This window comes from Numenius arquata, chromosome 2, assembly GCF_964106895.1.
Source record: "Numenius arquata chromosome 2, bNumArq3.hap1.1, whole genome shotgun sequence".
NCBI classification, from domain to species: domain Eukaryota; kingdom Metazoa; phylum Chordata; class Aves; order Charadriiformes; family Scolopacidae; genus Numenius; species Numenius arquata.
Window position 1 is genome coordinate 128,305,059 of NC_133577.1, and position 71,101 is coordinate 128,376,159.

The following is a 71,101-nucleotide window of genomic DNA, read 5'->3' on the forward strand; positions in this document are numbered from 1 at the left end:
ACCATCTCTCTTTGTTTCACACACACATTCCTCAGGGGCAAAAGACATTCTCCAAAGCTAAGGAGTTTTTTATGTCAGACCAAAGAGAGGTAAAAAAATATTTCACGTGGAAAAGATGAAAACAAAATGATTCATGGTGCAAAAGGATGCACCTGAAAGGAAATCTAAACCAGCAGCTTCCTCTTCTCTGCAGGCTTCAATGTGCTGCCATATTCAAGGGGCTGAGACAGGAAAGTGAGAATGTCTCCTTTCTGCTCCACAGCCAGGCACATCCAATGTCAAGACCAAAGTCCTGGACTCCCCCAGACCTCACACCCTCCATTTCCCCAGCCAGGGCTGCAGTTGCAGAAGAAAAACCAAATTAAATTCTGCTATGCTTCAACATGTGTGAGCAAAAGCTTTGCATCAAAAATACATGATGTTGCAAGTGACGACAATCTTGGACCACAGGCGAAGTTCCCACAGTGAAGTGAAACTTGAATGTCTTCAGCAGATTGGGCAAAAACATGCCATCTTCACCTCAAATCATCAGACAGACGTTTTTCTCTTCATTGACGCAGAAGAGGAGAAATCTTCTCTGTTTACCCATTCCTCTGCTTGTCTATACAAAGCCCTGCATCACTGTAACTAAGATGATCTCATCAGGAAAACCTGGAATTTAAAATAGGAGAAAAGTTTAAAAGAGAAAAAAAAACCCAAAACCAACCTTGAGGTTTTGTTGTTGGTTTGGCTTTGGGTGGTTTTTTCTACTTTTTCAGAAGTCATGGCCTGTTGTAGCCCCATGTGGTTTCAGAGACCCCAGCGAGCCACCTGGAGCACAGGCAGCTCAGCCCGAATTTACACCCAGTGCAGAGCAGCAGGTCCTCATGGGTCCTTGGTTTCTCTTCTCCCCCCAGGATTTTCCCCTTTCTTCTATTTATCTAGTGATGAGAAACCTCCACTGATAAAGTGGGTAAAAATGAGGAAGAAAAAGAAAATACTGCATGAATTTTAACATGGAGTGATTACTTAAATATGGCTGAGCCCTATCTTAAAAAAAATTGTTTCCAAATTGTTTTTCATCTGAAATCCCTAAATTCAGGCAGGATCCACAGGGAGCTTCTGCCCATCCAAAGCTGTGTTTCATACCAAGAGCACCCTCTCAGCCCATGTCCTGAGCCTCTGAAGTTCCAAGCCCTCAGCATCATTCAGCACTACTCCATATATTTCGAGATTGGGTCTGGTAGGAAAATTAACGGGGATGGAAATGGGTTACACTCCCTCCCATCCCCCCACGGAGGCACTGATGGCTTTTCCAATTAGCTGAAGAAGGAGGACAGTTTACATTCCAGGACCGTGGGTCATATTCGAGCCTGTCGCCTCCCTCCTCCTTTACATCGTTAGGCAATGGCAACAGGGAGGCGTTCTGCCTTCATTTGTCAACCGAGCGGAATACTGGCATTTAACCCAAGGCCACGGTTTGCTCTCCACACCGACCAGCTTCTCATGGCTTCTTTCAGGAAGCTGCCACCAGTTCTCAGCGTCTTTCACCTTAATATTTACTTTTTTATCTTCTGCTGATATTTCCTGGCTCTGCGCTTCCACGTGACTCAGAGATTTCCCGGACACCGACTCTGCGGTGACATCAGCTCCGAGAGCTGGAATTAATAAATACCACTCACTCATTATGTCAAACCATAATTACGAGGGAGACAGAGAGGATTGTTTTGCTTTTTTTAGAGTGAGGACGTTGAGTTTCCTCTAAATCCATATTCGGACCTGAGCTGCAGCACGCCTGCTATAAGGACTCTGTACAGTTTTAACGACCAAAGGAGACAAAGTGAAACATCCTATTTTTTTGTGGTCCCCGGTATCTCAAGAGGCAAGAAGTACGTATAACGTAAACTGTGCTGAGAAACACCTGGTATAAACATAAGGCAAAAGTCCAGCATGGCTTCGAGGTGATTTGCGTGTCCTGAAGTCACCTCTGAGAGAGAATTCATCTCCATGAGACTCGGCGACGTAAAAAAAAAAAAAAAAAAAAAGGAAAAAAGAAACAGTAAAGGTATTTCAGACATGCCTAGCATCTGCCGGCTCAAGCAAACATTAGTAACTGTATAAATACATCTGCTTTCCCTGCTTGATGTTGTACGTTCGCTTTTTCCTTCAAAAAGGAGCATTTATCTCAACTTACAGAAGTAAACTGAAGCCAGCAGCGATGCAGCACTTTGGTGTTGATGCTGTTTACAGAGGGTCTCAGAGCTGCAATTTTTGCACCAGCCCAAACACTAGTCATCTAAAATCCTTCATCCCTTTACAAATTCTCAGTTTCCACTGAGATTTACTTGAAATCACAGATTTTCTATAGTTTTTAAGATATTTTTTTCTGTTTATTTTTTTTTTTCTCCCCATGGTTTTCAGGTTCACTGCTCTGAAATCTCAATTTTTTGGCCAGATTTCAGTAGAGTCACTCGTAACCTCATCACCTTCTCTTTCCTGGACAAGGTGATCACCCACCCATTGCAAGTGGTACCTGGGGCAATGACACAGCACCAGCAGGAGTCACGAGCCCCAGGGACCTGCTGTGCCACGGGTGAGACATGCTCACACTCACACAGAGGGTGAGTTGCGAGCTGTCATGAGAATAAGGCATGAACCCATCAGGAACACAAGCAAGGCAATGCCTCTTCCGCTGGTACAGGAACCAAGGAGACTACAGAGCTGGAGAGACTCTTGCAGCACTGTACAAGGCTACAGCAGGAGACTTTTAAACTGGTTTATCAGCAGGTCATATGAATTTCAGCAAAGTAATTGCGTCTACCTCATCCTTTCTAAAAAAATAAAAAAAAAAATTAAAAAAAATCAGACTTCATAACATAAGCAAGATGTTACGAGCAACGCCCCTGAGTTCTGGTAAGGATATTTGTTTTTTCAGCCTGGATTTCTTTTTTTTGGGTGTGTTTTTTAATCTTTTAATAACTCTGTCCAGAGTTATTCCTCTGTGAAAACTGCCACTCTGCTCATAAAAGGTAGAAATAATGTTCTTATGCAAACGCAAAGGGGCACTTTATTAATTTTTTACTTTTTTTTTTTTTATAATAAAGGAGAATTTGAGGTTGAGGGATCAAAGCAGGTAGGCCCAGGTGGGGAAATCTTGCCTAGTGTTCAGAGGGGAGATCTTGGCCAATATTGAATTTTCAGGGCAGGGAGTTTGCTTGGTTTCCTCCAGGGCTGGTGCTGCTCTGGGCAAGTTTATTGATCAGGTCCGGCAGTGGGTCCTACAGCACTCACTGTCCCTCTGTCCCTGCTTAGACAATGCTGTTCTGCTCATGGATAGAGGCTGGAGCACCTCTCCCTGATGCTCCCCACATTTCTGGGCCTGGGCTTGAAGGCAATGAAAGCACCTCTTCAGTGCATACCAACGTGAGCCTGCCCTCTGTCCTGAGCTTTCTAAACTCTCCTGATTTATCCTCCCTAGCTCTTTGTGTGGATACAACCACCTTGACACTAATTGCTCATCATATCACAGGTTCCCATCAATTTCTTCAGGGTTTCTACCCATTGTAGAAGAAACAGGATTCAGATCATCCAACAGTAACATCCAGAGCCATCCAACCCCGCTTTCCAAGAAGCTCAGACCAAGTCAAAGATGCAGGCCAGAAATTTGAGCAACCTTGTCTAGCGGGAGGTGTCCCTGTCCATGGCAGGAGGGTTGGAACTAGGTGATCTTTTAAGGTCCCTTCCAACTCTAGCCATTATATGATTATATGAATCTAAATAACCCATTTTCCCATCAACCTCCGCCCTTCCCGTGCGTGTCTTGATCTCACCACCTCTATCTCCATTGCAAAGTGGGCACGAAGCTGCAGCAGGGACTGATGTATCTCACCTCTGGACCTAATGTGCTTACATGACAATGCAACAAGGATGCTGCAGCAGACTTCAGCGTGAGCTAGCAAATATCAGGACCCAGATGAGTTCCTACTGTGCATGTCATTGGCACTGCTCATCCATGGCTCCCAAGCTTAGAGTCACAAATCACTGGAAGGGTATCCTCAAAGAAAGGTCCCATATTCTGGACAGTGACTCCTGGAAGTGATCTATGTGGACCATCGATCTGATCCTGCACATCTTCTTTTGTGCTCACCGTGTTCTTACACATATTTCTCCCCTAATTTCAGGCAGGGCATTGGACTGACCCTCTCTCATCCCACTCTTGTGCTCATCTTGTGCGCGGTGGGCTGGAACCAGAGAGTGCGAACACAAGTGTTATATTTATTTGCACAAAATAACATAAAAATGACTGTGGCCAAAATAACATAACACTGTGGCCATCTATCCCAGTATTATGGTTGACAGCGGTGACCTAAGGGAAAATATGACAAGATAAACATACAGTCACATTTTTCCTGAATGCTCTCCCAGTGAATTTGTCCAAATAACTTTCAAAACCCTGAAAGCAGCAGGACTCTCCCCGTAGCATATTTGGTGATGGAAAATATGTCCCTGGCAATGCAGAATATCCACGGATACACACAGCTTTGCTTTTCATCCCCTATGCTTTAAAGAGATTAAGTCAAAGACTCTGCAGCCCCAAGAGCAGCACTCTCCCAGGGTAGGGGTGAAGGTCCCAGGGAAACAGGACAACAGCCCACAGCACAGGAAAGCCTTGCATGTTAAAACTATATCTTTTTTGTGGTCAGATTTGGTTTTTTTGGCGATGACTAATGGAACCACTACAGTCAAATAAATAGGATTTTACTATCTGGAGTAACTCTGTTAAAGCCAGTCCTGCTGCACTAGAGCAGTGTAGGGTGAATCCAGTTGTTTGATGTGCTGGAGAAGAAACGCTTTGTGTCCCCAAAAGTAGTCACATCAGTGTTGTATGTCCTCATGAGCAGATGTTAATTTTTGCTGCTGGGTGTGTTGGCTCTTTTAGCGTTTGGCTGCAAATATCCCAGAAGAGAGGCTACAATGTGGTTTTCTCTTGAAAAAAAAAAGTCTGAGCCTTTGAAGACAACCGAATCATTTGGGAATTTAAAGGGTGAAAAAAATCTTGAGGAAGTGTGAAAAAGGAGCATGTGTAATACAACATGATGAAATTACTCTTCTTTAAACCTTAAAAGATACAGGAAAAATTACTTAAAATGACTGAAACTGTCAGGGCATTGTCTGAACAGCAACGTCCAGGTTTGGTTCAGGTCCCATTGCAAGGGAGAGATGAACACTGCAAACCTGTGTAACAAATACCTTGTTCTCAGCCAAATGGCTACTTGAACAAGCTTGCCGTAGCACAATAGGTCTCCTCACACCACATCAGTGGAATAATCCTGCAGAGGAACCATTTTTGCATGCTGTGTAGCAGAGAAGCAAAGGATTCAACAGACATGAGAAAAGCATCACTTGGAAGATCTTAGTAGGCCTTAAGTTTGGGCAAAAGGATAGTCATGGAAGCAAAACTGTCTTGGCAGTGACTTGGTCCCTGGAGAGTTGGGCACTCATCAGTGTCACTATAGGTGCTTCCTTCTTTCTGCAGCCAGCAAAACTAGCCTGTAAATGCCAAGAAGAAACCGCTGCTTCTCATCTTACTCCTGGGGTTGGGAGGTGTTTCTCCCCAGGGGACCAGGGATCAACATCATCAGTAAGATGGTGTTTCTGTTTGGTACCCACCACCACTATCACAGAGATTTTCATTCCCATCCAACTCATTCATTCTTTCCCATACAGGGTCTTCTCTCATGGTTTTACTCAGTTGACAGCTCAGAGAGACTTTGCTGGTCGTAACAGTCCGTACCTTTTCTCTGTAATGAAAACTGCTTACATTTTTATTTTCCCCATTTCTGCTAAAGGCAAACATTCACATCTCAGATCCAGGCCCAACACCTGGCTTTGCTTGGCTCCCTGAATAACATCATCACAGTAGAAGATGGCTTCCACAGAGGCTTTCTCCTAGTGGGGAGTAAAACCTGCAGCTTGGGAAGGAGCAGAGCTCCAGAATGTGACAAGGTTCAGGAGTGAGACAGGGCTACAAAGGCTCATGTGGGTGTCTAAATTCAGTTTTACTGCCAACTCTCTCCTTGGAGCTGACTGCCTTGATCTAAGCTGGTTTGAAACCCTCATGGCTCACTTGGTTGGACACACCAGGCGTTTAAGTTATCCACAGTAGACGTGTCTCAGGGACTGTTATCTGCCCCCTATCCAGGGGGAATGGTTCTCCCTGTGGAATATTGGGAATGTCAAGGGCAACCCTTGAACTTGGCAGCTGTGTTTAGTCAAATGAATCCCACCCCGGCTGTTCCCTTCAGGGCAGGATGAAGTTGTCCATAGACACCATTGGCTCTATCGGTTAGATCTCGGCTGATGGGAACTTAGGCACCCATCTCACATCTAAAAATCTCAGTGTAGTTTTCCTGTGCAAAACAGAGGTAATTACAACCAATTTCTGCTCCTTGTTCCTTTATAGCCAGCAACCCGGAAAGGTAAAACTAATGACAGCAGGATTTAGCTAATCTGACATTAGCACAGAATTGGAAGCTTTCAATGAGTCTGACCCATTAACCCTAATCTCATAATTACCCTACTATTGATCAGGAAGTGTGCACTAATTGGCAGAGTAGTCGAACAGAAACTTGCACCCAATGCATGAATCACAAGCCTAATTATCGACTCCTCCTCTCAGGCCTCATTAAGGCTAGAACTGCAGCAGGTAATGTTACCGTCTCCCTCTCCTTTTGGATGGAAACGGCACACAATTACATGAGAAAATTAGTCTTGTCATTTGTCTTGCACCATGTTGTCCTTGTCAGCTGTGTAGTGGCAGCATGGTCCCAAGACAATTTACATGACACAAGGGTCTAAATGTCAGCTAAGAAGAGTCCAGCCTTGCAATTTGGATGACACTAACCACAAAGGGAAGGCTTGTGGACTGATTCTCAGTATGTTGTGTCCTTTTCTTATGCAAGATAACCTATAGCCTTTAGACAGCCTAAGGCAGCCATGTAGAAATAACTTAAGGCTGCAGAACTCATATTGGATGCATGGAGCCTTCTCCAGTCTTCCTCCTACCTTGCCGGGCTTGAAGTCCTGGTGACCCAGCATGACTGATCCTTGTAGAGCTTTCCCACTTGAACTGAATTGCTCTAGATGGCAGGTTCACTGCTCCTCAGGAGGAATGTGGACCTCATCCAGCAACGGGCCTATCTGGCGGGGCTCCTATGGAGGTCTCAGGGGTGAGGGAGTTGAATGGTTTCACAAGGGCAGGATCTGCTCTGTTCCCAGTGCTGTTCACCAAGATGGAGGGAGCTATTGGAAAGGGAAAGTCCCTTTCCTGCGCTCTCCTGTGCCCCGGGGAATGACAGGCCCATGGGAGGAGCATCCTGCTGTTGCTGTACAGTCACACCAGGATTTTATCTCTCAGAGGTTCACAGAGGACTTCTTGTGCACAAGATCCAGGTAGGGGTATCAACCTTCCACGTGTTGGTTATCTCCAGGGGAGGAGCTGTCTCTTCCTGACATCTTGAACTTTCACCCCAGGAGATTTCACAAAGCATGAGGAGCTGGACCATCTCCAGAGCACTGATGGGGGACATTGTGGAGGAGAAAAGAGCTTTGGACTTTGGAACTTGTCACTTTTTAGCTCAAGTTGACAGTGCATTTACCACAGAGGTGCATGGGAAGACCCAGCCTGATTTTCACCTGTAGGGTCTTGTCTCAAGGGGAAGAGCCAGAGGTAAACAGCAATTTCATTTCATATCACCATTCCGAATGAAAATTAAGCATTTCTAGTCAATAAGTCTGACAAGTCCTGTGATCAAGGGTTCAAGAAAGACCTACTGTCAGCAAGGGCTGCCTTTATTATTTCCCTTTCTGCTTCTCCTGGGGATGTCACACTCATCATTTTACCACAAGGCACAGGATTTTGCAATAACCCCTTACACCAGCCCTCCCAGTCCTCTCCACAGTGCTCACTGAAGAACTGGTTTGGGGCAGTAAGCAGCACCTGGGTGCCCTGGGCCTGACTTAGCAGGTGAATACACATGTGGAAATGCTGCACTGGTGAATTTTGCAACACTTCTGCTCCTGCTGGGAAGGACCCCGTGGTGCTCCTTGCCAAAAAAAAGTAGCTTTTTTCTCTTTTATTAGTTAAAGTGATGGTGCCTCTGTACTCAGCCTTGGTGAGGCCTCACCTCGAGTGCTGTGTTCAGTTCTGGGCCCCTCACTACAGGAAGGACATTGAGCTGCTGGAGCGTGTCCAGAGGAGAGCCACCAAGCTGGTGAGGGGTCTAGAGAACAAGTCCTATGAGGAGAGGCTGAGGGAACTGGGCATGTTTAGTTTGGAGAAGAGGAGGCTGAGCGGGGACCTCGTTGCCCTCTACAACTGCCTGAAAGGAGGGTGTAGAGAGGTGGGTGATGGCCTCTTCTCCCAAGGGAAGAATGACAGGACCAGAGGAAATGGTCTGAAGTTGTGGCAGGGGAGGTTTAGATTAGATATTAGGAAGAATTACTTTACTGAGAGAGTGGTCAGGCACTGGAACAGCCTGCCCAGGGAGGTGGTGGAGTCGCCATCCCTGGAGGTATTTAAGAAACATGTAGATGTAGCACTTCAGGGCATGCTCTAGTGCCCGAGATTGTTGGTTTGTGTCTGTTTGTGTTTTTTGCTTTTTTGTTTGTTTGTTTGTTTGTTTTTTGTTTGTTTGGGGTTTTTTTGTGGTTGGACTCAATGATCTCAAAGGTCCCTTCCAACCACGAAGATTCTGTGATTCTGTAATGCTGCAGCCAGAGGAAAATGCAGTGTGGGATTGGAGCACTTCACAGCTAAGGGAATCCCTAAATCAGTACTCCAGTAGTCCTTGAGCTCGAGCAATGAGCTCTCACTCGCAGCCCAGACTGAACCCTTCCTCCATGACCATGAGTCAGGACTGAGTACGTTTAGCGGTTTAGCTTCTCATTTGTCAAATGCAGTTTTACTTCTGGTTTTATTTCTTTAAGTTTCCAGTGTGGAAGGAAAAATAATTAAAAAAAAAAAAAAAAAAAGAAACCACACATGGAAAACAACCCACAGTATTTTGCTATTAACGCCTGAAAAGTGAGAATAAAAATTTCCAATATTCCAGCAGCTACCTAAATCCAGGTCAGTTCCCATGCCGAGATTCATTTGCTTAGAACAGAGAATGGCATTATTCTGCCTTGTATCTTTGAGAACTTCTTGAAATTAAATCTCAGGTTTTTTGTGCCAGGCTGACAAGTTATCTGCTTGCTTTAAAACTCCATTTTCAATTATTGTAACCAACTTGTGACTGGAAATGTTGTCAGAGGCGGTACAAAGTCCCCCCCCTTCTAATTAACAGCTCACCCTCGTAGCAAGGATCAAATTCCACAACTGTATGTGGCGTGTAGCTCTCTTTTGCCCTGACCTTAGGATCTTGCTACTTCATGTGTCTGGAAAGCAGAATTTAAACTGATAATAATGATATTCTTGCCCTTACAATCTGTCTTTCATCCGAGGATCTTAATGCGTTTCAGAAATCCTGGGAGGATCTGGCCAAGTTAAACATCACATTTCCACCTGAATTGTTTTTATTCACTGTTTTTTCAAGCGTCACCACATTAGCATACTCTAAACATCAGCAAGTGATGAGAAAAATGGAAACTCTCTGTGTCGGATGACTTTGTGCCATGCATGTGACTTGTCTTTGTTCCCCATGATTTTGGTGTGATTCCTCACAGAGCTGCAAATGGCCATGTCTTTGTAGGATCCGTTGTAAGTGGGACTGAAAAGGCAATTCTGTTTCAGCTCATCATTGAAGCCAGGGTGAAAGAAACATAGCAAACTGAGTCAAAGTCATGTCCTTCAGGCTCTCTTGTTACTTTTACAGTTCTTCCACACATCGACTCAGAATGGACAAGAACCTGAAAAAAAGAAAAAGAAAATTTAAAGGAAATAAAGAAAAAAAATTGCTAAAACACTACTAGAGGCAAAGGATGAAGGGCAGGTGTAAGAGATGAATCTGTGGTGGATGAGAGTATTAAATGTGTCCCTTTTCTCCCACAGGGGATATTGTAGCTGTTTTTAACCCATTGCTTGGAAATGCTTATCTCCGTAAGTCTTAAAATAACCATGTCTCTGGGAAGGTGGTCAGAAGCTGCAATCTGACTAATTCAAGCTGTGTTAGAGTAAAAGCGAAGCAACTTTTAAGCAGAAAAATGCCCTGTGGAAACCACCGACGGGTAGAGTCAACATGACAGACACTCCTAGCTCAGACAAGGACACCACATCAGCTGAACTTGATTGCCATGATTACTCACGAAGAGTCAGTTGTCCAGCAAGTTAAAGCCAATCAATATGCGGAGCTTTTAAAAATCTCCATTACTGTGTGTTTAGAAGAGGGCAGAATAGTCGAAGCTTTTTCTTTTTTTCCCCTGATTTTGGAGCATTTTCTACCAGAGGCACGGATCCCTTTGTTCATGTTGGTTGTCGTAAGCCAAATACTAACTTGCTGTCACAGGCCCCTCCAGAGCTTAGTATGGATGCTGAGACCACAAATTGAAGCCACAAGGAAGAAAACGATAAGCATTTTTGCATTCCCTGGCACTCAAGTCTTCTCTAGCAGACAGTGAGGAATTCATCCTTTCTGCAGAGTGCTCAGTATTATTCTCTCTGTTTTACATATGGGTAACATGAGCCACAGAGATGTTTAAGTGTCCTGGCCACAGTCGTGGAGGAGTCACAGTCACAGAGTCAGGAACAGCGCTCAGATGTCCCCTATCCAAATCCTGCTGACTGAGCAGTATAAAAAGTTTTTTGTCTCATCACCTCAGGTAGATTCCTTTGTGCTAAATCACTGGTAGTAAAAAGGGCATAATAATTAGAATAATTAACTCCTACATAAGCAAGACATGACGCAGTTTGCAAAGACCTCCAAGAACTCCCTTATCACCATTTTGCATCTACGTAAATTGCAGCACTGGAAAGTCAAATCATACAACCCCAGGCCTGTCCTTTTCAGTCATAGGAATATCGAGGATCAGGGAGACTTTGTAAGGTCACTGTGAACTCCTGAAACCCAGCTATTTGCATGCCAGGGTGCAGGACTCCCAAAGCGAGATGTAGCCGTTAGCAACACCAGGATACCAAAGGTAGGTGAGAACACGTGTTAGTCTTATCACATGCCTACAAGCTGTCCCAGGAAGGCTGATTGTAACACGTCATCCCTGGAGCATTCAGCAAGGTGATCAAGGTCACATTTTGCATGTCAAATTTTCCAGCTGGAGACCTGGGCAATGCCCACTAGGAATTTGGGTGTGTTTGCACAAACGTACCCTTATTCTGCCATTCAGCGTGCCAGGAGGAGCAACACAAGCATGTTAGCAAGAAGAGATGCTGCTAAGAATTTGGTGAAAATCATCGTTTTTCAGGAGGTTATCTCTGGTTGAGAGACATCCTTATTATTCATGCCCTTTGTAGAACTGGTCAATAGGACTGTTCTTCAGTGGAGACGGAAAAAGCCAGTGTTTCAACTGGAGTTTCATTCCTGCAGAAACCACACTGAGGTTTTTTTGTTTGTTTTTCTTGGAAAAAACCTGCAGGTTGCTATACAGTGGATGCCTAATTTACCCAACCATCTGCAGCAGAAGGCTGGTGATGAATCAACACCAGCTGGAGCTTAGCAGAATCATTTAGGTTGCAATTATGCTAGGCTATGTTCTGAACCTTCGTTAATGGGAACCTCCCAATTGTTTCTAATATCTATTGCTTTCCTTATAACAATGCGAACTGGGCTGATCAAATCCTCACCAGAAGAGCATGCAAGAGGTCCTGAGGTTATATTTAACTCCCAGACCACAAGCACTCTGAGATGACTGTTAGTGGCACTGAGCAAACTGTTGTTAATCTCCAATTTTTAGTTTCTCTTCCAAAATCTCCCCTGCTTCTGGGTTACAAGTTCCTCAAAAGCTGCTTCCTTCTATTTTCCAGGTCCCAGAAGATATGACAGCATATCAGATCTACTATGACGGGTTGACATAGTGCTTAGAGACATAGTTTAGTAATGTGGGGGGTCCTTTTGTATGGTTTTCTTTTGTTTGGTTTTTTTTGTTTGTTTGTTTTTTGTTTTTTGTTTTTTTATCAGAGTCAGGTTGATGGTTGGACTAGATGATCTTAAAGGTCCCTTCCAACGTAGATGATTCTATGATTCTATGATTCTATGATTCTATCTTGGGGAAGTCAAAGTGTTTGGTGTAAGAGCATGCTGAGACCGGTTCCCAAATGATCGGTTCTATGATTGTATGGTTCTAAATCCCTCAACCAAGATGTTAGACAAAGTCCAGGCCACCTGTAGGAATCCTGGCCCTGTTCAAGGATCCCAGGAGAGGTATTTAAAGTTGAATATGCACATTTTGTCAAAATTGTGACTTGGAGCCATCCCACATCCCCCTCTCATTATCTCACACTGACCCCAGTTCCTAAGAATGATTTCACTAACCAGCAGAATTAAATGCAAACAAACGTACGTTAGCTTCTTGGCCATGGGCAAATGCAGGAATAAAAAATGTTGCTGTCAGTCATTTGTGCATCTGGAAGGTTTTGTACTCCATAAATAAAAGCAAATTCTTCTAAAAGATGATTGATGGGTTTTCTGGAGCCCCAGATACCTTTGCTGACACCAGAGGCCATACAGAAGATACCCAAGTCCTGCTCATTTCCATTATGTTGAAACCTTTAGAATGCTCTATGATAGCTTTACAGATGATGTGAAATGCTTACTCGTCATGGTTCACCTTCCCCCTTGCCTAGACCATGGGCTGCTGAGGACTGGAAGATGCTGAAGCTTCTGCATGGCCTTTGGTTTCTTCTACAGAAGCAGCAAAGTTGAACAGACTCGATTTTGGATCTTCACTTTATAAAATTAATAACCAGGCTTTTGGGCAGGTAGAGAGGAGCATGTGTATTTTGAACCACTGCTACCACCTGAGACTGCAGGGGAGAAACACTCCCCACAAAATGCCTTGGAATTATACCAGCTCCCAAATGGCCAAAGAGATGGATTTGCAGCTGATTGTCAAGGCTTTTCTCATATGGATGCTGACTTGCTGTCTTACTTCATAAATTAGATCTTTCATGGGCTTGGTAGAGCTGTTGAACCTCTACGTTCTTCTACCTGGGAAGAGCAGAGAGAACCAAGTTCTGCGCTTAATACAGGCGCTGTAAATTCAATGTAGCTTCACTGATTTAATCTGATTTGCTTCAAGCTGTTTGAAATTAGAGCATGACATAGAGACAGATACATTGCTTCAGCCACACCTGTTCTATCACATGTTCATCTAACATTTCTGTTTAATGTGAGGGTTGTTTTGTGTCTGATTGCAGACGAGTCAATGAGCCCAAAGTGATAACTGCTCTATCTCTGTTTCCCTCTGACCTTCACTGAATGGTCTATTCAACCTTCACTTTGTAATATTATGCTGACAGTGGAGAACATCCTACTGCCAGAAGCACATCAGAAAGAACAGCACTGTAGCTCCCAGCTATTATACTTTGCCTGGTTTTTACTCATTGCCAGACAACAGTCCTCAAGTATTTGCTTTTTCTTGCACTTTGTAGAAGGGGATAAAGTCCCTGTGGTGGACATAAAAAAAATAGGCTGGGGAAGACAGTCTGGGTTATTCCTGTGTCGGGCAAAGGCAAACCCATCCATGGGATTGCTTTTGCTTAAGGACCTGGATGCGTTTGGCGAGTAATGCAGAAGGATGGGGAAGTGTACCTCAAGGGGATATGATTTTGGGTGAGAATAACCAGTGATTTGAATTGTATGATGTTCAAATCTGGCAATGCAAAGAAAGTCTCTCTTCCTCCCTATGCGTCTGTGTCTCAGCTGTGGAGAAACTATCCCAGGAGTTCCAGCAATTAAAAGAGGATATGTCTTACTTGCCACCTGTACAGACTGGTATCTCAGCTATTAGGAATAAGTGTTCTCTGCTCCAAATTGTATGGATTTGTGAGGGAAATAGCTCTGGGTTTTGTCTCCAGATGCTAGCGTTATTTTAAATTTGTACTCAGTCCATCAGAACAGCAGGGCAACAGATGTAACTACTAGTTATCACCATCCTATGAGCCTGAATGTGTCCTCTAAACCCATTCCTGGAGGGATGACAAGAGACCCAAGACTTAGCATGGCAGTAGATGGCGCTGAAGACCTTGGAGGCTACCAAGGAGCCTTGGTCAACCCATACCCACCCTGTAGGGCTTCCCAAAAAGCCTTCTCCCCACCCTGCTCCTCTTCTGGAGTGAAACCACCACAGTGGGACAGAGGGAGACTTTATCACTGAAATCTGGGCCACTTTGAGTTTCAGTGCAGAGCAGGAGCTGACTTAGGCTGAGTTCAGGGAAACTCTTACCAAAAGTGGAATCCCGCACTGTGGATGGTGGTTAAAAGACCTAACTGGGAGTATAAAAATGTCAGCAAAGCATAGACCACAGAAGACCCCTGTTTCTGGACAGCAGCGATGTCTAATGCCTTCGCAATAGACTGGGCTACCAGTCTATTCGGAGGTTTCAGCATGGTCACAAAGCAGCTGATGGCCTTCTTTCTCTGATCTCAGTAATCTCTTGGGATGCAATTACATTTATAGCTTCAGAGGTGTGTCTCCAATTATAGAAGTGCTGCAAGTCAGTTCCAAGCCACTCTCTGCCACTGTTACCAAGAGACCGCTGGGAACATGTCACAGCCTGTGCCAAGAGATTTCCGGTCACGAGCCATCATTCCTCCTCTTAAGTGGAACTTAACACATCTGACTGAAAAAAGTACCTTGACCTCCTAGGCTTTCCTGCCTGTTCTTCTGATGGTTTCAGGAAAAAAGTAGAGGAAGGTACTCCCTTGGCCATTGATGTAACAGGGTATGTATACATGTTGTGGTTGGAGGAGCACTGTACCCTACAGTGGCTTGGCTTTGGGACCACACAGGTTTCTTAGGTGGAAAATGCAAATTTGTGTCTATTCCACTGGTGGATAGGTTTGCCTGTGGAAGAACAGCACATTTACAGGCGCCCACAGCAATGAGCAGTGGGAAGATGACTTCAGGTGGAGCATGTGTCATATTGAACCACTTTCTGGTGTGACTAAAATGAGTTGTGCCTTCCACCCATCTTAAACACACGGAGAGCAGAGCAGATCTCCAGGGTTGCCTGATCCCATCTCCCTATCCAGTCAATGGAGTCAATGGCACATGGACATTTATGTCACCTGTGTCTAAGACAGGCATCACACCCACTGCTTTCACTGGGAGCTGGGCATCACCCGGTTTTCTCTTGAGGTTAAACTGCAATGTGGGCACTGAGGCATATTTCAGGTGCTGCAGTGGGACACCTCAGTAAATTCTTGTGTCTTCTTAGCAAATTGCTGTCATAAAGACTATAAAAGTAGATTGTCACTGATAAGGACAAAACATGTCCTTAATTGCATGTGGGTATAGAGAGGCAGCCAGACCTGGGCCAGAACAAGAATCTCCATGTTGCCTTTAACACTTCTCTGAGTTATTGGTTCAAATTCACCAGTCTCACCAGGGCAATGGAGAATCACCCCAAGGATCACTTCGGGATAAAATCCCAGCTCCTGTAAAGTACTCAGATTAGCTGGGAAATCCCCTCACTTTTACATCCTTGAAGATACTGGAAAAAAAAAACCTTCCCCTGAGGCTAGTTCCCTGACCTCTAGCAGCCCATCGTTACTCATCACATCGCAGGTCATCATGACCATTTTAAGCAGGAAATTAAGTTTCTCACTAAACATCCTTATCTAATCGCCATGTTCAACATTTCGAACTCACTTGCCCTGAAGACATTCCCCCTAATATCCATAAAGCTGGGACAGATCAAAGGGTAGTTATCACATGTTGTGTGTGCTCACCATGACGGAAAGTTTTTCTCCCAGGTACCACACCTCCACGTTTTACCTGCAGCCGATTTCAGTGTATCAGTGGATGAAGCACTTTGGTGGTCATGGGGTGAACCAGGAACTTTTCCTCTTTAGTCATATAAGGACATTTCATTCTTCTCTCGGTAGTTACATCAAGATCATCAGGGCATTAATGCACGCATCGGATTCATGTTGATTCAGCCAAATACAACAAGCGTATGATTTTAAATTAAATAGTTCTGCTGACATTTACTCTGTCTGAGATAACCAGTGCTGTGCACTAACTCAATTCATCCACAGTCCCATATAAGAACATAGTGTTGTTAAGCACACCTATATACTGGCACATTCATAACTAGACAGATGGAGAAAAGATGTATATGTGTGTATGCAAAGATTAAAATAGCATCATGTGCCACGTAATCCCTTCTGCAAACATCAGATTTATGAATTATTAATGCCATGGCATCCAGATTATAATTTCCAGCACTGTATATTCATACGTAGGTGAATGTGGGTGGATAGATGTACATATATGCATAAATGCTTATGCATACACACATATGTAAAAAATTGTGAGTGCATGAATATAAATGGATAGTCAAGTGTGTGGTGAGGAAGAGTGTTTAGGTGGAAGTTCAGATATCCAAGAAGAAATATCCTTGTGCATCTAGATATCAAATTGCCAGAAATCCTAGCATACTTATGACGAATCTTGCAGGCAGGGTCTCTTTCCTCCCCTGCCTTGGCAGACAGAAGTGTGCCCGCGATGGCTGCGAAAAAGAAAGCATCTGTCAGGCAGCGAGAATGTGAGTGTGTGACAAAGAGAAACAAATATTTGGATGCTGAGTGGCGATGAATAAATACTTGCCAGTGTTTGTTCACACCCCAGGGTGGGGCTGGCGCTCAAGCTGATCAAGTGAGTCTTTTTTGTGTTTGTTTTGCCAGTCTCCTGGGGGTTTTTCCCCCCTCTTTTCCCAGCCCTCCGGTGGGGTTTGGCTTGGGAGGTAGGTCCTGTTGGACCAAGCTACTCCACGCAACAACAAAAGCTGCAGAGGTGGGCTGGCAAGCGGCTGATCAGGGAGGCTTAATGAGCAGTGTGGGGAAAGGGGAAGCATCTCTCTGAATACAGAATGAGTCAAACTCACCTCTGGGGAGGGGAGAAGAAAACCTGAAGCAGAGAAGAGGCGTTGATGAGGCACCAGTATGTGCTCTCAGTCACATCCTCTGCTGTTTACTCAAGCTGGAGGGATGTGCGCAGAAGTAAAACCTGATTTAGGTCACATATGCCTTTCTCTTTGCTCAGTGCCGAAGTCAAAACATCCCTTGGGCAAGAGAAGGAGGAGACAAGTAGCCGGTGCATTGTCTGGGAGATCAGATAGGACTTGATGCACAGTCCTGCACTAGCAACCACGCCACTTCTCCCAGCTTCAGTGCTCCAAGCAGAGGGCGGGGTTTTGCATCTCTCTAAACACTTTTTAGTTTTTTGTGGACCTCATGACAGGCTAGTTTGGTTTATCTGAGACTTATTTTCATAATCACGCACCTTTGCATAACTAATGAACACCGTTCCCATCATGTTCTATAAGGCAAGCACTAGCTGGCAAGGAATTTGCTCGATTTATACACCTAAACAACGGGTATGGTTTGGTTCCTCATCTCCTCCCCTCCCACCCACACTGCCTTCCCAGTGCACAGCCTCTGGGCTCTGCATAAAACCTTCTGCATTGTTAATTCAGCGTGGCAAGACCCTATCTACAGATCCACATCCATCCAAGGCCCGGTGCAATATTGGTTGTATCTTGGCCAGCCTCTAGGCATTGCCCTCATGATTTAATTGGCCTCATCTGTAATTTATTGACTTGAGGACTTGAGTTTCCCAAGGCACTGGTGACCTTGGAGGTGCCAGAGAGATCAGGGTGTTTGGCACCTTTGAAACCCACTTGCTGAGCAGAGCCAGAAGGAGCTGTGCTGGGAGCTCTGTTGTAGGTATCTCAAAGCACCTGAGTCCCATCTCATGCAATTTAGGCTTGGGGCACCAGTAGGACCAAATCCAGGTCCAGCAATACCTGTTGTCAGCCATCCAGGGCCAAGACAGCAGTTCTGCCAGAACAACAATTGAAAGGAATTAACTGGAAGAAACCTTTTCACCAGGAGATCACATACAGAGAGGGATCATAAGACCAGTGTTGCTGGTTGCCTCTGTTGGGTCAACAGCAGAGAAGAAAAAGGAAACCTCAAGCCCTGTGACCAGGCAGTGGGAGAGACATCCAATATCTGCCTGGTGGTAAATTAACCATGAGCTTGCCAAAGCCATGCAGCTCACACTGATTACTGGAAATGGCTATCAGCGACATGTGGTGACATCCTCCCCCTTGCTTCCCCTCTTCCCCCATGCTTGCAGCCGCGGCTTCTCGCCTCTGAGCTAGCACCAGGCAGAGATGCAAATCTCAGTCACTTCTTCCACTCACCACATGTGAGAGGACTGCATTTACTGGCAGAAACTAACTACTCGTGGCTTTAAATACCACTGTACTCAAAGCCTCTGTCTGCCTCCTGAGCATCTCTCAACCCTGCATGATTTCTACAGGCTTTATTAGAAATGGATGGACAAAATACACCTGAAGTCAAACAACCTTACTGCTTAGGTTGGCTCCTGCTAATTTTTTCCAGTTTGGTGGAGAGTTAGGTGATGCAACCTTTAAACCCTAGTCACCAGCTGGAAAAGAAACTGCAAACTTTTGCCAGAAGCAGCATCTGCCGGGCAAGGCACAGGTTGTAAATCAAAGTACTGGCACTAATAAATGCAATGTCAAGAAGCTAAAGGCAGGGTAAATATCCAGTTCAGACACCAGTTACTGGTTCCCCTGTGTTTTGTGACTCCACTGGTCCATCATACGCCCCATTAGATGACATGACTTCTGTGGCAATCCACCACCCCTGGCAAATCCTAAACTAGAAGGTAGTGACCAGAGTGAGGTGAGAGCACAAGGTCAATGAGACCCATGGGAACCCTGTTTGCTCAGGATTGTTTAATGCCAAGTTTCAGGATTGCAGAAAATCCATAATTGGGACCTTAGGGGCGGAAAGGGAACCTTGGCTCTGGAAGACAGGGATGTTGCTTTTCCACCTTTGCTGTCTTTTGGGAGATGCCCAGGGATGGACTTCACATCTAAACCCTGGGTTTTGATTTCTTACCCACACAGGTTTATCCAGTGCTCAAAATACCAGAGATCCAGGCAGGTATGTGACTCTTACTAGAGTCTACAACAGGAATTTATTCCCCCAGGGATCAGCAAAGTGTGCCTGGGGATCCCCCAGGATGAGAAAAGAGATGCTTTATCACTTCCTTTCCCAGACCCTTGCCAGACAAAGAAACTAAATAAAGGCTGTGGGCTCCAGCAGAGCTATACTGAATCTACTCTGCAGCCTGGATCCCTCTCTGACCTCCTGGCTCCTGAGATGCTTGGATGAGCACATGCCACTTCCAGACATAATAATATTAGTAATAGTAACAATCACAAGAATAATTATAGTAATAGTAAAAATAATAATACTACCACTTTTCCATCCATCAAGGGACAGACCTGTCTTGGGGTGATTTACAGACATACAGGCTCAGACACCAGCACAACAGGCTACTTTCAGTGGGCCAACGACCCCAGCTGCGCCTTTTAGCTGGGGGCTGCTGTTCAAGCATGGAGGGGGCTACAGAGAAGGGACAGCACAGAGGTTTGTCAGGTTTGCTCAACAGGGTGATGACCTCCAAAGGAGAGGTCCCCCATGGAAATATGCAAAATACCAGCTGGGGAGTAATGCCACTCACCCACCCACCAGCTAACCAGAGCTGGTGTGCAGCTGAGGGTGCCGTTTTCTGCCTCTGCCCCAAAACCCTGAGAAACAGGTGCCTTCCCCCAGCTCTCTCCTTCCGCACACAAGTGGTGGGGACACGACCGTTGGGATGGAGTGTCACTCTGAGTGTTGGGACTTTCCCAGGGCTGCACATGGCATGGCTACGGTGTGCATCACGCTCACGTGGCCCCTTCTTTGCTTCTCACCCCGCTGCTCCCAGTCTTGTCCAGTTCACCCATCATGGAGGGACATTGGTTTCCTGACAGCAGGCTGCTGCCCTCAGCCATGTTCATAAACCCACAAAATCCATGGCGTGTAATCTGCAAAATCCTGTGGTCCACAGACTGCAGCTGTAGTCAATGCCTTGCTCAGTGTGCCTCAAATAAGGAGCTAATTTGAGAACTCTGATTTATTTTGGGAGAGTCGCTTTGGACAGGAGAAACACCCAGCTGATGCACATACCCGAGCTGAGTGGTGGGTATAGAGTGGCTACATCCAGGAACCATCCTTGAGACATGCCATCCCCTGTACCCATCAACCCCAGGTCACAGCCCAGGTCAACACCACACCAGGGAACACACCAAAACACCAGGAAGGTCACAGCCCCAGCTCCAGCCCTTGTCCTGACCCTGTTGGATTGCTAATATAAACATAGCCTGGCATGTTGCTGCAGAAAGCTCCAATTTTTGACAAACCAACATCTTCATCTTGAAAAAAAAGCTCACCCAGAAGAATCCAGCTTGGCTTTGCCTGCGCTCCCAGCCTTACTTAAACACAGCTGATTTCTCCCAGCAGCCACATCCCCTGCTGTGCTCCCTGCCTACTCAGATGAGCTCCTACAGACAGCACAGCTATAAATAATCCCAGCCAGCATAAGAAACAACCTCCTCGACAGTTTTATTTTCTGCAGGCATGACCAATCCACAATAATTTAATTTGCTCTTTGCATATTTGCTTTGGTCCCTTGATTAATTACTTGAAAGAAGATGCTACTGGATTTCCACCCTGGGATATATCTGGTTTTGCAGTGAATGTTTCGGTGCTGTGCTTTGTCTCATCTGTGGCAAGCGGAGGTGATGATAACCCAGAGCGGCTCGGCTGCGGCTAATGGGATCTATCTAAAACGTATCCGGTTCAACAGAGGAGACAAGGCCTGATTCTGCAATAGCTATTAGGCCCGTTTCCTTCCTTAGGATTTATTCCTAAGCCCTAGCAGCAAATGTTTGCTCATCCAGAGATATCTTGACCTCTGGCATTCGCGTACTGAAGCGTGCAATGTCATGGTGAGCGAGCATGGCTCTCCCACACAGCCTAGAATCGAACACCCTCCTACGAAACTGGACCCAGACCACTTCCAGCAATGGGTCCCACAGCTGTTTATCTCCAATCACCGCTTCAAAACAATAGAGGGATGTAACAGCTGCTTAATAGTTCATCTGACCTTTGCACAGAGGTAAATGCAGCCCTTTTGGAAATAGATGGACAATTTGTTTGTGCACATGAGCACTTTAAATATCCACTTCCTGGACAGTATGTATTTATTATTTATTGCTTGTTTCTTTTTGCCCTGAAGAAGCAGGGAGTTGGACTTGATGGTCCTCATGAGTCCCTTCCAACTTGAGTTGTTCTATGATTCTATAATTCTATGACTTTGATCCATAACCTGCAAGAGATGCATAGGTGTGAGAACTCCTGTAATGCCACAGCCAGTGGATGGACATTAGGACTGTGTGGGGTCCTGCCTGCTCCAGGCAAACATCAGGCTTCACAAGAACCGTGTCTGTGCCACCAAAGACAAGCCACGAAGCCCAATTCTTCTTCCCAGACCAGCACAAAAACCCACCGGCGCAACCAGAAAGGGAAAGGTTGCGCAATGCATTGCACTTCCATTGGGAAATACCAGAAGAAATGTAACATTCCCAGGTTACATGTGTGGAGAAAAATAATAATAATAATAAAGTGTCCCAAAGAAGCTGCAAACTGATATTAAGGGGTCAGACACACGACCGAGCAAAGGCAGCCCCTTGGCCAAAGCCCAGCTGCCCAACACGTGCATGGTCTCACCCCATGGCAGGCATGCGATTGTCTGGCTTGGCTTAACCCTCACAGCACTGCTGAGTCAGCCTCTCTGCAGGCAAATCAGCTTCACAGCCACAGCAAAAAGCCTTCCTGGGATGGCTAACATCCTTGCAGCCCTTAATCAGCACTGATCCCGTCCCTCCTGACCCTTGGAACAGCCGTGCAGGTAGACAGACAGCAACAGCTTTTCTAGGAGCAGCTTCAGGAGGAAGCAGTCAGCCGGGGACGTGCTCAGATCAGCTTAGCAGATAGGAAGGTAATTAATGCCTGATTTAAAACCACCCAGGACACACAGGTGTTTTTTTTTTTTTTGAGCTTACCTCTCCCAACCTTTCTCCCTGTCCAGGGCATTGCTGGCCATCCAGCTCACGTAGCTTCCAAGAGTGTTTCACAGGACGATAGCGAGATGCCAGAGACACCACACTAAGCCATAGTTGCATTCCTGAGGCTGTAGCTCCTCTCTGCTGGATCTCCAGGAGGTGCTTGGAGGTGACCTGTTGTGTGGGAGAGGTGGGCATCCAACCTCGTGTGAGATCAGGGCAATGAAATCCCCATTTCAACTTTCATGAGTGATGAAGGGCCATTCCTCATTGTCACATCAGTGGTGCTTCTTCCCCCAGTGTTACTGCAAGTTAATCCAGTGTGGTGTTTTCCAAAAAAGGCTAACTCGCTGTTTAAAACATCCTCAGCAAAGCAGGGAAAATGATATGTCGGTTCATGGGATTGAAAGGAGCTTTGGAAATTTTGAAAAATATTGGTTTCCATCCCATTTGGACAGGAAGATATTTTTATTTTTCTTTACGTTTAAAAGAGAAGATCTCTGGTGAACCAAAAGCCTTGGGTTTCAGCCAGCTTTAACCATGAGCTTTGCTAAACCCTTTATTACAACTCTTCTGACTTCATTCACTTCCCTCCCAGTCCCATCTCTCTCCAGGGTTTGCTGACTCTTTTGAGTGATTTTATGTCACCTCTGCAGCAGACCCAGTCTTGGGCAAAAAGGTGCCAGAAGAATAGGCTTGAAATTAGTCTCTGTGCAATGACCATGCTCAGAAATACTCACTATAAGCCTGCACGCTGGTCTAGCAAGTCTGGAAAGGCATCCCAGTCATTATTATAACCGAGGGCCACGAGGATGATCAGAGGGATGGAGCACCTCTCCTATGAAGACAGACTGAGAGAGCTGGGGTTGTTCAGCCTGGAGAAGAGAAGGCTCCGGGGAGACCTTATAACAGCCTATCAATACCTGAAGGGAGCCTACAGAAGAGCTGAAGAGGGACTCTTTGTAAGGAAGAGTGGTGACAGGACAAGGGGCAATGGTTTTAAATTGGAAGAGAAGAGATTTAGATTAGATATAAGGAAGAAATTCTTTACAGTGAGGGTGGTGAGGCACTGGAACAGGTTGCCCAGGGAAGTTGTGGATGCCCCATCCCTGGAAGTGTTCAAGGCCAGGCTGGATGGGGCTTTGAGCAACCTGCTCTAGTGAGAGGTGTCCCTGCCCATGGCAGGGGGGTTGGAACTAGATGATCTTTAAGGTCCTTTCCAACTCTAGCCATTCTATGATTCTATGAATTATGGTGAATATTACTGCTTTATTATTTTACTATGCCTTGCTTATACAGCATCCGGTCCCTGCTGGGTAATTATAGGCAAATAAGAAAATAAGTCCCTGCCACCTTCTAAAAAGTGGGTTCATACACACCAATGGAGCCAGTAATGGGGCAAAAAATGTCGCTGAGCTCACACCCAAATAAATGATATGCTCTTAGGAAACATTTGGAGAAAATATTAAAAAGATAAATCAAAGTAGTGGCTGGAAAGGAGTTGGGATTTTGTGACAATGACTCTGACACTGTAGATGGGTACATCTCAGGTAGAAAGGGCAACCTTCTCCTCCAAGAACCTGCTCTGGGGATGACCCCCCAGTCTTTTCTCTCACCTTTCTCCAGTAGGTTAAAGCCACCAGTGCAGACCCAAAACCTCATAATATCTAACTCTTCTACCCATAGAGAAGAAACTGGGCATGGGGAACTGCCGGTGGTGGCTGAGCAATTATAGAGTGGGTTAATGAGCGGGATATCTATAGTCTCTCAAAAGACAAAAGGTGGCCTTGGGGTACTGCACAAGGAGGACAGGCTTGGGAGATGCCTACACATTGCATAGAAAATACAGAACAAGCAGTGAATGTAGGGAACTTCAAATGCCTAATGAACGCTAAAAGATGGGGCAATTAGAAAGAGTAAGGTGGATGCACGGCAGGAGAGCACGTGTGCCACTTGTCACAGATAAATCAAGGCTGGGCAGAAGGAAGGGTGACTGAGTCAGGGTGCCTGGTTGGTAGGGTGGTGTCACCCATCAGAGCAGGTGACATTAATACTGTCTGGAAGGTAAAAGAGCAGTCCTGGAAGAGCTAGATTAAGTCACAGTCCTTGCAGCATCACCAGTGAGAGAGCCAGGAAGGAAATCAGCCATTAACACTTGTACCATCACCCTGAAATCTAGGTCGATGGTGTGGTTTGCCTGTAGAGACATCCCTGAGGACAGCGTGCTTGCAGCATGGAGTAGATGGGGAGAGGAGATACCTGTATGAGAGCTACAGCTTCCTTCTCCTCCTTTCTTACTGGTGCATCAGTGACCTGGAGTAATGAGTGGGTAGAGATGGATCAAGAACCAGAGAAATGCATCGTGACATTTGCTTCCCCTTGCTGTCATGTGGTGGGACTCCTGTTGCCAAGGGAGGACATCAGTATTTTTAGGTACCTCCCCTAATCCAACACATCTCCCACTAGCCAGAAAGCCTTCTCCTCTCTTCATCAGGAAAAATCAGCTCTGCCCACAGGTTGGCATCCAGCTGTGGTGGAGGCATCCAACACAGGCTAAGGCAGGCTCTCTAGTCTGGTTTGGATGACATTTATCAAAATGCTGGCTTTTCTTTCTGCTGGTGTTGAGTCAGTTATTTTGGTAGATAAAGGCAGCGAAAGGCAAGACCCAGCTCTGGAAATACCTCCTCATAATGACCAAAATCACAGCTTAATTATGGGGTTTAAACTGCAGCTAGAAATATCTGGATTTAGGGCTGTGCTCGTTCTTGAGCTGCCCTCCACCATGGTAATTATTCGTTAGGTCTTAATTGCCGCTTCTCTTCATAGCTCCAATTCAGCCATGTTTTTTAGCCATGTTTTTTAGCCATGCCTCTGCTGCCATGCACTTTAACTTCTACACCAGGCCACCGGTCGGTACAAATTTTTGCTAACATTGATTTCAGTAGAAAGAGAACTCAGCTACCTCTTGTGGCAACAAAGACCAAAGAATGTTTGCTGGGTGACTGACTAGGAATGGATGCAAGACAAGAGTCTGTACCTTGTACTAGAGGGAGAGGCAATTCACAAAGCCTGGGTGTTCTTGAACGTTGTCTCATCAACTCTTCAGCTCATCCTATCTCTGAATCTTCTTAGATTATACAGAAATTATCTTCTCACTTTGCCAACAAGCTGGGTGGACAGATGCATCAGGTGGGTTTTGTCTGCCTTCTCATGAAGCTTACCAGACTCAGTAACCTCTTCATGGTCTTATCAGGTGGCAAATTAGATTTCTTTTAGCATCGTGGGAGATAACATTCAAGAAGAGTTCTCAAGGCATTTATCGCATCGTCAGTTGGGTCCTCAGGGGACAGTGGTGGCTCATGAGGGAAGAGACTACAAGGAGATTCGACCAATTTCTTTGTATTCTCTTGCTCTGTGGACTGTCTCATATTGACACGTTGGCTGGTGCGTCAGACAAGGAAAGCACAGAGCAAACCTTACAATGAAGGTTTCCTAGGGCACAGACCAAGCCTGGCCCCAGCAGCAACAAGGACTGGTTCCCCTGATGGCCTCCCCAGACCAGGCACAGGTCCAGGCAGGGATCACGGAGCAGGACAGAGGATCAGCAGGATGCAGCAGGGCATTTTCAAGGGGAACATGAGACATGAAGCCAACTTTGTGGATGTAGGCACTGTACATGAATTTTGGGGGTATATCAACCATCTTGCTATTGACTTTCCATTATCCGTCCATCCACATGATCTGGTTTCTTCTTGCATTGTTTACAATTAGATTCAGTTTCAATTCACTTTTTCTAACCAGTTCTTCCCAGAAGCACAACCAGCAGAAGCCAAGTGACCGAACCTTTCAGGTCTCTCCTGAGTCCTGCCATGGCTGCGGGAAATGGCAGCTCTGCAGAGGCCAGATCATCCATGGTCAACAGGTGATACTCCAAGATGAAATAGATTAGAAAGGAAAAGCACATGGCTGGAGAAATGACACAATCTGATTTCTCAAGTGACCTGTTGTCTGAAAATAAACCCCTCTGTGTACTTATCCAGGAAGTTGCATAGGGCTGTCACAAGGTACATGTCACTGGCCAGCTATTTCTAAGCAGCAGCTCAAAGGCAGAAGTGTTCCCAAATGTCTCTGATGGCTGCTCCTCACTGCTGCATGGGGTGGGAAGCAGGGCTGGGATGATGCTCTGCAGCGGTCAGAAGGGTAACGAAAGGGGCTGCTGCTGGATGTTTCTACAGCAGGACCAACTCACAGGGCTTAGGAATGTCTGAACAAGTCCAGCTGCAGGCTGGATGGCTGTTGCTAGTGTCATGGCTACTGTTGTCCCCTTTCTTCTAGATGAGTCCTCTTTTACTTGACCTGGTAAATTCGGAGAGGTTGTCAAAAAACACTCTATGTGGTTTTTGGAAAGAGCAGGACTTCAGCGTGGTAGGTCTTCCCATCTACTGCTAGTGTGACACTGCCTGCTGAAAAGCTAAGGTATGCATGGCCAGGGGTGGAAGAGGTTCTCAGTGCCACGATGGGCAGGTGGGAAGAAGGGGAGCCAGCAGTTAGCGGTGGCTCCCTTGGAGGCAGTAAGGATCAGACCAATGTGGGACACTTGCCCACTTGACTGGGAAGGCTGGCAGAGGTGTGCAGGGCCGGGGACCCCTCAATAGGCAGGGGTGAGGTGGGAGGACAAGGGCTTAGGCTCCACACTTGGGGAAGGGGCAGCTCAGGGAGAGGAGTCTGGTGCTGCCCCATCACACCCCTTGGTCTTGGAGAGGACAGAGTACACAGATGCACACAGGAGTGAGGGAAATACATGGGTCAAATATTTTCATCCACCCAACCTTCCATTAACCGTGAACGAAGCCCAGGCTCTGAGCCCACTCTCAGGGGATGGGGAAGGGACTCCGACACTTAGCAGGTGTCCTTATTTAGGCACAGAGCAATGAGACTGTAATTTACACAGCTGCAAAATAAATTTTCCATTTTTCAGTAGAAATATATGCATTTCCAGGATATGTTTGTTGTAGTAAAAGTGCACAAATGCATTTAGATACCTGGAGCTGTTGCAAATAATTCCCATTATAGCCACAAGCAGCAAGTTTTTTCCCCTTGCAAAGCAACGCCCAAAAATATCCATTCCTTTTTATTTTTTCTCACGGGTGGAAAAAAAAAAAAAAAAAGAAAAACCCCTCCAATCCCATGACATGATGGCAGTCACTCCCCAGCCGGAGGCAGGTGAGCCGGGTGCCGGCTGCGCTTCATCCAACATGTTGCATTGTAAAGGTTTGCCCGTGGTTTATTTAATCCCTCGCACGTATCAGACACATTCCTGAGCCATCAATCAGAGCTGAGTCAGCCAGCGTGACTGGTCTGCCCTTTTTTATTTTTTTTAGCAATCACAAGTTCTCTTAGCCTTGTTTGCCAGCAGTGAGCTGGGGGGTTATTACTTTTTTTTATTATTTTTTTTTTGTAATGAAAATGGGACTTGACTGGGAGCAGGGAAATGTTCCCGCTGTCAAGTATAACCTTTAAAGCCGCCCTGCCCCAAGGAATGTCTCCTCTCTATGATGCTACAAAATGCATCACATGGAAGAAAAATAGAGGATGCTGCCTGGGATGGTATTGGCCCTTGAACGCCCTCCCTTGCATAGTTCTCCTGCATGGACAGCATCATACAAGCCCCATCGTGCCCCCTGCACGCAGAAAGAGGATAAAAAGCATTTTGGAGGGGATGTTTTCTTGCAGAGCAGCCTTGAAAGCATTGCCCACAGCCACGCTCTGGGAGGCAAAGCCTCCCCCTTGTGCTCTACCCCCCGGGAAGGACAAGGTTATCACAGCTTCCAAACAGCCCCTGCCCACCCGGGGAAGGCACGGGAGCAGCACTGCTGTTGTGGCTACACATAATCTCAGCCCACCGCAGCTGGTGGTGTTATCGAAGCCCCCGCATCCTTGTAGGACACCCTGCAAGGCTATGCTCCCTGACCTAAAATCAGGCAGGAGAGTTTTGTCTCTGCTTGGGTCAAGGAGACAGCCAGGTTGCTGGAGATGTAAAAAAAAAAAGAGACTTGTGGGTTTTAGCTTTCCCGGAGGACATGGGTCCTCTCTGACCACTTGGATGCTTGCAGGGATGAGCATCACCCTAGAGACTCACAGGTCTGCAAAGTTATTTCAGATGCCTCAGATGCCTAGGAGGACCTGCTTTGGCAGGGGTGTTGGAGTAGATGATCTCCAGAGGTCCTTTCCAACCCTATATCATTCTGTGATTCTAAGCCTCAAATGAGTTTAAAAATCAGAGCCCCCCTCTTCCTGGTGAGGAGTCCTGTTGCACAGAGCAATCAGGAGAAGGCAGGTGCCTGCACAGCTCAGCTGCATCACAGCAAGTCCCAGCCCAAAGCAAGGCTCAACCTGCTCCAAAAGCCCAGGGAAGATGAGAGCAAGGGTTGCGTATCAGCTGGCAATAGCTAACCACAGAGCTGAGCTCAAATACCAGCAGTCCATGCTTTTCCCCACCCCTTTTTTTGCTCCTAACAAGCTTCCAGAGATACAACTGCTCAAGGGGGATGAGCCTCCAACCACACGGGGATCATCCACCCAAGATATGCTCTGGAACATCACATCCAAATTACACCTTTCCCTGCCTCTTCACCCTCTTTTCCTCTGGAGCCATGAAAAAAAAAAAATAAATAAAAAAAAATTAAAGAATAAAGAAACTTTACAGGGAATTTTACAACTTTACTTACAGGTGGCATCTGCTATATTCCTGCCTTCAGGGCAAAGACAGCCGTGATCTCAGAGGACAGCTCTTGCCCAGCCCTTCAGCTTCATTTAGCATCATTTTCAGCAGGCATTTTGTTTGAACTGCCTAGTCCTGCCTAACTTGCAGCCTAGGTGAAGATCTAGGCATAATACTCCAGTGCATCACCTTCACAGTCAACAGTGATGTAGCGGGTAGAGCTTGGGGGGTATTCGCTTGCCCTAAGTAGGTGTCAATACTTGGTTGGAGGAGTGGCACCCACAACTCCACGGATGAGCTCTTCAAAATTGCTGTAGCGCGGTCAGAAAAAAAGGATCACACCATGGGATCCCGATGGTTTCTCTCAGAGATGATCCTCAGAGAACTCACTGCGGGGTCAGGAGGGATTCACGAGGCACAGGAACATATGCGTGAGGCAGGACTGCATGGCACGCGGTGTCCCTTGGGGCCACCAAGCCGCATGCGAGACAGGCCTGGCAGCATAAATCCTAACGCAAAGAAGAACTAGGTCACATCTGTATTTCAACAAGGTATTTTATTGGTCCAGCAACTGCAAAATATACAAATTTCTGAAAGGCATACCCTGTTTTTAAGCTGGCACAGCTTTATATCAGGCAATTATTCCAGATGTATATACAGAACAGTTAACATACCACAAATCCAAAAAAAAAAAAAAAATCCCAAGTAACTACCCTTTTCTCCAAGCTTTGCAGTATACATTAAATAAATAAAGAGCGCTTTGCTATCAAAAAAATAAAAATAAAAAAATAAATTCAAGTATCACAACAGGAAAAAAAAAAAAAAGGGGGAAAAAGAAAAAGAAGGGGGGAAAGAAATCATTGGTGTGGTTTAACAAGACCACTCTCCCCACCCACCTTGGCTACAGCATGTCCGCCTTGTCCTTGGCTCCATTAACCAAAACCAATCGGCAGCAAGGTTCTGGGGCAGCGCAGTGGGACGTGGCTGATACCACCTACCACCAACCTCTCCAGCACAAGAGGACCTCGCTGCTGCTCACAGACCAATTTTCCCCCTTGCTGGAAAAAAACGCCAGGTTCAAATTTCAGCATTTTGTAGACCTACCAAGACTTCTATTATTCCCAAAGGAAGAAAGTTTAGGGTCATTAAGGGTTTTTTTTTTTGCGGTTTGATTTTTTTTAATATATATATTTATATATATATATATGTATATACACACACACACAAATACACACCAAAACATCTGCAGAATTACATGTGTACAGGATTGATCACGGGGCAGGCAGACGTCATGTTTGCATTTGCCGGCTTATCTTTTCGTAGCAGGAGGAGAAAGATAAAACTCTCCAGGAAGGAGGCTGAAAAAGACGAGTGACTCGCCTTCCCAAAACATTCGGGTTTTTTCCCCTCAAAGTCAAAGAAACCGAAAGGGCAGATGTCAATCACGCACAAAGGGAGAAGTCTGCTTTAATGCAGTAATTAAAGGGGAAAAAAAAAAAATTAAGGGGGGAGGGAGGGAGTGTTCTTTGTTTCATCTGTACAGAAATATAATACACAAAAGCACCTCCCACTGTCGGTGCCGCTCCGAGCACACGCTTTGGCTGCACGGGGCTGAAGCGCTAGGCACTGTGGTTCGCCTTTTCCCAAAGGAAAAACAGACCAATTCTCCCCCCAAAAAACCCACACAAATGAAAAAAAAAAAAATAAAAATCACCATTTCTCCCCCCAAACCTCTCCGCTCCCATAGGTAGGGATGTTGTTTCCTACCCAGGGGTTTGGGGAAAGCCATGGGAAGGATGAAACCAAGGGGTTGCCCATCTCCGGTCCCCCAGCCCCATGGTGAAGGAGGGCTTGGCTGCCTTCATCTCCTGCCTCCAGCCAAAAAGCATGAGATGGGGATGGAGAAGATGCTGCACGTTGGAGTGAGAAGAAAAACACAAAACCAAAACCAACCCCCAAACCCTAAAAAAAATTATGAAAATTCAAAATCCACAGACTTTTGCCCAAAGCAATAGTGGTTAATTGCCATTTTTAACCCCTGCCTCGCAGCCCAGGGACAGGCTGCTGAAGAGGGATCTCACGTATCAAACCCCTGGGAGTTGGCTGATGGAGTTCAAGTCAGGACCTTGCCCCGTTTTCCCCTCACACACACACACCTCTACGACTACTATTTTTTTTGTAGTCCCAGCTTTCCAGCATGCAAAATAAAATAAAAAAAAAAAGCTGCCTGTATTCAGGCTTCCCCTGTTAAGGGGCACAATTTGAAAATAAAAAAATGAGTTATGCTCCTGCCACAAATAAAGTGCAAAAACTAAGCGGTTTCTAGGTATACACATATACACACATGTGTGTGTGCATGTATATATATTAAATAAAATAATAAAAGAGAACATGGACAAAACTGTCCCTTCTTGTGGCTTTTTGCAGCCGCACAGGGACTTCTGCATCCCGGCCAGACCTCTGGCCACCTCCATGAGACCTGCGTGTCTGCAAAACGCCTCTAAGCTCAGCCTGTCCACCTACAGGGATTCAAACCTCCCTGAAAAAGTCTCCACTTTCCTCCAAGGCAGAGGGAAAGGGGAGAAGTACCAGCACAGCACCTCAATCAGAGCTCAGTCTTTCCAAAAATCAACACACGCCTGAACTCAGAGCATCCATGGGTGCGGTGCTCCTTGAGACGAAAGCATCACCCGAGCGTGGCTTCTCCTACATTACAGGCAGCTTGCGACCAGTTTTAGCAGCAGATCTATATTCTCTGCAAACCCCTTTATGGTGTATTGATTGGAGAAAAAAAAAAAAAAAAAAAAATGAAAAAAGCATGTTTGAGTTTTTTTTTTGTTTGTTTGTTTGTTTTTTTTTTTTGGTTAAACCCAGCAGTTCTCGCTGTGAAGGACTTCACACAACTGCCTTCCTGGCGCTCGGCAGCCTGGGTGAGCTGGGCTGTGCATGGGCGACAGGCTGTAGCGTGAGAAAAGGATTGCAGCACAGCACATTAGGGGCTTTCTTGAGAAGTAATTAATTAATAATAACAATAATAAAAAAATATGCAAAACCCTTTCACTCCTCCCCCACCCCACCCCATTTCCCTGCTAATCCCGCACCATCCACATATATACATCCCACCCAGAGATGGATGGGTACCAATCGTCTATACAAAAAAAAGGGATCAAAACCGCTTACAGAGGAAAATTAAATTCCTGTGCGCTAGAAGCACTTTACAGCTTGTTACGATCTAACAGGATGCCGGAGAGGAGAGCAAATGCTGCAGCCTAAAGATCTGGTGGTGGCCCCAGGGGAGCTCAGCTCCTCTCCTTCGCTCTCCTGCATCTCCTACATCTCTCCCCCCTTCAGCAGAGTGGTTTGCAGATGAACGGGCGCAGGTAGAAACAGCCGAGGGTCAACCTTGCCGCAGACAGAGGAGACCGGTTTATAAGCAAGCTTCGGAAATGGCGATGGGATGAGAAGCTGGCATCGCTGGTGGCCTCGCGACAGCGCCAACAGAGTCACGATGGCTTCTGTGAGTTGTTCATGTTCTGCAATGAGAGGGGAAGGACCAGGGTTGGGGGTGGTGCTGGACCCCATCCTGGTTGCATCTTCTACATGCACATCAAGAAGGGGACGGAGGGAGTAACAGAAAGCCACGGCACAGATCACTATGAAAGCATCCACAGGAGAGGACACTGTCCACCCAAGGAGAGAGGTTGGGGAAGGATATGCTGACTTGCTACCCACATCCCTCCCCTCAAGCATCACCTGGCTTTAAATACAGGGTTGGAACTTGGCAGAGATATCCCTCAAAACAAGGCAACCTTCCCATCCCACCCAGTCTGCACTTCTGAGCTGCTCTTTGGTCCATCCAAGGCAAGGTGACAGGGGACCACGGTGTTCGTTCAAGGAACCCAATTAAACATCTCTCTCTTGCTCCCCTTGAGGGTGACCAGTGTCCTCCCCCTGCCTCCCAAGGAGGCAGCCACCACTTGTCCATCCTTGGTACTGCCAAGAAGAGGCAGTTCCCATTGGCCGCGGCAAGGAGCCAGCATGGGCACCAGCCACCACCAGCCATACATCAGGAGGACCCACTCCCCCAATGACACCCCATGAAGTTTCATGGGTCCTGGAGCTGCTTTGGACACAGCCCTGGTGTGGGGTGGCAACAACAGGCACCCACCAGTGTGTGGTGAGGACCACAAAACCAGAGACAACCAGCTAAACACAAGCAGGACCAGCCCCAATGGCGGCGGCTGGAGGACAGCATCCGCTAGAGGACAACCCCAAGGGGAGATGTTCACAACAAGGACATTTCCCAAATCACAAAACTACACGAAACGGGGTGGGGGGAAAAAGGACTAGGAAACAGCTAGGAAGGTTTCTCAACATTTTTTTTTTTTCTTTTTTAATTTTTGCTTTTACTACCTAAACTGCCTCTTACAAGCACCAGGAATCCCAGCCAGGCTACGAGGCAGAGTGGGCTGAGCTGTTCTCTGTTATCTAAGGAGACAGGAGGAGGTTAGGAGAAGCCACATGCACCACAGCCATTTACCTTGGAAATATTAGTAAAGAGAAAACTTTGAGAAAGTGACAAAAGGGTCGTCTTTAAGCATGAAAAGTGAAGGGGAGAAGAAGGGAGGGGATCAGGTCGTTGTTAAAAAGTGCATTTTGGATCACAAACCAAGCAAAAGGAAAAGAAATCATCACACCAGGTAGTCCCATGACCCCAAACCAGCTCGATCCCACAGCCAGGAGGACTCTGAGGTACACGGCCACGTCCCCACCCTCTCCAGGTGTCCCCTGGTCCTCATGGATGGAGGTCAACACCCCAACAGCGAGGGTTGATGCAACAAAACACCCACTGCCAACTAAGTCCCATGGTGCAAATTGGGAAGGAGGTACCTTCCACCTTCCCTAACCCCATACAGGTTGTGATGGGACATGGTGAGGGACCAGACGCATACATGTACAAGACAACAGTCTCCCAGGGAGGTAACAGCAGTGTGAGTGCCACCAAGTCTTTGGTTTAGGGTGTCTTCATGTCTCCCTCAAAAGCCCTGCACTAGTAGGTGGAGGCAGGCTTCTAGCAGCTGTAGATTGTAAACTTGCTGCTGCCAGCCTGTGCCTGGGATGGGTAACCATCACTGTCTGCTCTAGCAGAGCTCCTGGTCTAGCAAAAGCTGATAGACATCTCCCACACTCAACATCAGTGTGTTTTCAGTGTCCCAGCCAGCACTGAGGCATGCAGTGCTTTTTATTACAACATAGATGGGAGAAAGGTGGATGAAGGAGTGGACAAAGAAAAAAAAGTTCTTTCAAAGCAACCCAAGACGACCAAGCACTTCTTCAGGGGCTTTTGTGCCCATGAGCAGCAAGGGAAGAAGCATAGACATGCAGGCCATGCTGAGCAACTCAACCTCTACGTTGGCCCAGGAGCATGAGCGTGATGATCTTCCCCAACACGTCCACCAGCAAAGCCAAGCATAACTTTCCTAACTTCCCTTTTCTCAAAAGCATTTACTCTAAAAGGGGAAGAAATGTGAGGTTCGCCAGCTGTTATGTGCAAGCAGGGCTGAGTTCCAGCCTGGTCATGTTATAGCAGATTCCTCCACCTTCAGCCCACAAAACGAACCAGGACAGGGATGCTCATAGGCCGATTCAAACTCATCTATAGAGGACAAAAAGACCCCTAGGCACTACCCAAGCCTCAGCTCAGCCCCAAAGTCTCCCTGGTTTTGAGAAGACATTTGAGCACAGCTCCATGACTACTGCTCTCAACTCAGTGATGGAGCATGAATTAAGCCCAAAGGCTTCAAATTTATCCAGAAGCTGTCCTGTCCCTATTACACAAGGATCTAACAGCACTAAGCCAAACTATCAAAGCCTTGATTATTCATAATTCGTGCATTAAATGCTCAAGGCATCCTGCTTGCTTCCATAGACATAACTCGGAGCCCTTGGGGAGGACAGATCTGGGCCTATCACCTACAGTACAATAGGCTATCGCAGAGGAGAACTCCGGGAAAACCCAACGGCATCTCCCATCCCATGACTGTCCAAGGAGGAGGCAGGGAATTTGTACAACATTGACAGAGGACAAGTGATAAATTGATTATTTCCCAATAAAATTGGGACATCAAGCTAGGATACTGAGGGGTTGGACAAAGCAGCATCCATAGTCTCCCCTTAACCATTCCTAAGACGCATCCAAATCCCACACGCACACACAGAAATATTAACTCCAAGAAGTCCACACTCTGGACGAGTTTCACAGCAACAACAAAACAACTGGTGGGATGGCAAGAGACATGGAAAGAGGGCAGGAGGGGGGAATAAGACACAAGAAGATACTTACAGGCATGCCTTCCCTAGTAAAGGCTGCAGAGAGACAGAGAGAATGGAAAGAGGTGTCAGTAACGCCATGCGAGACCAGGCAGAGGACACCGGACGGCAGCGAGGGGCACCCAAACAGCAAGAGCTTCCAAACCCGAAGCTGGCAGAGGGTTTGTTGCAAGACGCGACCAGCCCAAGCAGAGACCCAAAAGCCAAGAGACAGACTGAGTTGCGACGCTCAGTGCTTGCTGGGGTGGGAAGGCTCATGCAAAGCGGCCACCAAACAGAGCGGTTGGAGGAGCACACCACCCTTCCTAGCCTGCCCAGGACCCAGCCAAGGAGAGGCGAGAGGACATCAGACAACACAGATGACGCGAAGAGGGGCTGGGCAACACAGCAAGATCCAACAGGCAGCTAGTGGGAAGGGCAGCATGGCAAAGGGGTTTCAATATATCTATGCTGCTTCTCTGGTACCACCCCATCTCCTTAAAGAGCACAGGGAGAGGGGGTTCCGTTCCTGGAGAAGCATGCAGCAAGGTCTCTCTTTCTACGTCCCTTCATGGGTGGGTGAAAGAGGAAAGGACACATGAGCATCACAGCAGCTACCCAAGGGGTTTCACCCAGGGCTGCAGAAAGCAACCAGGTTCACCATGCCAAGAGGTTTCTACTCATTTTTGGTCCATTTTGCCTATCTCTTCAGGAAGGAGGATACCCCTCCAGTCAAAGATGGGTCCTGGCAGCTCCTTTGCAAGGGAAGCACAAGAACATTTGCTTTATTGCAATGCCCAGGTCTACACTGGAGCTGAGCACATCCAGGGGAAAGCACGAGCCCTTTGGTCCAGCCCACTCTAAAGATGTGGCTCCCCAAGGGTTTGACACCATGATGCCAGATGATGAAGGCACTAAATTAAACGCTGCTAGAGCTCTGGAGGGTTTACAATGCTCTCCAAACCCAAGAGAGGATCAACAGCGACCCTTTGCTGGGTGCTCCTGCAACCAACCCAAGGCAGGGAGGGACAACAGCTGTGGGAGAAAGATGCATCTCAGAGACAGCAGCACAGGTTGCGACAAGTGCAAGCCGTTCCCCAGCTTCAGGAGCGACAGGAGGACAACAAACAATAAAACAACAAGAATAACAACAGAAAAAAAAAAAGAAAAGAAAAAAAAAAAAAGAGAGTTCAACTAACTTGTCCCGGCATCTGCGTGGGCACTTCCTGAGGAACACAGCCTGGCAGGGCGGAAGAAACAGCCACATGCTCCTCAAAGCTGTTGATGCGAGGTTTTTTGGTGGGCTCTGGGCTTGCTAGAGGGGTAACGCTATTACGTCTCATGAGCGGGTTAGGTCCCTTCTTTGCTTCCTAAATTAGAGTGAGACAAAGGGAAAAAAAAAGTAAATAAAAAAATTAAAATAAAATAAAATAAAGGGAAGAAGGCGACAGTTATAAAGGAAAAAAAGAAGCAGGTTGTTTTGGGTGTTTTTCTTAAAGCGGCCTCTGCTTTTCCCCACAATCGCTGTTGTGCAAAGGATGAATTGAAAGGCTCTGGATACAGAAAAAAAAAAACCCTAAAGCAAAACGTTCAAGAATGCAGCATGATTTCCCAAAAAGAGTCAAAAAGAAGAGCCAAAAAGTCCCTGCGCTCCAAAACAAGTCAAGATTTTCTCCTCACCTGAGCCTCTGCTCACAAAAAAAGTAAATACAGATTGTTAAATGAACCTAGTAGCAATCAAAAGCCATGACTTTGGATGACAGAAAGAGGTGCCCCAACAGTCTCCTCCTCGAAGCCAGTACCTCTGACCCAGGGAGAGGTGTGAAAGCAAGAAGAGGGAAGACGAGCCAGCCCGGGCTGATCAGGAAGATTTGGGAAGTGGAGGCAGAGCAGCCAGGGAGGGTCGGCACCGCGCCAAGCTCCAACTCAAGCGAGGTGGGATAGAGGGGCAGCGCCCGTGCAGCTGAGCAGAGGGACCCAAGCGCTTCGCACATGTCTTGCTCCTTCCTACCTGCAGCCCACATCTCTCCTGCCATCCTCGGCAAGGGTGGTGGAGGAGGGCATTGATTCCCCCACAGCAGGGGGAAGAACTGGCTTCCCCCTTTATGGCTGTGGGGAGGGAAAGGCGACTCAGATGCTGCCGCCTGCTGAGGTCAGGAAGCGAAGAACAGTAGATGTAGGCCAAAAGGGGACAGTTCTGACTGTCCAACATCCAGACAGGTTCCACCACCACTAAGCGCAAGTTGGAAAGGTCCCCCCTTGGGTGGCCACCCAGCCCTGACACCAAGCTGGTGTCTTCCTGCTCTGATGGAGCACAGGGCAGACACACCTGACCTTATAGGGGTTTTCATCAATGCGAGGGGTCTCCTCCCCACAGCATCCCCTGCCCAGTGCCACTACTTCCCATCCTACAGAACAGCACTCTGGTAGCCACAAAGAGCTGTGGGCACACCAGGAAAAAAAACCACAAGGGCAGGAGTTGCTAGGCAAGGCATTGAGCCTGAGGCTCTGTCAGCCAGTTAGGAGACCTGGGAGAAGTCACCTTCTCCAACCATGGCTCTGTTGCCTGCTCAGGTGATCAGATGACGGCACAGGTGAAAGTTAAAGACCAGGGAGGAGCTTTCCCTGGGCCAGCTTTAATCTGTGCAAACACAGTGGGAAGCAGGCACATGCAACAGTCCTTTTCCCTTGGAAAACCCTCAACCAGCCACGTCTTTGCATAGCAAGAACCCATCTGATGCTCCAGCAGCATCTAGCTGAGCAACCTCCCCATGCCCAATCTGGGCATCCTCGCTGCCGGCTGACCGTAGGGGAAAGGAGAGGGACACCAAGGGATGGCTCTGAGGAAAAGCAACACTCACCTCTGGCCGTTCCCTGTGGGTGTTGACAGCTTCAATGTTCAACGAAATGGACTCCACTCGGCAGCCTGCAGAAGGGAGCACACAAGGAGACAGAGAGACCATCAGCAAAACCACTGGGCACAGGATGCTATGAAGTGCTCCGCCCCAGACCCCTGCTCTTCTCCCATAGGCATCTTGGATTCAGAAGGAGATAAAAGTTGAACCCCTTGGCATATTTAGTAGACAGGCCCAACTTACCATAGGCCACTGGGGTCAGCTTCAATACTGTGTGAAGGGGACATTTCAAGTAGGGCATTTCATCTGCAAAGAAAGCAAAGCAGGAGGGTTATCCCATCCTGTCTCCAAAAGCAGGCTTAGACATCTTCATCAACATCTAAGGCCATCCTACACCAAAGAGATACATGCTCCAGGCCCTGCATGAACCTGAACACATCTCTCTCATCTCCTCAGAGCTCTAACATCCCTCCTCCAGCAAGATCAATCCCCTTTCCTGGAGACAGGGATCTCACCTGCACTCTTGTCTAGGAAGTATGCCAGGAGACAGCGCATGACAGCCTGGTGACAGATCACAAGGACATTCTCTTGTCTCTCCAGCTCCATGATGACTGGCTCTAGGCGCTGCACCAGATCTTGGTAGGACTGAAACAGAAGAAGGAAGGGAGATATGGCATAGAATCAAGAAAATGAGCACCTCAATAGAAACAATGGTCCTTGTCTTGGTCCATCTACTGATTTCATGTCCTTGACTAAACTAAACCAATATAATTATTGCTAAAAACAACCAAAGTTCAACAAAGCCTCATCTTCAGGCTACTCTAGAATGTAGCTGCTACTTCTGGAGAGAGGAGAAGGAAGCCTATCCTGCTAGTTTGCTATCAAGTCAGTGGGACTATTAAGTGATACGTTCCTTAATGAGATCTTCACACACCACAATTTCACAAGAGCTCAATGCAAAAGGTAAATGGGAGCCCTGAACCATCTTGATTCTAGTTACTTGGAGCACTTGCTGCTCCTCTGCTCCAAGCGTAGAGGACAGCATGAAGACAAGGAGGCCACATTTAAAGCAAGAGCCACATCTCTGAAGGCCTCCTTGCAGACCTACCTCCCCAGAAGGATAACGGTAGTAATATTTATCCTGATCCCGTAAAGCAAATTCCTCTGGATGCTGCTCCCTGATATCTTCATACGTCATTTCTTCACACACACCCTGCCAGAATAGGACATTCACGAGGTTACTGGACAAGCTCAAGTCAAACCCTCCCCAAAGCAATCACCTATAACCCTCTGAGTGGTCAACTGCAGAAGTTCCAAGCAAAAACAATTTTAATCTGCTCATTCAAGCCAACATCTTGAATCATCAGCATGAGGCAGAGCTAAGATCAGAAGCCAAGTTGTGAGGACTGCAGAAGTGCTACCCTTTCCCACAAAAGGAAAATTTCCCCACAAAAGGTGAAACTTGGCAAAAATGAAAAGGCCAGTGCTATCACTCTTTACCAAGCAGCAACCAGGAAGCTGTTCCTACTGAAATCAAAGATACTTACAGCATCTATTTCATTGAGTGCCTTCCACTGCTCATAGGGCAGTTGGAGAGCTTCTGCCGTTTGGATTGTCCTCTTTAGTTGGCTGGTCCAGACTTTGAGGTCCTTCAGGTTCTGCTCCTCAACAAATTTGTTCAGTGCCACTGCAAACTGTAGGACATAAAAAAAACAGGTTGATTCCTGATCCACAGCTTCTCAATGGGCCTTATTCGCTGGTTCCCAGTAAATGTTGCCTTCTCCAGGTCCTCTTTTGCTATCCATAGGTAGTTGTATTAGCCTCCTGCTCTGGGGTGAAGAGCAGCCATATATGTATTGACCCCCAAAAGCTATGAGGGGTAGAAGAACAGAGAGAAAGCAGAGGGGAGGTGGCAACCTAATGTCATCAAGGAACAACATCAGCTCCAAGGAACAGCACCACAACCTGGGCTCTTGCTGTGGAAGATTCCTGGCTGCCCTTAACCACAGCACTGCTTGTTTGTCATAGAGCTAAATTGATGTATTCTGTAGTCCTTGCTAATAGTCACACCTCAAATGACTCCACTTGGACTTCAAAACGGTTTGGCAAGCCAAAATAGCTGTTAACACTCCCTGAAGCACTACGTTTAACCATGTCTTTGAAGAATCAAGTAGTGAGAAATCTGAAAGCACCCTGAGTTGGCTATCCCTACCGAAGGGTGGCAGCAGTCCTTTGACATCCTGCCCTGCCTGTGCAAGGTCTGAGCCAACTCAATGAAGATACTCATGTCCTTCTCACCTAGAGATTTTCGCAGCCCAGTCTCTGTTACCCCCTAACTGCATGCAACATTGATGGCCAGAAAGTCTTGTTTAGAGGTCATGCCCAAGCCAAAATTTAACCAGCCCTACAGATGGATCCTCTGAGCACTCCAGGTGTCATTAAATATACACTTAGCCCAGTGCATGGCATCTACTACAACCAAAATCACCCCTAGAAGCCATAGGGGAGTATTCTCTTCTCCCTACCTTCTTGCCCCTGTTGGAGAGGCCCGAGTCACCACCAATCTTCCCCTTGAGGTTGAACTCGCTTTCGCCGTGCCGACAGAGATAAATGGTGCGGGGCTGGACGTGGATGTTCATCAGGTAGTAAACAATCCTGCTCTGGATGTGATCCTGAACCCTGTTGACCAGGAACCGTCGGCCAACATCGATGACTTTGATGAGAGAAAGCTCCCTAGGGAAAGCACAGCAAGGATTTGAGGGGGTTGCCAGTAGGAAAAGCAGAAAAAGAAACATCGTCCTCAAAAAATAGCCTCGTGAGGTATCTCAGTCAACATAATCACCCAGTTAAAAGGATTTCCTGCAGGCTATTTTCAACAGGAAGCCGACAGGTAATGGCAATTCATGGAAAGCCAAATAACACTGGTGTAATCGCCATTTCTCCTTGCAGCAGTAAGGAGGATTAAAAAAGACTAGCAGGGAGCATGTTCCTCTCCAGGACAGGGCTCAGCAGGACCAGGATTATCTGCACAGGGCACACTGACGTATTTGTGAGCAGTGGAAAGGTTGGGAGGTGCCTGCACGGTCATGCAGGACAGCAAAGGTCTTCCCAGGGCACACAACTTGGTGGAAACCACAGGGCTTGCTCAACCTTGTGGTTTGAGCCTGTTCAAGCAGTCCCTTCCTTTAACTGACAAAAGCATCACAGAGACGCTCAAACTGAACTGCTTTTCCAAAGCCTTTGTATTTAAACCCACACAACCAGTGTGTCTGAGCCCAGAAGAGCCTGGGAAGGTTTCAGTGCCTGGTGCCCTGGCACAGGGCTGGGGAAAACCAGCATTTTCAAGGAAGAAGCCTGAATTCACGGTGAGGCTTGGCCATACATTATTCTAGCACAGTCACATATCTGAACACAAAGTGAAGTACAGCCCCATACTTCATTCATTACTCCTCTCCTGGGAGAAGAAAGGCATTCAATCCGGTTCAGAAGTCAGCAAAAGTTTCTTACCGGTCATAGTCATCAGGGTCAAGTGGCTGGTAGCTGGCTTGGTAACAACTGATCCTCTTCATGAAGTCCTCCATGGCATCAGTTGAATTACAGTCCCGGTAATCAGGGCTGGACAATTTTACTTCCTGCGGCAGGAGAGAAAGCAAGGAGAGGTTAGGAAGCTTTCCAAGCCAGACAATGCTAATCTCAAATGTCAAAGTCCTGCCGAGATCCAGCTATCAGCTGAGCCACTTTATAGTCATCGCTTATCATAGGACAGAAAGGAAGTAACTGAGACTCAAAGATAAGGACAAGGTGAGAACATCTGGTATAAACCATTGCATGGCTGTTGAACAACATTCAACTCCTTCCTATGTGTTATTTGCTACAAGCTACTGGGCTGAAAGAGGCTAGAAATGGGCAATGTGAGTATCCAGAACTCTCATGGACTAAGTTCTGCCTGAACTACTCTAACAGGCTATTTTTCTTGAACATTTGGGTTTGAACAACAGCATAACACATTACTAACTTCACAGACAACCCTGAGACCAACAGGATAACACAACTGAGTGACACACACGGCAGCGTCCCAAGGCCACAGCACATTTTCCACACCAATCCCAGCACTAAGAGTGCCATTCATCTGCAGTGCCCCATGGAGCAAAAACCTATGCTCAGCTAGTAGTTCATTCTCTCCCCCTTCAAGCATTAGTTTCCAAAGAAAGGGATTAAATCCTCCAAAAAAATCCATCTTAAGAGTGTTGCAAAAAAAATAAAAAGGGGGAAAAATTTAAAAAAAGATGGAGCAAACTGAGCATTTTATTAGTATCATGGAAAAGGCTGTGTGCGACCTCCCAAAAAGCTGATCACTGGCCATAGGACACCAGCTCCCAGCAGGAGCAAAAGCCATGCCCTAGCCCCTACCACAGCACCATTTGTGGAGCTCGTCCTGGGGACAGAACAAGACCCAACAATACCCTTTTTCACAGACTTTGGGTATCCTGCAACACATTCCTAGACACTGTAAAAGTTCAGATGTACAGCTGGAGATAAGCCTGGAGCAGAGCCCAATGGAGGAAAGGACACTTTCATTCATGTTAAGACCAATTAGCATCTACCTGCCCTAGCCAAGCCTAACAGGCAAAGGAGCTCTTCTGCTGGTGGGAAATCAAAGATCCAGCAGCTCCCAAAGGAGGCAGGAAGCAATGTTTTATGCTGCTCTCCCAACCAAGACTTCAGTTATCGGCAAGAGGCCTCTAAGCTGAGCTGCTACTCTTCTCAACAGATTTTGAGAAGATGCATGTGGCTGAAGACACCAGGTCTGACTGCTCTCTAACAGGATTTAAACTCCTAACCATACCCATCACTTCCAAAAAGTGGGACTGGGGGGTCACCAAAGCATCCTGGATACATTCCTCTCCTTGATATCAAGTTACAGGTCAACAGAAACACAGAGAACATGGAAGAAAACTGGGGAAAGGCTACAATAACTTTTCTTTTCATTGCTTCCAGGTGGCCCTGAGTGATAACAAGTCCTTTCTCTTCCCAGGTCAAATACATCATAAAAAGATAAAAACCTCCTAATCCTCAACCAACTCTGTCAAGACATTCTGATAAGAAAGCAGCTGGGCACAAGTGAAAAATTCTCCCCAAGGGAAAAGAAAAGCATGACATTTCCATGCTTACCATAACATTGGTGGCAACTACTGTGGGATCATTGCAGACAGATTCAATGAAGAACACCTGCAAAGCAAAACAAAGGTCACCTGAAATCCAGCAACAAGATCTGTAGCATTCAACCAGCTCCTTGCTCAATCCAACCTCCTCCCTCCTCAACCACAGAGCTCTCCCTCTGCTCTACTCCCATCTTTTCCTTCTCCAGGGCTCAAGACTGGGAACAAGGAAAGAGTTTCATATTTTTGATCAAACCCAGCAGTGAAGTCCCCCTTATGCAGGAGCACCACGAGGACATGTTAGTGAAAAAAAAAAATGGCAACAATAGTCTAGTGTGGACTATATAATATAGGCAGTAGCCCAGTCGTACCAACCTTGAACCCATTTTCTTTGGCAAAGTTTAGGATCATCCCTCTCCTCTCCCGCGTGGTATTGGTGGCATCAAAAACCTTTAAAAGCAAAGATTCGGATTAGCACCAAGACTGCCTGCTTTCCCACTGAGTCGTTCAGAGAAGGAACTGCAGAGTGAGCTGCACAGGGCACAGCACCTTCAGGACCAGGACTGCTGCCAAACCCTGTGAAGCACATATCTGAACTTACCGCAATCTGGCCAGCCTCCTCCGTCAGGTACAGCTTGACATCCCTCAAGGCAGCCAGGGCACACTGCCTGCAAAAGAGGCAAGAGACACGTGGTCCCGATGTCCTCTGAGATGCTCACAGCAGTCAGTGCACAGATGCCCACAAAGGAGGGCAGGTTCTGCAGCTCCTCCTCGCCACCTCCCCCCTTCTCCCAGGGACACTTAGGAAAAAGACACCATGAGCCTGCCACAAATACAAGAGCCATGAGTGCTGGTCTTCACAGCAGAGGCAATGGTGGATGAAGAAGCAAAAGCCAAACCTCATTGCAGACTTCATACCCTACATCACGAATTCAGGGTACCACTGATGGAGGACATGTTGGTGACCCTGAAGCTACCAAGCCCTGACTGACAGCTTCAGCTTTCAGCTCTTGGACCCCAAGTTAGGCCCTCCTTAAGCAGGCAGGGAGATCTCAACTAGAGCCCAGCTTTTCTGTCCATCACCCCTCAAATAAGCTGGGTAACCCAGCTTCTGGCTGTGGGCTTCACCACCCATTTGGGACCTGGGTATGACCACAGATGCGGTGCCTACACTTACCTCCTGACTTTCATGGCCTCCTCATTGTCGGGGCGGAAGAAGTCATAGGAGCTGTAATGCTTCACTGCCTCACGGCGATACTCCCCCACATTGAAAACTGCATGGGCAAGAAAAAAAACATCAAAAACAGGAGCAAGCTTCAGCACAGCTTGACTCCACTGTGCAGCTCCTGAAGATAATGCTTTCTAGCAATGGGCCAAGAAGTGACATCCTTAGAGCTAAAGGCTCAGGGACATCCCTTGGTCTTCAAAGTGAAGGAGAACCTGGGCTGCAGCAGAAGCAATGGGAGGACATTGAAATTTGGCCCATCGGATCTTGGAAAGGTCCCCCACCACCTTCCACTCCCCAAGGGACTAAGTTCCTTTAGCATCTCCCAAGGACCCAGACCTCGTGCTTTCCCCAGGCAGTCAGTGAAATCCTCACCTTTCGTTGGGACACCGATCCAGTTGAGGTAGCGAGTCAGCTTCTTGGAGATGTAGGTCTTCCCCCGGGCTGGGAGGCCAACCATCACTATCACAGTGGGGGAATTGGCAAGCTGCGGCCCGCAGGCTACGAGGAGGAGGAGAAAGCACAACATGAGCAGCCCTTAATTGTCCAGCTCATCCTGTATCAACCCTACAGCCTCTTGACCCCAACTTTCCCCCAAGTTCTTCAGCAGCTGGAGAAAACCAAAAGTCTCTTCTCTCTGTGCACCATCATCTCTGCAGTATCTTCTGTGCATCCCTCTCATGAGCCTGAACATCCAAAACCTTGAGCAGGTGCATCCACTGACTCATTTTTGCAATGGGATCTGCTGAATGACCACACACCAGAGCATGAAGCATGGTAGACAGCTCTGCAACTGCCCACCGGTGAGACGCAACTGCCCTAGATGAGCCATGCCGACCCACATGTATCCTGGTAGCACACAGACCTTGGGGTAGGAATCAGCCTGACCGCCACGATGAGAACATCCTGATGGCTGCAAAGCAGGCAAGGAACCAGCAGCCACCCCAGACTTCCTGCAGGACCTTTGTGCCTCAGTTTCCCCACTTGCCAAAAATAAATTAAAAAAAAAAAAAAAAAAAAAGAAAAAAACCAAAGGCAAACGGAACCTCCCATTTCTGTAGTTTGGCCACTTCTGTGAAAAGCAAGAGGATGGCCAAGGACTTTGGTTCAGTACTCACAGCAGCACGCTTCAGGTATGGCTGCTGTGCTGAAATACCAGGTCTGCACTGAGATCTTCACCCACAGAGAGCACCTTCCAAAAGCTTCCACTAGCTTTTTAGCTGAGACGCATGGAAACACAACCAACTAACCATTTTTTCTAAGACAGGCAGGGTCAGGTGACTGCAGAACGGCCAGCATTTAAAAAATAGATATGTGAGTGACTTATCCCATTTTCCTCGTAAACCTGTTTTAAGCCAAGGGGTTTTTTTTGTAGTAGTTGTAAAGAGGGTTCATGTCAAACAGCTGGAAATAAATCCAGCGGCATTGCTTAGTGATGACTTGGCAAGTGAAGAGAAACTCCTCTCCAATCCACCCAAACGCCGTGGCCAAAATGCAGACAAAGCAGCTGCCGGGCTGCCCAGGTACATCGCTTCTCTCCCCATAAATCCTTTAGAAAGTAAATGCCTGGTTCAGTTCGGAGGAAATTGCTGAGGTTGCAGGACTGGGAATGCTATTTGGGAATTTTTTTTTTTTTTTTTTTTCAGTCCTCCACAGCCTGGTCCCAGCGCCACGGGATACATCTGGACTATCTGGACCGCACGCCCCATGGACCATGTAACATGGCAGCATCCCTCTCCTGTGGCAGCATCCCTGTTCCTCTCCAGGATTTGCCCTGCAGAATTGCTTCTCACATGGTGCTGCACACACACACAAAAGGCCAAGGCACAAAGCCAAGCGTTTTAAATACGGGAAAGGAAGATCTTAACGATACCTAATGGAATTTGGATTAGCCAGCCGCCTTTCATGCCGCCCCAGCGTGACACACCAAGAGCCCTCCCGGCGGAGGCAGAGACCAGCCCCGATAGGCGAGACCCTCCGAGGGATTTCTCACCCACCCTTCAATCCACCCAGCCAGGCCAGAGACCTCACGGGAAAGGAATGCAGGGAGTGAGAGGCTGGTGGCAGAGCCATAAAAACACGGCTTAATTAATGGTCTGGGCGGAGAGCTCTGCCTGCCCATCCCAGCTGCCCGCAGGTGGGACCAGGCAAGGGGTGATGTGGGGATGTAAGGGGTTCCCCAGGGATGAAGAGAACAATCTGAGGATGCAAGGGCCTCCCTGAGAATGGAGACAGAGGATTTGGGGATGTGAGGGGCTCCCCGAGGATGGAGAGATCAATATAGGGATGCAAGGGATTCCCTGGGGATGGAGACAGAATGATGTGGGGATGCGAGAGGCTCCCCGAGAATGGAGATGGGGTGGTGGGTTGGGGTAGATTTTTCTCAGCAGAGATCTGGGAAGGGCAAACAAACTGAAAGGCATCCAGAGAGCATGTGAAGCATGTGGGATTTCGCTCCCCTACTACTAATAAAAAAGAAATAAAAATCCAACAGCTAAAGGAACCAAATTAAAGCCACAAGGAAGAGTTACAGCACTGATGCCCAGAATGGCAGAGAAGAGCCACTCATCTGCCTGGCTCTCTCACCAAAGCAGGCTCAGCAGACAAGAGGTGAGAAAACTACCTGAAAGAGATTTAGTTTTTGTTTGTTTTTTTGTTTGGTTGTTTTTGTTTTTTTGGTTTCTTTTGGTTTTTTTTTTGTTTGTTTGTTTGTTTGTTTTTTTGTTTTTTTTTAATATTCCACATTCCTCAGGTTGGAGCTGCCCTCATACTCACCCCCTTTGTGTGACCTGCATCCCCAGTGCCACGTTTCAAAAGCTCAGGCCACCTCCCACTCCAAGCACTGATTTTGCAGGCTGGGCTACCAAGGCAGCTGTGCAACATATCCAGAAAAAAATACTCTTTTCCTCTCTAATAGTCTCACATCCTCAACCAACCTATGGTGCAAGTCTTTTTTTTTTTTCTTCTTCTTTTTCCAGGAAAAACTATCACATATTAAACAAAGGGAAGGGGGAAAAAATAACACCTGAATAGAGAAACTCCTCCTTTGCCTACCTGCCAGAGGACAAAGGATCTCAAAGAGCAGAGCCAAGAGGATTTGGGGCCATTAAAATAATAGCTCTCTGAGAGGATGGGGACAATACCGGGTACTGTTCACGTCCCTTTCGATCCAGGCAGCTGAGACAGTCCCAGACCTGGTGTAAACATGCCATCTCCAAAGGGAGCTGCAGGAGTTAAACACCTGTATTGGAGGAATCTCCCCACCCCCCCAATTCGGTTTGCTGCCAAAGGGAAGATCCAGGTTCCCCTCGGACTGTGAAAAAGCATCTGTTTACGGACCTGGGAAGCACTTCCCAAAACATTGGGGCATTGAGCACTTAGCAACTTTTTATCAGGAACCTGAGATAAACCCAGCTAAATCACAAAAGCCTCCGGGAAACTTTGCATCAGGAACGAAACAAAACCCAGTGTTTTGCTCCCAGGGCTTCACAAAGACCTAATTCATCATTTCTTTTCACCACTGCAGGAAAGCTGTCAGGGATTTCAGTGCATATTCATTACTCCTTATCAACACCTATCCAGGTGAGTCAAGGTCAGGGATGGCTTTTGAAAGGCTCAATATCAGGATATTCAGAAGCAGCTCATGGCTTGTGCCTTCTATCTGCTAGAAAGTCAGCGGCGATGCGCTCTCACGCTTCACCAGAGTGGGTAGAAGGAAGAAAAAAAGAAAAAAAAAAAGAAAAAAAAAAGGGAAGGAAATTCGCTTCTGTAAAAGGTTAGATAAAGTAGCCACCTCCCCACTTCAGCATTTTTACTGTCTCCTTGTAAGAAGTGTTCCCACGCGCCCCCTGCAAGCTCACGCCACATGTTCTGTTAGCCTTTCATTCCCTTTTTCCACCCTTTTTCCAGCTTCTTCCTGTTGCAATTCCCCGACACCTTCCTGGGTGCACGGAGAACAGCGTTTCTGCCCTGCACATCACACACACACACTCACACACGTGGAGTTGACATCACCCACCCCCCCTCCTCAGGACTTGTGAGCTGTGGTTTTGCATGCACGTCGCCGCCGGCTTTTCACACGCCCTCGTCCGCTGAACGAGAGGGATGAGAAAGGCAGCGGCAGCCCCTTCTCCTCCTCCTCCTCCTCCAGCAGCCCCCTCCCCTCCTGGGCCCAGCCAGCCGCCTGCAACGACTTGACTTTCCCAGCCCCTACGTGAGAGACGTGCAGCTTGACAGCAATTTAATGGATCGCCGTCAAAAGGCCAGCTGAAGGCATCGTTTCCCACCCATCCGAGCCTCCCGTCGACGAGGAAGCGGACAATCGGACTAATTATTTCACCCGCAAAGGGAGGAGCGGACAGGCGGGAGCTTTGCGAGGATGGATGCTCCCAGGGATGCTCCCGCTCCCTCCTCCTCCTCCTCCTCCTCCTCCTCCCCGCCGGGGACCACATCGGCCTCGCCTCTCTCTCTCCCATACTTTCATTCCCACCCGGCTTCGTGGCTCTGCTCTTTGTTACTGCCGAGGAATTAATAGCACCTCGAGTTTAAAATAGCCACGCTGGGTTTAAAAAAAAACCCACCCAAAAAACTAGAAAAGCACAATAAGGTTCTTCCCACAGAGCACAGTGAACGGTGCCCGGTGTGGTTTGTTCCCACCCCGAGAGAAAACAATTAGCAGCCACATTACAGTATTAATGAGCCCCCTTGGTGCCCTAACATAATAATAATGTTAGCTTTCTGCTCTGCCAAGGAGGGAATTCTCTCCTCTGAGAAACCAGGTGAATAAAGTGGCAAAAAGCACAGGGAGGCTCCACACACACGAGGGATTTCTTTCAAAGGTGCTTGAGAAAAATCAAATTAAACAGATAACAGCTGCAAAGCATTAAGCCAGGAGACATTTTACCCTGGTAAAAGCTAAGCCCTGTGGCAACCCAGATGTTCAGCCTGTTGCTGAAAGCCATTTCCTCAGCAGCTTGTGCTGCAGGGCTGCCCTCGCCAAGCACAGGCTGCATGTGCAAACATCTGCTACAGGATTCAGCCATCCCTCACCGCATGCCTGACCCACAGCCATGGGGCAACAACTCGGCAAATTAATTGATTTAATTTTTTTATCATTATTTTTTTTTTAAGGGGGGGAGGGGGGAAACTTTCCAGCCAAGGGAAATCGATGCCCAAAGCGACTTGAAAAACGCCTGCTCAAGAAAAAGCATTGGAAAGACTGATTCACCCAACTGCCCAAACCACTTCCATCCTCTGCCAGGCTGCAAAGTGCCACCTCCTCCAGCCTGGCTCCCCGCAGCCCCAGATCTGCGGATTCCTGCGACGCTTTAATTTAGAGTTACGTGGAGTTGCACAACTGGCAGGTTGTCAGTTTAGCTGTTGGGCGAGTTAAAAGAGCTGCCTCTCGAGTTTTAGTATTGTGTTATGATTCATGATTTGTTTTATAGTAACACCGGGATGACCCAAGCGCCTGCGTTTATTTTTTTTTTTTTTTTTTTTTTTTTTAAAGTGCAGAGGTTGGTTTTAAACACTCAAAATGTTTTCCGAGCTTTGGAAAGAAGAGAAACCACTTCAGAAGTTCCAGAGTTAATTTCTGCCCTCCCCTCCACCTGCCTCCTATCTCACCCCAAGCACAGCAGAGGGTGAAGTGGTAAAGTGCAAACGGCTGGTGGGGCGGGTTGGATTTCCCCCCCCCCCCCCCCCCAAATCCATTGCCCTAATCCTGCCTCCAAAAAAAAAAAAAAAAAATTAAATTAATAAACCTCAGAGCAAGGTGCCAGACACGCTGGAAATCCCAGCTGAGCTGGTACCCGGGTGCCAAGGTTAGCAACCTGCTCCCTTCCCTTTTAATCCCAGGGCTGGAGGCGGGGAGGGAGGGAGGGGAAATTGGGACACGCGTGTCTCCGCATCCCTCCGCTCCACGGGGCCGGGAGCAGCCGTGTGATGGTTACACCTTCCTCCAGCTCGCAGGGCTGGAAGTGAGTCACGGGATGGGATGCGGACACCGGGATGATGCTGGAGGAGGAAAGGAGAGGAGGGGGAGGGATGCTGCATGGATATCAGGGGAAAGGAGGAGGAGAAGGCATTACAAAGAGACCCCCCGGGGTGCGCAGGAGGAAGGGGGGGCTGCTTCCCACCCCATCCCACCCCGTCCCATCCCACCGGGATGCTGCGGAGCCCGTACTCACAGCGGCGGGGCAGAGCCGGCCGGTTGTCATTGGGAAGCCAAATCTTCTGGATGCGGCTTTGCGTCAGCTCCATGGGCATTTTTAAAACAAAGGTCTTTTTGCGCTGCGCGTCCACCTTGGTGCGTGTGCGGGAGGGGAAGGAAAAAAAAAAAAAAGAGGAAGGAGGGGAAAAAAAATATAATAATAATAATAATAAAGGCTTTTTGTTGTAGTCGTCGCTTTGAGGGGTGGTTTGAACAAGCGGCTGCGGCGCTTTCGGATGCGTCTCGGAGTCTCGTTAAGACTTTACGGCGGAGGAGGGGGAGGAGGACGAGGAAGGACGGGGCTTCAGGGCACAAAAGCCGGCAGGAACGGCGCAAAATCCGCCGCTGCGTGCTCGGATGGAGCGAGGGCGAGTCCTGCCGCTAATTTCGCTATTAAAAAAAAATATATATGTATTTTTTAAAAAAAAAAAATATTTCCCGTTTATTTTGGAAAAAAAAAGAATTATATAGTTAAAAGGAGGAAAAAATATCTCAATGTGAAGCAGCCGAGGAAAGGGCTGCTGCAGGGAAGCAGGGCTGCTGCTCCTCCTCTTCCTCTCGCTCCGCTCGCAATGAGCCGGCAGCCGCGGCGGCCGCCTATTTCTAGCCCGGCAGGCCGGGGGGGCGCGGCCGCTGCGCCGCCGCGGAGGAGGAGGATGGAGGGAGGAAGGGAGGGAGGGAGGAGGGCACTCGGCGGGGTTCGCCCCGCGCTGCCGCCTGCCGCCGGCCCCCCGCACTGCAGCGGGGACAAAGGATGCGCCGCTCCGCCCGCCGAGCCTTTGTTCTCCTACCGGGCTTGGGGACAACGGGGGACAAGGCGGGGGGACCGGCAGGGGGGTGTCCCCCCGTTGGGAGGGGGTCGGGGGGCGGCGGAGAGCCGGGGTCTACGCTCCGGCACGTTCCTCACGTCGCACATGGCCCGAGCCCCGGCCGCCTCCCCCGGCGGGGATGCTCCGGCTGCGGCTCCGCCTCCGCCCGCGGCTGCTCCGCCCCGCTCCGCGGGCGCGCAAAACGACTGGGAGGGCCTCGGACATCCTCTCCTGCATCCCTCCGTCCCTGCCCCCAAAAAAAGCGGCTTCCGTGGGGGTGGGAAGCGGCGGCAGCGCTGGGGATGCTCCCCCAAGAAGTTTCGCTTTTAAATGGCAGGATAATATTATTATTTTTAATTTTTTACGGTTTATAAATTTTATAATTTTTTTCATTATTTTCATTATTTTACATTTTCCAATGGCTGATGATGATTATTATTATTGTTATTGTTATCTTCATCAAAAGCAGCATGGCCAGCAGGTCGAGGGAGGTGATTCTGCCTCTGCTCTGCTCTGGTGAGACCCCACCTGGAGTACTGCATCCAGCTCTGGGGCCCCCAACATAAAAAGCACATGGACCTTTTGGTGCAAGTCCAGAAGAGGCCAACGAAGGTGATGCGAGGGCTGGGGCACCTCTCCTATGAGGACAGGCTGAGAGAGTTTGGGTTGTTCAGCCTGGAGAAGAGAAGGCTCCAGGGAGACCTTAGAGCCCCTTCCAGTACCTAAAGGGGCTACAGGAGAGATGGCGAGGGACTCTTTATCAAGGAGTGCAGTGATAGGACAAGGGGTAATGGTTTTAAACTAAAAGAGGGGAAATTTATATCAATTATTGGGAATAAATTCTTTATTGTAGGGGTGGTAAGACAGTGGCCCAGGTTGCCCAGAGAAGCTGTGGATGCCCCATCCCTGGAGGTGTTCAAGACCAGGTTGGACGGGGCTTTGAGCAACCTGGTGTAGTGGGAGGTGTCCCTGCCCGTGGCGGGAGGGGTTGGAACTTGATCTTTAAGGACCCTTCCAACCCAAACCATTCTATGATTTTATGATTCTATTATTGAGGTAGGAGCATCTGCTTTGATGGAGTTTAATAAAGCAAATTTTGCTTGTAAATGTAAAGCCCAATAAATAGCATCTTGGATCTCTAAAGTGTTCAATAGCCTTTTTTTATTATATAGGGCATTTTCTTCCTCTAGAAGCAAAGGCTTGTATTTTTATAGCGAATCTAGAAAGAAGATATTTTTGGCTATCTCCTTACATGGAGCCAACATGGATAGAGTAAAAAATGCACAATCCTTCCCTCTCCTACGCAGGAAAAAAATATTCACAGGCAAAAAAAAAAAAAAAAAAAGAAAAGCTACTATGAGTGAGCTGGAAAGGACCCAGGGATCTGGGATGTGGGAAGGAAGACGGGGGAGAGCAGTGAGTGCTCCAGCTGGCAAAGGTGCGGATGGGGGTCAGACACAACAGCGCTCCCCGGGCCACCGTGCACAAAATCCATCCTTGGGAAAGGGCAGGAGGTTTTTTTTTTTCCAAAATCCCAGGCCTTTTCCCATGGAGGGCAATGAAAATCTGATTTCTGGCTAACACGCAAGTCAGAAGAAGGAAGAAAATTCACGTGCTGTTACAGGATGAGGAGTTTGGGCATCCCCCTTCCTCCAGCACCTCAGCTCTCTGCAGCCCTTCAGAAATCACCAGCCCCACAATATCGAAAGGAGCCCAAAAGTGAAACCCCGCCTGAATTAAAATCACAGTCACTTCAAATTAGATCCACCTAGTAATTCTTGGCTTAAAAACTCCTAAATAACTGGAGCGGAAAGCTTCAACTCCTAAATAAATGACCTGGTTTTCAAAGGCTTGAGCACCCAGCTGCTCCAAGCGAGGTCAGCTGGAAGAAGCATCATTACTATTTATAAGGCACTTTCACCGCGGGGAGAGGGTGGCAGGCGGGACAGCACTGGGTGCACCGAGAGGGTTTATTTTCCCCTCTCAAGTCGTGCTGTGTAAAAGCACAGCTCCCTATAAATAGAGCCTGGACCAGTAAATAAGCTGTTGCTCACAGCTGCTGTGAAGGGAACCCACGGGTTGCTTAGCTCAGCAATTTTTCGCAAAACCAAGTCACCGACGGGGCCAAATGATGTCAGTAAGAAGTGCGTCGGATTGCTGAGAGCCGCCGCAGGCACAGCATGCCACGGGACAGGCAGTGATGCTGTCCTGCATCCCCTGCTTCCCAGGGTGACAAAAGGTGCCAGGGTGACAAAATCACCCAGCATTCGCCAGAGGTGCTGCCTTACCTATCCCATTGCAGCAACCTGCGGGGATTTAATAAATGCAAAGGGACAAGGGTATAAATGTAATGCCAGGGCTCGAAATCTGAGTGTCGTGGTGGTAGATGGGGAAAAAAATTACCTCAAGCACCCGAGGGATGGAGGTGGCAGGTCCAGAGAGGTGGGAGGGGGGGCGTGATGCAAAAAAAGGGAGTCTGGCTGAAAAGGGTGAAAAAAAAAAACCCTTCTGTGAGAATGGGGCACCCGTCTCTTATGGACTTTACAGGCTGCAAACTTTTCCGAAACACCAAAGCCAAAACCCCTCCATTCCCTCTTTTATTTCTCACCGAACTGACCTAGCAACCCGCCCCAAACGGTGGAATTAGGCTCTGGATACGGCCCAAAAATCACAGTCCTGGACTAAATTCTCCATCCCCTTCGGAAGAACATATCAGTACCAAGGGACCACCAGCCAGCCTCCCCTGGCACCCTTCCCCCAGCATCAAAACACAGGCAACGGCAGCGATTGCTCTGGCGAGCCCCAACTCTGACTAAGCCGTGATTCATCCTCCTCTTTTTTCTTTTTCTTTTTTTTTTTTTTTTTTCCCCACTCTAAAGGAAACTTGGAAGGAAAGGACAAGTCACATTCATGCCTACGTTCAGTGCAACACGGACTATCTCCTGAGGATGTGGCGCAGCGTGACGCGATGCCCGCTGGGATCCGAATCGTGCGGTCCAACCCCGCACCCAGCAGCTCTTTACATGGTTAAAATTTGGAGACGGTGGTGGGGAGCTGTGCGTACATCACCATAAAGATGCAGCCATACGTGTGCCTGGCTAACAGCAGGGCAGCTTGACCCACAGCAATTTCCAGCATGGCCTCAGTTTACCAGCCTGGGACATGGGCACAAATAGTTCTCCCTGCCCTGGGAGGAAGGTTGCAAAAGCTGCTCAAGTTCTTGTTAGTGCCTTAACAGCACCCTCTTGCAACAGAGAAAATTATTCCTCTGGGCTGACCAAGGGGTATTTCTACACTTATTTGGGGAAAAAAAAAAAAAAAAAAAAAAAAAAAAGAAAAGAAAATCAACAACAAAACACTAAACTTTGCACTTCAAAAAAAAACCAAAACAAAAAAACCAAACAATCAAACAAATGAACAAAAAAAAAAAACCCCAACAGTGGGATCTTGGAGAAGCCAAGAAATTTGTCTGCAATGTTTTAGGGGAATCAGGGGCTTTAAAAAATATCAGGGAGGAACCCAAGCGGTTGCCTCTCCTCTCGCCCGCTGGATGCTGCGCTGATTGTGTTGCTGATGGCACTTACTTTGCAGGGACTTAGGAGTTCGCAAAAGCTGCTGAGGGTCAGGCTGATGGTGGGGAGGGTTTTGCAAAGGCTGATAAAAAATGTTTGGGTTTGGAGAGGCAGCTGGAGTTCACGGTCCTTTTGTGCCTGCACATTACAATCGCCTCCCTCCCCCTCGCCCCTCGCAGGTATTTCAATTACAAGAATAAATAAACGAGGAGCAAAGTGCGGGCTGTACCTGTATTATGGGGATATCACCGCTCCCTTTTCTTGTCTCACCCTCTCCCTCATCCTGCCCCAGCCCTGCTGCCCCGGGGATCATGATGAGCTCCTGCATCAGCCCCTGTAACCGATTGGGGTATTTCTGCTATGGAAAAGAGTTTTTTCTGTCCTCTCCTCTCCTCTCCTCTCCTCTCCTCTCCTCTCCTCTCCTCTCCTCTCCTCTCCTCTCCTCTCCTCTCCTCTCCTCTCCTCTCCTCTCCTCTCCTCTCCTCTCCTCTCCTCTCCTCTCCATGAGATGGTTTTCCCTTCCTCATTTCTTGCCTTTCACCCACCCTGCCCTCCCAATCACAGGCTCCCTTTCCTCCTCAGTGATATCAAGTCTGCATCATCAACCCCGCTGCTGGCCAAAGAGGAACAGAAATCGGGCAAAATTGTTTCTTCACAATATTATTTCAAGGCAGGGTTTCCTGCAGTGATTCCGGGATGCTGCTCAGCAGGGGACATGCAGTCCCTTGCCCCGAAACCAGAGGAAGGGTCCCGATGGACACCTCACTGGGAGGACTGAACCCCGCCCAGGGTGCAGGATCAGGACAAGGCAGGGAACGTTGCATGTCCGGGGCTGCCCCTCAAGCCACCCCTCAAACGCCGGAGAAACACACCCGTTCCTCTGTCCGGGGACAAGCCGTACAGTTTTTGAGACTATTGCATGCTGTAACTGGACCTGGTGTGCACACAGAATGTCTCCTTTCCCCGATCGTAAGAAAATCAGCTGGTGAAATACCAGCGGAGCAAGCACCCGGGGCTGCCACACGCATGCCTTTGGGCACAGCTTTTCTTAAAAATAGCTGCAAGCAGAGAAGGAGAAAATTCCAAGGGGTTCAGTCCCCGGCATTGAGAAACCAGTGCTGAGCCCATGACGGGGAAATCCCTGCTGAGGCACAGGGCATTGCTCAGCCCGGCTCTATCAGCCCCAGTCAAACTCTGTGCCGGGAGCTGATCTCGCCTTTCCCAGCAGCCAAGGGTCAGGAAAAACCATGAAGGAGTTGCAGAAATGCACGGGGCTGCTTTTCCCAACACTCAAGTGACAAAAAAATCAGCTGTCGTGCACATGATCTCGTTGCAACAGTGGGTACTATCCAAGCGGTAAAAATAAAATAAATTAAAAAAATCACTGTCCACTGGCAAAAAGGAGGCTCCATGTAGTTTTCTTTAAGTGCTTTTTCAGCTGTATTCAACCAACGACCCATGCAGAAAGCTTGGGTTAAAGGTAGATAGGAAAGGAATTTTTGAGTTAAAGGTAGATAGGAAAGGAATTGGGAGAACTGCAAACACAGTGCCTGGCCGTGATGAATATGGGGGAAAAGGAAGGATGGATTTAATCTCAACTCCCCAAGTTAGAAGCAAAATCACCCAAGGATCCCTCCATCGTCCCCAGAGAGAGGTGGGTGCCCCCGACTGTTCTCAGATCTTGGAGGGTCCCTGGGAAGGCCCAGTAAAGCTCAAGGCCAGAGATGGGGAGGTGTAAGATGGGTGTCCAGTAGCCAGGATTGATGATCCCAAAGGAATCTCCCAGGACTGATAACCCCAAAAGAGCCTCCCAGACCGATGTTCTTATTTAAAATCCCAGGAAAGGTGTTTCTTCTGTATTTTTTAAGAATCATATTCTGAAATTCTCAAAGAAATAAATTTGGAAATAGCGTTCTGAACCTGCGACATCCATTGGAGCAGGGACATTTCTCAACGCTGCGAGGTCTGCTCAGAAACGGGTCCAGGATTGAGCAATGTCTTGTGAAAGTTCCTGACCTTACAAGGTGAGTACAAAACAAAACTCACCCCATAAACCGGCTAAATCCTAAACATAATTGACTCCACAGGTTGCGGAGACAAATACGGGTTTTTAAAAGTGGTTACAGGGTAATTAGATAGCAAGGGGTTGGGGATATTCCAATCTCAGGAATCTGATACTGGTTCTCCTTGAAATGAAATCTGGCTGTAAAATTTCAGGCTTGGTCCCAACAGAAAGGGTCGAAGGGTAAGGATCACTCAGAGAGCCAGAATTCAGGTTTTGGCACCGTCAGCGACTCCGAGAAGCCAATATTCACGTTAGCCTGACACTAAGTTGTGCCTCCTACTCCCAGGTACTTTTAGTTACACCAAAAGAACACCTCCCCGTTTGCCCTGTGATTTTAGGGTGCGGAAATCCCCACTGAAAGTCCTGGGATTTGATTTGGGGTGTAAATCCACAAGAACGTTAAACTTGACTTTAGGTTGCCTCATCCCTAAGCACGACGCCACAACCACCTGCGACAAGGCACCGATCCAGCACAAAAGCCCTGCCAGTTTGAAGGGAAAGTGTGTTTACAGGGTTACTGTGTCCCAGCTGCCAAATCAGGTATTACCAATCCTGCTGCTGCCAGCACAAATCTGGCATATGTTACCATGGTGCCTTCTCTGGATACATCGGCAGAAGTACAGCCACGCGATCACACCTGGTCCAGACCTAATTTGTGCTGGAAAGCGATGCAGCAAGTCGGAATCCAGCAGGAAGGAGCTAAAATCCCAGCCCTCCTCTGAGCGCAGACTGTTCTAGGAGCCCTTTCCACAGGGGTGCCCAGTGCTTGAAGCGCGTTGTGTTCATGAGGACCTTAATTCCCAGTTCCAGCAGTGCATTTGGGATGCAGCTCTCCTGGTCTCCTGCCTGGAGGGCCCCAGTGATGGATATGAAACCCCCAATGGATAAGATTATTCAACCCATTTAAAGTGGAAGATGGTCACCCTCTGGAAATCACAGCCTGTCATTATCCCATGGACTTTGCTATTGAGCTATTTCCTAATGTCTTATTAACACCCACCTTTCATTAAAGGGCTGGATCGTTATCTCATCATTGCAGGTTATTAAATCAAACAATGGCAAAGGCTGTAGCCTTTCATTCTGGGGCTGACTCACTTTATGATGTAACAAGCCCAAGCCAGTGACAACCTCAGCATTGCCATGGTGACCAAGAGGCTTCTAAAGAGGCAATGATGTCAGGAAGCCAGATACCCAGGAGATGCTGGGGAATCTCTTCAAAGAAGCTTCAAAGAAGCTACAACACAAAGCTCTTGGGAAGAAAGCGTGGTGGTTTGTATTCCTGCTGATCAAGGAGGAGGTGCCTGTAGGCAGCAGCATGCACCGGATTAATCATAGCCTAGGAAAAAGGATATTTTTTTTATCCCTGCTATCAACCCCACTAACATCAGTACAGCTCCTCTTATGTCTCCCTCCATCCACAGCAAAGCGGTGGGCAGTATTTGGGAAGAATTTACATCACTTTGGGTGTCTACAATGAACAGGTCACCTTTGACCGCTTCTGCCATGGATACTCCCAGAGCAATTCACTTGCCCTGCTGTGGATATTGGTTGTAAAGCAGGATGAGATGTGTCCTGGAGGTGTTTGTAGCCTGTGAGCATGGAGGGAGACCTCAGTGCTGTCTATGTCCAAAGCCATCCGATGCACATCTCCATGTGCTCCAGCATGAGGTGACCCACAACACAACTCCTTGTTCAATCCAGAGTCCCATGTAGGAAGGAAGGGTAAAGCTTTGATGAGGAGATGCATTTCGAAACCGCGTACGTGCTGAAGATCTTTCCACCCACACCCTTGTGAGCACGTCTGCCATATCGACAACCTGCTTGTCTCTGCTTCCTTGCAGGGCTGGGATGCTACGAGCAATGGCAGGTGATGGTTGCCCAACAGTGTCCTACGCACCTCAACTCTGCCCAAGAAGAACCACTTTTGGGACCAACATCACTCCTCAAGTTAAGCTGTTCCCTGGATGAGCCTCCCCAAGGGTTCACCTCTCTGTTCAGCTGATGGAAACCACAAGGCATCAAGAGATGAGGTTTAAGTGTCCCACTTCTCCAGAATGTTGCCATGTGCTTTTAAACCTGAGACCTGCAAGGGCTGCTTTTAGGAATTCTGTGAAACACAACTAAGAGGGAAAGTGCATGGTCAATAGGTTGAAATTTAGAATAGGAAGGTCCACAACTACACTGAAAAATGCCCAAGGACCAACCAGCTGAAAAGCCATCATAAGATGGCAAAGATTTCTGAATTCTCTGCACCAGAAACAAAAAAGATCAAGAGATAAAAGACTGATTGAGGCTCTGCCCTTCACACAGGAGACATCTCGAGGGTTTTCTTTCAGCTGCAGGAGTCAGTCTGTTTCCACATCTCTTGCTGGAGCTCTCTACAGTCAAAGCCTCCCCCAGGTAACCTTTCAGATCTCCAATTTCTTAACAACTCTCCTAACCAATTTTTGGAGCCACATCACTGGAATCAGATCACACAGGTTGCTGGAATGCAGAAGTTAAAATAACCAGATTTCCTTATCAGAGTTTTCTTAAAATTTTTCTGGTTATAGGGCAAATATTTCCATTTATCTAATTCCTAGCAGATGTCTTTAATTTGTGCATTTCACTTAATCTTTTCCATGCCATGGAGACCTGGCTGTGGCAAAAAAAAAAAAAAAAAAAAAAAGGCTAAAATTGTCCAAAAATATCTACAGAATTTGTTTCTTCTTTCCCCAATATTTTCCAATTAGACATGAAAAATATTAACAGGAAATTTCTCTGGAATTTTGGGACAAGCTGAAACAATGTGGGGAGCTTGCTGCCAACATATTTTCCCAAATGCATTTACATTTTCCAACCCGCAATGACAAGCTGTTAACAGCTCCTTGGAAAAAATAAAAAGAAAATTCAGCTGAATGTTTAGATTTCTGCCCTGGAGTTTAACGTATAGCGGCAAACCGTTGCTTGGGTGCCTGGCAGTTTGGTTGAGATCACGAGGGAAGATGCTCTGCTTCATAGCACTGGGGAGCACCCCAGTTTCCTCCCAAAACAACTGCTCTTACTTGAGCTGAGAGCCAGAGCCATGAGGGGATGGCACAGGTGGAAGCACACATTGGGCATTGACCATGGAGTTGTCCCCACCAAACAGGACAGAGAAGGGGGAAAACCACTTTCATTGCACCTGCTTCAGTATTTCTGGCAACATCACTCACCAGGGAATCACAGCACAAACTCCGTGCCTTAAGTAGGATTCAATTTTTTCTTCTCACTCCTTGAAAACCAAACTAATGACTCCAGGAGACGTGGGCTCAGCCCACGTGTTCACCCCACCATGCCCACGTGCTCCTCCGCACCGCGCCAGTGGGTCCCTGCTTCTCTGCTTCCACCTCCCCAGGCTGACGCCTGCGGCAACGGCAAGGTCAGTGTGAGGGTTTCACATTTCCCAGCCTGGCTGTTTACCCGGCGCTCAGGCTGAATTAAAACAACTGCTAGAGAGTGGCCTGAGTCAACAAGAGATCTGACGGCCACCCGACTCCCGGGCAGGCTCTCCTGCCAACTTCCCAATAAAGAAAAGAGAGCTGGGCTCGGGGTCAAGGCATGACCTTCTTTCACTTCATGTTGTGCATTCATTGCCTGAGCTCGGCATCTCAGTGATGGGCACATCGTTCCCACTGCTGGGTAAAGCTGCTTGTGATGCTTTGGGGGGTCAGATGGATGCTTGAGTCTCCCAACCCGCATGTTGAGACAACAGGAGCTACAGTTTGCACCCATCAGGGTGCCAAGAACCAGGGAGGCTCACGGGCAGAGCCCAGAGCACTTCCCAAACCTGCCAGCTATGTATAAACACAGTCTTTCTGCAGTTCTGGCTAATGGGGATCTCACCAGCATGGGTTTTGAGTAAGGCAAGGGCAATCAGAGGGTCACAGTAGCTGCAGCTCCCCATATCTGCAGGACATATCAGGGAGGATAGTAAAAGGATGAGGGGTAATGGTTTTAAACAGAAAGAGGGGAGATTTAGAATAGGTATGAGAGAGAAATTCTTTCCTGTGAGGGTGGTGAGACGCTGGCCCAGGTTGCCCAGAGAAGATGTGGATACCCCATCCCTGGAGGTGTTCAAGGACAGGCTGGATGGGGCTTTGAGCAACCTGGTCTGGTGGGAGGTGTCCCTGCCCATGGCAGGGGGGTTGGAACTCGATGATCTTTAAGGACACTTCCAACTCTAATCATTCTATGACACGATCTGAGCATGGATGCGTTGCGTGTCTGCTCCCCATCCTGCCTTAAACACAGATGCTCTTTCCAGAGCTGACCAGCTAAACAGCCTTGAAAACCCATCTCATGCTGGGTCCAATCCAGCCCTCCACACCTGGACAAGCACAGCTCCCTCGGACACGTGCAGGAGTGCATGCAACCACCTCAATCCCTGGCAGTCTGCACCGCTGCTGCCTTCGGATGCTACTCAAAAATCTGGTCCTTTTGCATTCACACAGAGTCAGTCATCAATGGACCGGGGTGACTAAGACTCAGTGCTGGCACACACCAGCCACATCCCACGTTACCTTGTCTTGTCTTGTTCACAGCCAGCCCGTTAGCTACCAAGGCCACCCACCCCATTGCTGCAAGCACAGCATGGCAGGACATCCAACAGCCCAGGCCAGAAAAGGCAACCACAGTTTTTCCAAAATTTGGACCGCTAAAGCCATACCCAAAAAAATCTCTTCCCACCCACATGTCCTCCACCAGGAACCTGCCCAAATTGCTGCTGTTGCAACAGCCCTAAACCATGTAATGGTTTATTAAATTGCTCTCCTGTTTACGGTGCCAATGTGTTTGACCTGGGTTAGCTTCTGAGCACTCAAAAACTATGAAAAGAACAAAAGAGAGAGGGGAAACATGGCAGCAACCAGAAGCAAGTTCACATTTAAGAGGACCGAAGGCATTGATGACTCCATTCCCCCACATACATGTTCTTCACAGCTGCTGCGAGGTGGAAATTCATTCCCTGCCTTTGGCAAATCAACTTTGGAGAAACAAATAAACAGAAAAATCATTGCTGGCAGGTGCCTCTTCTGCCTCAACTCGTCTTGCTCAGGTAAATTCAACACGGAGATTTTGGTGGTGAAGCTGCTTCCAAGTCCCTCTTCCCACCCCAAAGCCTCGTCCTTAGCTGTGAACTGAATCCAGTGCTCCAGCTGGGAAGTAGACCAAGGCAGGAAAAAAAACTGAAACCAACCCTTTTTTTCTTTGATATGGGTTTTTGGTTTTTTTGTTTTGTTTTTTCTTTTTCAAAGGGAGTGTTGTTTCACAAACGTGGATCCATTCCCGGAGCAGCAGTATTGGCACGAAGTGGGGCAGCATCCCATGGCACTGGGGATGGAGGGGCTTCATTGGGTTTCCCAAGCCCAAATCACAGCCTCAGCCATGTCCTACTGTTCCTTTTAGAAATCCCTCGCTAATTAGGAGGATTTCTAGGAAAAGCAGTGAGCAGGAGAAAAAAAAAAAAAGTCAAAATCTCAGGTTTCTGCCTTGGGCATGCTAGAGTCTCCTCTTGGCATCAGGGTGGGATGCTCGCCTGGGTCACACCTGGGATGAAGGGACAAGTTTCTTCCAAATAAATTCATATTGGTGACTAAATAGCCTTTATGCAGGGTAACCTCGCAGTGCCCGTCTGCATTTTTAGGGACAGAATAACTCAGTCTCCCAGGCACAGAAAGTAGTGCCGTGGCTCCACGCCAGTCGCTCAGCCCCTGCCTCCAAGCCCACGAGCAAGACACGCGCAGTGCCATCCTCCTGCTTATCCCCTGGCAGAAGCAGCCGGAGCATCCCAGAGAGACAGAAACTGGGAAGTTATATCCCTCCTTGGGGCTTGTGGCCAGATCTGGGTGCAAGGAGGCAGGATGCCCAGTTTTTCTCCCTGTACCCCTGGGAGAAAAACACCTCCCATTCGGGCGTGTTATCCCCTGTTGTTTACCAGCTTCAGCTGTTCTCCGGGTTTCCTGGAAATAGCCAGAAAGCCCAGCAGCCCCTCCGGCACCAGCGATAGCTGTTCATGCTCCTTTCGCATGTCTCCGGAGGAGTTTGCAGCTGCTGGGAGGGGACGGTGGCAACGCTGGGTGACAGCAAGGTCAGGAAAGCAGAGCTTGGCAGCGTTTTTCTCCCTGCGTGCATGTGAACGGGGCATGCACAGCCCGTGCAGCTTCCCGGGGCCGGCACGTGCTCCGGCAGCCCTGCATCCCCGTTGTCCCTCTCGGGTTCCCGCCAGCGGCTGCGTGCCAGCGGCCGAAAAATAATAAATAAATCTGTAAACAAGTTCACCTCCCTGCCCTGCAAAAGGCTCTCCCTGCATCAGGTTGGACAAACAAGCTCCAGAGCTGACTGCCAAGGCGTCAGGGAGGGGAATAAATCAGGTTGTCTGAAGGGTTGTAGCCATTTAACGCCAGCCCTGCCGCGTCCCTGCCCAAACACCGGCTGCCAGCCCCACCAGGAGAGCCCAAAGCGGGGCTGGGGCTGCACAAGAACACGGCAGCACCTCTTTTCCCCAGTGCATTTATCATCGCCCCTTCCCCTGCCCCGAAGCCGCATCATTCCCCCCAAGCCATTTCATAGGGAGATATTTGTCCGTCCCAGCCTCCCCACTCTGTCCTCAAATAACCTATTCCAGGGCTGAGCAAAGCTTTCCCCAATTTCCAACCCCAGTGTCTCCAGGTGGGGTTTTAACACCCTGCTCCCATCCACATGGGCTGATTTTGAAGCTCCACGTTGCACGACAGTAAGGTCTGGACCACTGATGCCCACCAAAATGTACCGACACAGGGGACACGCTGCAGGATGCTCCAGCACAGCCAGGTTTGATGCAGAGAGCACTGGATCTGCACATGAAAGCAGCTAAAGCCACAATTACCATGGCCTCCCGCCTACTGCTGTCCCCTCCTGTGCCTCAGTTTCCCCTGCCTTGAGTGATGAAGCTGGAAATCACCTAATGAGGACTTAAGGACTGGGGAGAGGGGTAATAAAACAATCTCAGGAGCCCACTGTGAACAAACAGCATGAAGCCCCCGGAGAAAAAGTAATAATAATGAAAAAATAAAAGGAAAGCTCAATTTCAGGGTGTTTTAGCAGGAGGGTGGTATAGAAAACGCAGGAGATTGGGTTTTCTGGCCCAGACGGTGCTGGTTCCCCAGCATCAGAGAAGGGCATGTCTCACTCCAGGCCCCATGATTTTGGGAAGAGGTAATATCTGGGACAGGGTAGGCAACACCAAGAAGATGTTTTCTGAATTGGATATGTTGGAACGCAGAAAATTAGAGTGATATTGTGCTCCAGGAAGGAGAAACCTGGGGTGGAAAATGCGGGAACAGCTTTCAGTCTGAAAAAAAGGATGTTATAAAGAAAATGATAACTGCCCTCGGTAGGAAGGAAGGCTTAAGGTAGGTCTAGAAAAAGTTGTCCAGGTATTAGAGAAAGCCTGTCTTTGGAGGACAAGGAATCCTCCAGGAGAAAGCACAAGGGAAATTTGAAGCTGCTTGTATAGGTTTAATCTTGACTCCCTGCCGGGACCTGTCCCCATCCCCTCTTTTTTTTTAGCCTTAAAATGTGCTTATGCAGGGGGAAAAAAAGCGGGGTGCCCTACAGAGATGAGCGTGCCTGCGTGTGCGTGTGTGCACGCACGCACCAGGCAAACAGGGATCACACCTCGCTGGCTGCTGGTTTTGAAATCCTCCCACGTTCCTCCACGAAAAACCCATGGTCATCTGATTTAAAGCCTTTGGAGTCAGTTGCTCTTTGCTGAGATGAATTTCTCCATCGTTGAGGGTGTGTTAGGGAAGGGTTCGGCATGTGAGCCGCCCTGCCGGCACGGGCTCCTGATGGGAAGAGGAACATCAGAGGAACCAGATGGAGAAGTGGCCCAGAGGGTGTTGGTGGTGTGATCTAGCCACCGGGGTGAAGCCCAAGCCCACGCTGAGCTCCCTATGGAGGGGTTGGATCCTTCTTCATGGGTCACGTGCAGCAAAGGCAAGCCAGATGGACTTTTCCTATGTAACATGGCCACCCAGCCTGGTCTTCAGCTGCTGGCATGGATAGAAAGCACCGGGTTCATGCCAATGCCTGTTCACCATGCAAATACAGCAAAGGAGAGTCCGTCTCCGTCCATGCAGGAGGGAGGCAGAACACCAAAAGGAGGGTTTTTGCAGCATCCCGAGTTGCTCGGTGGGTTGCTGGGCCCTTGGAAGGCTGGTTTCAGGCACAGCTGCGTGCTCCCAGCTTAGGAGATGAGAAGATGCTATCAGCGACTGCATCTTTACGTGGTTTCAATTCCCAGACTCAGGAAGTCTGAGAGGCTGCAACAACCCATGTCTTCCCACTGGCTGGTTTCTGTGGAGCGATCGGGGTGCAGAGTGGGTCCCCAAAACTGCCACTGGACCTTACAGCTCCCCCATAGCAGCACATATCCCTTCACAAGCCTCCTACCCCGGTTTCAAGTTGGGTGGTGGTCCCACCTCTGGCTGGTGGCAGCGAAGGACATCCCACCTCCCCACCACAGCCTTGGCATGTCCTCCCCTGCGCCAACACCACGAGACGTGGTGGACTTCGCTGCTTGGTTGTGCACAACTCCATGAGAACCAGCGAGAACACGATCTCTAGGCACGGTGGCTCCTTAAACCCATTAAAAACTCTGTGTGAGAGATCGTGAACACCGAAGAAAGCATAATGTCAAAGAGGCAGTGGAGAGATCATGTTCTCCAAGTACTTTCTTGGAGCCGCAGGGAGCAGGGACGTGCCGGGACGGGTGTGATGGGGGGACAGGTACCTGGTCCTTTGGGTCATTTATTCGTGTTTCACTCAAGAGGCCAGTAAAGGCGAAAGGGAATGAAACAAAACCAAGAGCCAGAAGGAAACTACCCTGGCAAGAAATACCAGTCAGGGTGCAAAGCAGGACACGAGGGGGTTTCCAACCTTCCAGGAAAGGTGTTCATTGAAAACAAGGCAATGGTTTGACTCAGGCACGAGCCGGTGAGTCAGGAGAGCTGGGGCCAGCTCGGCTGCACGTTTCCTCCCTGCCCTTTGAGCAGACGGCTGTGCAGAGCGGACGCCCACGCTGTCACTGTCACTTGGGACAGCCCCCACCGGGAGCTGCAGCAGGCAGGACCACCCCCTCAAGCAGATCCTGACTCCCTACTCAGCTTCTCTCCCTTGGATGCATCCTCATCAGTGCCCATAAATCCTCCCCAGCGCCTCTGACGGGAAGCGCTGGAAAAAAAGTTTCCCAAGGCTGCCAGGAAAGCACGACATTGAGGAGCGACGAGGTGACGTGACCAGCAAGCGCAGCAGCATGTGGATTTGCAGGGCGTTGCCAGCAAGCAGCCCAAAGTGACAAAATTATCCCTTTTAATACCAAAAAGCTGCAGAAAGGCAGATCTCTGCCCTTAGCTGTAACCACTCTGCAAAAGCAGAGAGTTTCCCATCAGACGGTGTTATAATCCGACTGTCTGCAGGAGCTGTGATATCAGGGAAGCGCTCGATAGAGAAGGGCACACACAGCAGAAATAGTGACACCCGGATGTGGCACTGCCCTGCCCTTTCCCTTCACGCTCACGTGCAAAAGGCAACTCTGCTCCTGCTAACAAGAGCCTCCTTGAGCTCAGCAAGCAGAAAGGAGACTGGAAGATGTCACAACTTCTGCTAAAAGAGAGCGGAGAGGCTTAATAAAGAGCAGTATTGTCAGAGCAGCTGGGCTGTCTGCCTTCTCCTCCCACCACGCCGCTGGAAATTGCAGCACTCGGTGGCAGAAATCACCTCCACAACATCATCATCCCCACCAGGGCATCTCCTGCCAAAACAACTCTTCTTATCACTTTCCCTACTGACTTCTGCACAACTACGAATAACTTCAAGTGCAAATACAGGTTGGGCGGAGAACGGCTGGAGAGCAGCCCTGAGGAGAAGGACTTGGGGGTGCTGGTGGATGAGAAGCTCAACATGAGCTGACAGTGCACGGTTACAGCCCAGAAAGTCCCCCGCACCCTGGGCTGCATCCCCAGCAGCATGGCCAGCAGGGCAAGGGATTCTACCCCTCTCCTCTGCTCTCGTGAGACCCCACCTGGATTGCTGCATCCAGCTTTGGAGTCCCCAACATAAGAAGGACATGGACCTGTTGGAGTGAGTCCAGAGGAGGGTGATGAAGATGGTCAGAGGTCTGGAGCACCTCTGCTATGAGGATAGGCTTCCCTGGAAATGCTCAAGCCCAGGCTGGATGGGGCTTTGAGCAACCTGCTCTAGTGGGAGGTGTCCCTGCCCATGGCAGAGGGGTTGAAACTGGATGATCTTTAAGGTCCCTTCCAACCCAAACCATTCTATGATTCTGACACCTTTGGATAGGAGCTGCTCCCTGGCCTCTGTACTTGGGCTTTTTCCAGCTTCCCTCCTTTTTCTCTTGCCCCTGCAAGACGCGGCTGCTCCTCCAGATGCTGCACAGGATCCCAGCACTGGTCCACCGTACCCATGGCTCTTCTAATCTCCACCTTGCTACGAGTTCTTCTCATTTATCCTGCAAAGACAGCATGCTCAGCACAGTTGGCTGCAGTTGTCCAAGCTGTCTCTGCTTGGGATTGCACTGGTGCTGCACAACCACAGCCAATGTCCATGTCAGCAGAGTCCCTTTGCAGGGACATGGCATCCACCATCACCTCTCCAAAACACAGCCTGTGTCCGTCCCAAATCTGCCTCCGCCACCAGCATGATCTTCCTCAGTAGTCCCAGAGAAGACCATCAACAGGCAAAATCAACACCAACCACACCAGGATCTGCCCCCTCATCAAGCAGGGTTCTGAGTTCTCTTTGTTTCCCAAATCAAGCCATGCATCACCACGGAGGATCCTTTGCTCACAGGAGCAGTAACATCCCCTGACGACCAGTGATCCAAGCAGCAGCCAGCAGGTCTCCCCATCCAACAGCTCAAAACCAACCTATATATATATATATCTATATCTCCATAAATAATATAATCATGGTGTCACACATTTTTTTTTCATCTGGGTAGCACCTTGCACCATGGATCTGTCGTGCCCTTGCCAACCAGCTGATGACTGTACCCACACCCTGCAGAACTAGTCATTCCCAGCATCACGCTTTTGACCTCTGGTCGCTGGCTTTCACTCTCATCTCCAGCTCCTTCCCAGCCAGCAGCACTACCAGGGTTCCATCTGTCCTTCGGCAAATGACGAATGTCTCGCTCTCTGCCAATATCCCGGCCACTTATCACCTGCACGCTCCCAGGCTTCCTCGCGTCAGCCGCAGTAATTAAATCATATTTTTCAGGTGAGGCGAAGGGCGTTTTAGGTGAAAGCTCCCAACACCTCCTGCCAGCAGAGCTGCAGCCACAGATGGGGCTTTGCCAGGGTAATGGCACCGCTTGGGGATCAGGGCTTTCTCCAGCGCTCCCAGCTGATGTGGCGATGCTGTAAGGAATTCATTCCTGCCCTAAGCTCATCCCTTCTAGCTGTCCTCCAGCGTCTCTGCTCGAAACACCTTCCTTTAATATCCGAAACTGCCAAATGCCTTTGAGGTCGGCTAAATGGCAACTGTTGTACAGACATGAAGTACAGACCCTGGGGCAATGCCATGGGCTACAACGCCTTGGGGAGAAAGGAAGCAGAACAGAGCCAAGGCAACGAGGATTTAGTACAGACTTGTCAGGGAGACCCGGGAAAGTGATGCCAAAGCTGCAAGCGGTGAGAAGCCAGCAGAGCTAGGGTGGAATTTGCATTTTACTCCCCGGGATACTCCATTTCCACATTCAGGGGTGTGCAAAGACAGCTCAGGGCCTCCAAAATGCACATCCCAAAGTCTCTATGTGCCTCAAGCCACCTGGGGTTTGCAGAGCAGCAGCCTTTAGGTGGAGCCTCCTCTTTGCACCCCAGATCTGTGTGGTGGTGAGCAAGCCCTGGGGTGAGACGCTGCTCCCACAAGGCTCCCAAAGGAAAGGCTCAGGCCTCCTTGTTGAGCTGGCTGGAGTCCCAGTCTTCCTCTGGGAGGATGGGGGCAGCCATCCTGACTCCAATCACGGTGAGGTCACCACCTTCAGCAATGATTTTTAATGCACCAAGTTGAACTACGGGGAAAATATCTTCATGCCTGACTCTCCTGCAAACTGAAGATATGCACATCTCACTCTGTGCAGCTTTTGAAGGGTAGCCAGAAGACCATGCTCTCCACAACCCTCCTGCCTGGTGGCTTATATATGTGCCCATGGTAAGCCCAGGCAGCCCAGCTATAGCCACCAAGCAATGCTCTATGCACGGCTGGTGACATGGGGTCCCACCAACCCAACAGGATGCTCTCAGCTGGGGTCACGTCTATACAGACTGCAACCAGGCCTTATAGAGAACCTCTATAAATATTGTCGTGGCCGAACTCTCACAATCTGTTCCAGTCTAAGCAAGTCTTAAAGTCTCCATCTGCAAGAAGAAGGGTCCTTGTGGGGTCTCCAGCATGAGATGAGTATGCACGTGTACAAGCAATGAAGAAAACCCATCCAGACTGGCCTCTGTGCCACATTGGACCAGTGGAGCTGCAAGTTGATGCAAGGAGCTGCTGGCAGCTTCTCTGGCATTTCAAGGTTGACCTCTAGAGGAAGTTTGTAGACGAGCTATGGCTTCGAGGGTGACACAATGGTTGCAGAACCAAATTGTGAAAGGTCCTGAGGGCTTGCACATTAACTGTGCCCCAGGTACCTAGTGGTGGTGGCAAGCACAGCATGGTACCCTAACAAATGGGCTCTCCCAGTTCAGGTGTGCTGGGCAGGACCGCATGGCAATGCGTCCTCATTACTGCAAACCCACCACATGTCCCCAAGTGCTGGAGACCTGCCCATCGTTTTTGGCATTGGGATCCCTGTGGAGGCTGCAGCAGGGACCACATGAGCTGCCCTCCAACATGGGAAGCTCCCCCCGTCTCTCCGTGCTCACCCCCACGGGCTCAGCACTTTTAAAACCTGACTCACTCTGCTTTCCTCCAACCGCCCACCCCCCAAGCTTCTCCCCTTCTGCTCTAAACGAATCCATTTATCACCTAAAATTAAATCAAGAAGTCTGCTGCGCTGTCAAGATGTGAGGGTGTGAACCACATCACGCTTCATTGAGCCTTAAAAGGCAACATAAATCTCGGTGCCTGAGATCATGGGCTCTGTGAACATCACTGCGGGCAAACTGTCGCACACCCAAAACGTCCCCAACCCCGAGCAGGGAGAGGTGAGAAAAACAAACCCAGCCCTCTCTTCCAAATTTTCATTCCCTCCCTGCTGCCCTTTCATGCCACGCCAGCCTCCATGTGTAATGTGTCCACAGTGGTACCCTCTATCCCTGCCCCATCACCACCAGCCCACGGGTCCAGAGACGCAGATCCACCTAGCAGAGCACCTCAGTTAGATGTTGAGCAGCATCTTCTCCCCGTGTACTTGCACATCCCAGCTTAACCCTCTCTCCCCTGGCTTTTCTGTCTCCCGGAGAAGACTTTTTCCTCTCTGTTCATCCTCCTGATAGAGCTGTTAGGACAAGGAGCCACCACGAGCATCCTGCTCTGTGCCCCACCATGCCTGCACTGTGATACCCCGCTGGGACATGGTGATGAGGAAGTGACATTAAGGGCTTCATAGCTGGCCAGGGAGAATGGAAAAACTCACCCATCTGCCCACGGGGTAGCACAGGAGCAGCAATCAGGGCTTTAGGTCTCATAGTCAGGTCCTTCTTGCCCCACTTTGCCAAGCCAGGGGGATTTCTGCCAGCTGCTGGGATGGAGTTTTTGGGAAAAGAGATGGTTTGGGGTGCAGATCAGATAGCACCACGGCATGAAAGAGGGCTGCCAAGGTAGGGTACCCCTCTCAAAAGCCGTTTACCTCCCCAGTCTTTCCCAAGGTCCCAACAGCACAGATCCTCCAGCTGAGCATCTCCCCAGGACGGCCACAAATGCACGCAGGTTGCCAGTTCTCAGCCTCCATCGCCCAAAACAACCTCCAGCAGCACACACACACACACACACCCCCGGCACAGAAACCTC

General features: G+C 48.4%; 1 protein-coding gene across 4 annotated transcripts; it reads right to left on the minus strand.

Moving 5' to 3' along the window:
- Positions 1–31,724: 31,724 nt before the first annotated feature.
- PFKFB3 (6-phosphofructo-2-kinase/fructose-2,6-biphosphatase 3) lies at positions 31,725–58,209 on the minus strand. 4 transcript variants are annotated; one of them, XM_074168888.1, is made up of 17 exons: positions 58,180–58,209; positions 57,705–57,725; positions 50,599–50,701; positions 44,786–44,911; positions 44,363–44,459; positions 43,787–43,853; positions 43,561–43,635; positions 43,199–43,255; positions 41,534–41,658; positions 40,552–40,759; positions 39,574–39,720; positions 39,135–39,239; positions 38,542–38,671; positions 38,270–38,332; positions 38,033–38,097; positions 36,371–36,541; positions 31,725–32,395 (listed from the first exon to the last, which is right to left on the minus strand). In XM_074168888.1, the coding sequence occupies exons 1-17, from the start codon at positions 58,207–58,209 to the stop codon at positions 32,366–32,368; spliced, it is 1,620 nt and encodes a 539-aa protein (XP_074024989.1). In that variant the 3' UTR covers positions 31,725–32,365. The 4 variants fall into 4 exon arrangements, with proteins under 4 accessions (XP_074024989.1, XP_074024992.1, XP_074024991.1 ...); XM_074168891.1 differs by lacking the exons at positions 57,705–57,725; positions 58,180–58,209 and adding an exon at positions 35,206–35,228 and having other exon boundaries at positions 50,599–51,196; XM_074168889.1 differs by lacking the exons at positions 31,725–32,395; positions 57,705–57,725; positions 58,180–58,209 and adding exons at positions 33,399–33,453; positions 35,206–35,228 and having other exon boundaries at positions 50,599–50,677.
- Between the last annotated feature and the right edge of the window lie 12,892 nt (positions 58,210–71,101).

Bases quoted from the DNA above. Each gene is read 5' to 3' on its own strand.
- PFKFB3 (XM_074168888.1), bottom strand. From the start codon at position 58,209: ATGGCAATGCTGAGGTTGTCACTGGCTTGG. The intron at 44,460-44,785 runs GTGAGGATTTCA...TTGCCCATGCAG, and splicing joins GATCGGTGTCCCAACGAAAG to TTTTCAATGTGGGGGAGTAT. The intron at 39,721-40,551 runs GTAGGGAGAAGA...TATGTCCTACAG, and splicing joins TCTCCAACAGGGGCAAGAAG to TTTGCAGTGGCACTGAACAA.